Source organism: Carica papaya, chromosome 1, assembly GCF_054855325.1.
Source record: "Carica papaya isolate Zhongbai chromosome 1, ASM5485532v1, whole genome shotgun sequence".
Taxonomy (NCBI): domain Eukaryota; kingdom Viridiplantae; phylum Streptophyta; class Magnoliopsida; order Brassicales; family Caricaceae; genus Carica; species Carica papaya.
In genome coordinates, this window is record NC_142309.1 from 8,211,289 (window position 1) to 8,282,796 (window position 71,508).

Genomic DNA, 71,508 nt, shown 5'->3' on the forward strand with positions numbered 1-71,508 from the left:
ATATGAACTCTGACGCAAAGAGAGCTTAGGGGAAAAAGAGATCATCACCAAAATCCAATATCATTCATGTAACCGCTGTATAAGTCCAATCTGCTCCTCACAACTTGGATTAAAAATTATATACTAAATTCTTGGCATGGTACATTAGGAAACAAAATAGGTGGCTACTGATCAGGAAGTAATATAGGCTGTCGGTGTTATGGTTAGGAAGTTGGAGCACATGGTGAATGAGGGATAGTCTGAATAGAGTAGTCAGATTTAGGAGTGAAATTGGCACTTAGGCGAGAAAGTAGAGAGGGTTCCCACAATACAAAGATGAGGGAAATAAACTGTCAAACTTAAGGTGTATGAAGAATGGTTGGAATATAATGATAGGTGTTGCGAGGTAGAGGCTGTAGGTAGGAGAGTGAGTCTGAGTGAATCGGCAGGGTGGTGACGTGCTTCGTTGATTTTAAATCTTGAGGTGCCGATATTGGTGCTGGTTGTTTGAAATGTTAGTGCGTCGATATTGGCGATGATAGGGAGAGTATTTGAAGCGCCGATACTGGTACTAATGGAAATATGCGTGTGTGGATGAGTGAGGGCCTTTGGGGTGTTTGTGTGTGTGTGTGGTCAAGTGAGGGCTATTGGGTTGTTAGTGTGTGTGTGTGGCCGAGTGAGGGCTGTTGGGGTGCTAGTGTCTGTGTGTGTGGCCAAGTGAGGGTCGCTGATGTGTTAGTGTGTGTGTGTGTGGTTGAGTGAGGGCCATTGGGCTGTTAGTGTGTGTGTGTGTATGGCCGAGTGAGGGCCGTTGGGGTGTTAGTGTGTGTGTGTGGTCGAGTGAGGGCTGTTGGGGTGTTAGTATGTTTGTGTGTGGCCGAGTGAGGGCCGTTAGGGTGTGGTGTTAGTGTGTGTATGGTCAAAGGAAGGTCGGTGTGTGCATGTTTTATATGGTTGAACTGCTTTGGTAGTGTATCAATTAGGATTACTGTTATTGTGTTTTCTGTTGGGTCATGGTGAATGATTAGTATAGATATTCTGGGGCCGATGTGGTTGGCATGATTCTGCATGTGTGCAAGATTATGTAAGAAGGAGACTTGGGGATAATAGATGGGATGTTTGGGACTATAAATAGGTAGACTAAAGTAAATTTATTGAAGCTAAATAGAACTCTGAAATAAAATAAAAGGGGATTGAAGGGTATAAAAGAGTACTTAGAAAACCTATTAGACGAGTTAGGAATCCCAGTGAAAAGATAACAAACTTTTGTTTTATGGAGACAAAGTTAACATGACAATTAAATGGGCAATGGGTTGTACCACCACATTTAGTTGTAATATATTTTTCTCTAATCTTTTGGTCTGATGTGTATATTTTATTTACTGGGTGATGTAGCTCATTATGTTGTAAATTTCAGAGCAGGTAAAATGGGAAACAAGAGCCAGAAGAACAAGAGTCATGCTGCCCAACTTAAGCACTTGTAGGGAACTTTCCTTGTCATTACTTAGGTCAAATAATTGAGAGTTACTTGTAAGATATGATCGATATTATTGTGTGTAGGAGGAAATACTTGTATTTTCGGTTCCTACTTTAGTTAAAAAGTTTCCTTGTATTGTTTCTTGCGGAGACAGTTTAGTAAAGACGTGAAACATAAATATATATATTTACTTGATTAATGATACGTGAAATAAGTACCATTGAAATAATATTTATGAATTAGAGGGATATTATTAATCTCTCTTGTAGATGACGTTATGAATGATAGTAATTGGATGAGCTACAACTGGCCTTGCTGGGGTACAGATTGTTACAGTTGGTATGAGAGCAAACGTTCCTAAAATAACCCTCGCACTGTGAGACTTAGGACTTTGTGCGAGTTAAGAAACTAGAGATACAAATTTTAAGACATACTGTATGGAAAGGTAATTTGCGAGCTAAAAGATATATGAGTGAAAGTAATAGGGGTAAGGGATAGAGGTATGACTGGATGTAGGAATTAGGAAGATATGACGTTACTCTGAACCAATTCGAGAAAGATGAGTAAGACTTAACCACCGTCAAACATAGCAAGTACAAATAAACTTCTTTGGAACCTCAAATCCCAAAAAAGAAATCCCTAATTAATAAAGGAAGAGGAAAATGGAAACATCTTATTGAGGTCTTTGTAGAATTGTCAAAGGCCATGGTCATATTCTCCTAGTTCATGAACTTCAAATATTAATGGACCTGGATTGAGCCGCCCCCAAGATAATTGACATTGATGAGTTTGAAAATAATAAGAATCAACTAAGGGGAGTAAATTGCTTGTATAACAAATCGTTGAGCAAAAAAGAAGAATTTTGATGACACATATGCCCACTTCCCAAAATCCACCAACATTAAATTTTGGGAGCTAGCGAAAAACTCCACTAAGATAGTGTGATTAGTTTGGATAGAATGTAGGAATGAAATGATGCTAAGGTTAACAAGTAAGATAAAAAATGGCCATGGTATGTAGTGGAGCCAAAGGACTAGGTTCTAAAAGGGAAGGAATCATTTGGACTAAATTCCTGTTAGTGCCCAGAAGAAGTTTTAGTGGAAAAATAAAAAGTCATGTCTCGATAAACTAGTACCGAATTAAGAGTAAACTATAGTATCGGGTCATACTTTTAAGGCAACATGACAAAAAGTACCCTAAATATAACTCCAAACCGTGTCTCGGCCTTGTACAGAGAGTCTTTTAACAAAAAAAAAAATTGAACAACCAAAGAAATGAATACTTCTGACAAGGAAAGTTCCTAAAAGATTTTATTTCTCCTGAATTTAAACGCCTAAAGAAAGAGAACTCCCTGCAAACATGCTCCATAATCAAAACACTCAATGAGATAACCTATATTATAATACCATTGTTCTTGAGTGGAACATCAAGTGATACAAATATAATTGTTCCTACATACATGTTGAAAGTAAATATTATCAGAGTAGCATAGCAGAATTATGGTAGGCCATAACATATAACATATAATCTATATCTTATGGCAAAGCCTAAGGCTATATCCTTGAGCTTTTAGGAAAAAAAAAAAATCAAAGGTGTAATTCCTAGCCTCGAAAAGAATAGGATAAGTAAAATAAAAGCAATCTTGATAAGATTATTATATGATTCCTTCAGCAAAGACGCATCATTAGCAGTAATGTTTTATTTACACGAGTTAGAAAAGAAGAGTTACGAACTAAAGGCATTCCACTGGTGATAATGTTACAACGACACATTAGGTTGAACAGAAAACTTCGAAATGGGTCAAGATACTCTAAATCTTGGCCACTGTAAATGTGGAGGACCAAATTTTTTTAAGAGGAAAGTATGTAACATCCCGATAAAAAAATAAAAGGGGAAGGAAAATAGGACTAAGTTGAGAATTTTTTTATAAAAGAGGCAATATGGAAATAGAGCAGGGGTTGGGTTGTAAAGATTTTAAAAAGAGAAAAAAATTAGGAATTTAAAAGGAAAAAGGGAATCAATGGCTTAGATTTGTCCTGGAGATCGGATAGTTTTGAGACATCATATTTAAGCTTATTTTCCCCCACCTATTTGAGCAGAAGAAACCTTAGAGGGAGAGAGGGGTGAGGCGAGGTGAAACAGAGGCCGAGAGAGAGGGGAAGAAGAGAGATGATGGTGAAGGAAGAAGAAGAAGAAAAAACAGAGATGACAGTGAAAGAAGAAGAAGAAGAAGAAGAAAAAAGTAGAAGAAGAAGATTGGTGTGCACGTGAAATAGAGGCCAAAAGAGGGGAAGAAGAGAGATGACGGTGAGGGAAGAAGAAGAAGAAGAGACGATGGTGAAGGAAGAAGAAGAATAAGAAGAAGATCGGTGTGCATGTGAAACAGAAGCCGAGAGAGGGGAAGAAGAAAGAAGTGGTGAAGGAAGAATAAGAAGAAAAAGAGACGGCGATGAAGGAAGAAGAAGAAGAAGAAAAAGAAAATCAGCGTACACCACAGAGGAGGACCAAATTTGCAGCGTGACCAAAACGTATCATGTGGTATACCTCGTGTAAGGGGTGGATGAAGAGAGAGGAGAAGTAGGAAATTGTGCGGCAAAATGCTGAAAGTAGAAAGTCACTTTAGTGTATGAACTCTAACTCGAAGAGAGCTTAAGGGGAAGAGAGATCGTCACCAGGATCCAATATCATCCCTGTACCCGCTGTGTAAGTCCAATCCACTCCTCACAACTTGGATTAGAAATTATATACTAAATTCTTAGCATGGTACATTAGGAAACATAATAGGCGGCTACCGATCAGAAAGCAATATAGGTTATCGGTGTTATGGTTAGGAAGTAGGAGCGCATGGTGAATGAGGGATAGTCTGAATAGAGTAGTCAGATTTAAGAGTGAAATTGGTGCTTAGGTGAGGAAGTAGAGAGTGGTGACACAATACAAGGATGAGGGAAATAAATGTCAAAATTAAGGTATATGAAGAATTGTTGGAATATAATGATAGGTGTTACGAGGTAGAGGCTGTAGGTAGGAGAGTGAGTCTGAATAAAATCGGCGGGGCGGTGACGTGCTTCGCTGATTCAAAATCTTTGAGGTACCGATATTAGTGTTGGTGGTTTGAAGTTTTGGTGCGGCGATATTGGTGACGAGAGGGAGAGTATTTGAGGTGTCGATGTTGGTGCTAATGAAAATATGCGTGTGTGGCCGAGTGAGGGCCATTGGGGTGTTTTTGTGTGTGTGGCCGAGTGAGGGACATTGGGCTGTTAGTATGTCTGTCTATGGCCAAGTGAGGACTGTCGGGGTGTTAACGTGTGTGTGTCTGGCCGAGTGAGGGTCGTTGGGGTGTTAGTGTGTGTGTGTATGGCCAAGTGAGGGCCGTTGGGGTGTTAGTGTATGTGTGTGGCCGAGTGAGGGCCGTTGGGGTGTTAGTGTATGTGTGTGGCCGAGTGAGGGCCGTTGGGGTGTTAGTATGTGTGTGTGGCCGAGTACGGGCCGTTAGGGTGTGGTGTTGGTGTGTGCATGTGTTATATGGTTGAATTGCTCTAGTAGTGTATCAATTAGTATTGCTGTTATTGTGTTATTTGCTAGTTCATGGTGAGTTGAGTTAGGAAACCTATTAGGCAAGTTAGGAATCGGAGTGAAAGGATAACAAACTTTTGTTTTACGGAGACAAAGTTAACAAGGCAATTAAATAGACACTGGATTGTACCACCACATTTAGTTGTAATATGTTTTTCTCTAATCTTTTGGTGTGATGTGCATATTCTACTTACTGGGTGATGTAGTTCATTATATTATAAATTTCAGAGCGGTAAAACGGGAAACAAGAGTTAGAAGAACAAGAGTCATACTGCCAAACTTAAGCACTTGCAGGGAACTTTTCTTGTCATTACTTAGATTGAATAATTGAGAGTTAATTATAAGATATGATTGATGTCATTGTGTGTAGGAGGAAATACTTGTAATTTCGGTCCCTGCTTTAGTTAAAGGGTTTTCTTGTATTGTTTCTTACGGAGATAACTTAGTAGAGACTTGAAACATAAATATATATTTACTTGGTTAATGATACGTGAAATAAGTACTATTGAAATAATATTTATGAATTAGAGATATATTATTAATCTCTCTTATAGATGACATTATGAATAATATTAATTGGATGAGCTACAACGTTGGAATATGTGTTGTTACAATTATGTTATAATTAATATTAATATATTATTTAATTTTTAAATTTTTACTTAAAAAAATTAATTAGTTATCTATCATAAATGATATAAATTTTTTGAAAGAAAAAATGTGAATTGAAAAAAAAAAAAAAGCAGGTAAAAGAATTTAATCTAAACTGAATCTTTGACTTGGCCATGCGGTCCTCCCTGGACAAGAAGCTTCAAGGATACTACCATGCAATATTATAAAAATAAGGTCGTCGCCGCAAATTTAGCCTTTCTCTTTCTCCCATACCTCATCAACTCTCCTCTAATTTTTTTATCTCTGAAACGTTGAAGTTGAATCTTCTTCTTCTTCTCCGTCATCTTCTTAATTAATCTACTATTTTAATCTTAATAAAAGGCTAAAAAAAATGGTTGGGGTGTTGACATTTTGGTTGTCTTGTGACAAGTAGGCGTTGTTATAAGTAGATGAGGAAATTCATTTATGCAGAGCAGCAGTGCGTATATACAACAAAAAGAAAAGAGGAGACTCCATTTAAATCCATTTATATGGAGTTGGTGCTAAAAATGGCAGAACCAGATGCTTCCGTTCAAGAAGAAATTACGTGCAAGGAAGAACCTACCAAGGTGTAGTTACGATAATTCTCGCTAATTTACTCTTTTATTGATTTGCTGATATAAAAGATCCTCTAGTTCTGATCACTAGTTTTTTTCCCAGTAACCAAACATTTAATTGGGTGTTGTTGATAATCATGATATATATATATATATATATATATATATACATACGAGATTGTTAAATAGTTTAATTCTCTCAGGTTGGGTTTGGAAGAGAATATGAAGATGGCGGTGGTCTTTGTTCGTCTTCACCAAGGACTAGAATGGATGACAAAAATGGTCAGGTAATTAAACGATTTGTTTATAGAATTTGATGGTCAAAATTCAGAATGATGTCTTCTTTTAAATCCATGGAACTTGACGGGTAAAATTAAGATAGATTATATTTCGAATATTGATATAGGAGGATGAACTAGAATCTGCAAAGGCTGAAATGGGTGAAGTAAGAGAAGAAAATGAGAGACTAAAACTGATGTTGGAGAAAATTGAGAAGGATTACAAGTCCCTTCAACTGCGGTTTTTCAACATCTTGAAACAAGAAAGTTCAAGAAAATCTGAATCTTCAACTCCTAATTCTCACGATTTTGAGGATGAAGAACCAGAACTCGTGTCTCTTTGCCTTGGGAGAAATCCAAAAGAGGCCAAAAAAGAAGAGAAGATCACAGCAAGGGATTTTAACAAAGCTAAAGAGGATGGTGGAGATCATCTCAAGGCCAGCCTAACACTTGGGTTGGATTCAAAATCTCAATTATCTGGTGAATTAAGCCCAGAAAACAGTTCAGAAGAACCAAAGGAAGAAGAAGCAGGTGAAATATGGCCACCGAGCAAGATTCAGAAGACCATGAAAAGTGGAGACGATGAAGCTGCACAACAAAATCACGTCAAGAGAGCTAGGGTTTGTGTTAGAGCAAGATGCGATGCACCAACGGTTAGTATATAAATATATAACCGAACTGCAAATTAAGATGAAAGGTTAATTAATTGTTTTCTTATTTGGGTTCAGTTTAAGTAATTTTGATATTTTGAAATAATATATAGATGAATGATGGATGCCAGTGGAGGAAATACGGGCAAAAAATTGCGAAAGGGAATCCATGCCCACGAGCTTACTATCGTTGCACGGTTGCTCCAGGCTGCCCAGTTAGAAAACAGGTGCTTAATTATTGATTATTTATAGTTTAATACTATTTCAATTTAATATACAATTGTTCAATCAATTATTTATAGTTTAACAATTGTAGTTACAATTATTCTTTTCTGAGTTTAGGAGGTAGTCATGAAACATGTTTTTCTCCATAATCCTTACTGTGAAAAAATGATTCTAGGTACAAAGATGTGCCGAGGATATGTCCATCTTGATTACCACTTATGAAGGAACCCACAATCACCCGCTTCCAATTTCGGCCACGGCCATGGCATCCACGACTTCTGCTGCTGCTTCCGTGCTGTTATCAGGCTCGTCCACATTGTCAACGCAGTCGGCCATGGTCAGCTCCTCAGTCACAGCATATTCCAGTACTGATCAATTCCATGGATCAAACTTCAGCCTCTATGATAGTTCAAGAACAAAACAATTCTACTTACCAAACACTTCCATGTCTTTGCTCCCAACAGTTACTCTAGACCTTACTACACCCCTATCCTCTTCTTCATCTACAAATTTCAACAGGTTTTCAAACCAAAGATTTCCCTCAACGAGTTTCAATTTTTCTTCCTCAGATAAATCCACCATTAATCTACCAACCATATGGGGAAATGGGTACCCTGCAAGTTTTGGAACACTACCCTACACTCAAACTCAAATAGGACCTTTTTCAAATTTTGCACAACAATCCCACGAACAATCTTCTTCATCTAATTATAATTTGGAAAAAAGCCAGCAAGCTGCAGCTTCTCAACAGTCTTTGACAGAAACGTTGACCAAAGCCATAACTACAGACCCAAGCTTCCAGTCAGTAATCGCTGCAGCTATTTCAACAATGGTTGCTGGCAGTGGAACAAACGCGGGTGCAGAGCAAGAAAAAAGTGGAAAGGAGATCAATTGTGGGCAGAATCTGATACAAGCCGTAGCAGTTTCCAATAATTCATCGAGCCAGGATGGAGCCAAGGGATGTGGATCAAGCTACTTCAATGGATTACTTTCCTCTTCCAAACCTAAAACAGGAGGTTTGAACCAGCCTCCATTGCCGTTTTCCATTTTTAAGGTTGCTACTTCCTTGCCTACTTCTGTTAACAAGGAAAAGAAGAGGTGACATGTTGGATATAATTTTTAATTATTTTGGGATGTTATTTGTTGGTCTGAAAATAAGAATCGACAAGTGTATATTTTATACTTTCAAATTACAATTTGCGTTTTTATACATAAAAATGAAGGTCCTTTTATCTTTTAAAACAAAATAGAATTACCTCAAGGTACGTGTAGTTTTCTTGTGGCTTTTAACATTTTGTTTCATTGGCGGGACCTCTACCATATCTGTGAGAACTTATAGAGAACTCATTCGATGTTCTTGTATCCAAATAAACATATACAAACAAACTCAAAACAATCTCAAACAAAAGCAAAATAAGCCGTAAAAACCAGTCAATGTAAATAAATAAAAAAAAAGCCATTCTCAAAGCTGCATGTATGTCAGCTAAACTTAGAGCCGACAAACCGAATAATAACCTCAAAATTGACGAGCGAAGAATATAAGAGCCCCAGAGAGTTTGGAAGGAAGCAATGATTTGAAGAAAAAAATCTGAATGAAATTAAAAATTGGTGCACAATTTGGCGCTACCAACAAATAATTTATTGAATCGACTTAGCTTACAGTTCTACTTTCATTATATAATTATAGAAAAATAATCTAACATTAATATTAGAGTTTTAAAAAGTGAATTTGTATCTTGACAAATTTTACATAAGCTTTTAAAGTTGGCCTAAAATTAGTCAATATTACAATATTCAAGATTTAAAAATTTGAAGTTTAGCTAAAATAACATCAACATGAGGAGATCAAAGTTCACACATTTGTAGAAAATGAGTCAATGTTATAAAATGCGGAGCTTTTAGTAAGTAAAATTTATATCCTTACTCAATTACTTATAACGTATCAAGTTTACTTAAAATAGAACCAATTGTTACGAAATGCATTTGGAATGGAAGACGAATTCCATAATTTTGTTATTTTTTATTACGTATTTTATTTTTTTTTTTAAAACTTTTATTTAATCTAAAAATAAATTACGGAAGCATAAGTTTGTCAACGAACATTGTTTTCATTAGTCTAGAAATAAATAGCAAACTTAGAAATTGTATGTATCCAGAATGGCTAATCTCTTGATATCATGTAATACTGATTTGTAAGTCAACGTAAATAATTAAAAATGTGAGGCATTTGTGCGTTTACTTGGGTCTTTTATCAGAGGATAGAGATTATATCCCCTTAGAATTGTGATGTTCTAATTATACAAATTTAAGTTCCTACATATTTATAGATTAACTCTCCAAAATTTTGTAAAGTTCCTAATCTTTAAAACATACAAACAATAAATCGTAATAAAATAGAAAATAACTATTACTCAAGACTTGGCAAATGGAAGTTATAAATTTAACTATAATGACAAAATGGCTAACAGCAAAAATTCTACTTGTCAGAGTTGCATCATAATCATCAGTATGCATAACTTTTTTAAGAACATTTCCGCCGAGAGCTATCTCACCTTACAAATACCAACAAGCAACACATTTTTATTTGCTTCTTCCAATGAATTTCAAAAGCCTCCATTTCCAGCTATCCTGGATAACTTACATCCAAATTCAGCAACTATTCAGTAGCTTTTTTTTTTTTATTAGTCCAAAATCCGTTGTTAGGAGTCAGACCCTCCGGCTCTATACTAAAATGGGGAGGACGTAACTAACTCAGCTGAGCTGCTTAGTTTCCTCTGATTTTTACTTCATGACAGAGTTGCAAAATTCTGAAGCACCACATGGGGCCCTCAAGAAGTAACTGTACATATGGATTCTCAGCTACCTTGTCCCACTTAATCCATGGCTACCTCATTCCCTTACTACCGTCATGACAAAAATACTTTGATTCAGATTCTGAGACACCTTACCCTATGAAACCTTCAGTAGTTCATGAAAAGCTTCTTGAGGTATGTCTACAGAACCAATACGCTTCATCCGTTTCTTCCCTTCTTTTTGTTTTTCCAAAAGCTTCCTTTTCCTGGTAACATCCCCACCATAACACTTTGCAAGAACATTCTTTCTCATTGCCGATAGCCTGAAAACAAAAGTAGCTCAGCTAGTTCATTAATCGATTCACAGGCACTGGCCTGAAAACCTTCTGAAAAAATGTATGAAAAATATTATCAGGAAAAAAGATTGTGAACATACGTCTCTCTTGCAATAATCTTTGATCCAATTGCAGCTTGTATGGTTATCTCAAACATTTGCCTGAAACAAATAAATCAATTGGGACTACTGCAGAAAGTCAACATCAGCCCAACAATTTTGCTTTACATAATACCTACCTGTCTATGAATTTCTTCAGCTTCTCCACCAGTTCACGACCAACACGCTGAGCTTTCTGATTGTGAACAATAGTTGCCATTGCATCAACTGGTTGTCCATTTAAGAGGATATCAAGTTTCACCAAATCAGACTGTTGATAACTGTTGTGACAAATTAAATCAGTAAAAAGAGACTAGACAAACAAGGTTTATGAGCATAATGCGTCATGCCATAAGCTAAAAGGGAGCTGTATACGATGTTGTATAATAGATTCAACTATGCCACTTTTTACAGTAAAATTGATGGTCAATCTGAGTCAACCTGCTGATCCTGCAAGTCAACCTAGTAAATTCAACTGGAAATAGGATCATTTCAAGAGATAAGTCAAGAGTAGTAACTCTAGTTAGCCAGCTGAACATGCAGAGTGGTCTAGTTTTAGGGCAGGGCAGTATGTGATTGTCTATCAGTTTGTCTCCATTTCCATTTTTTGTCTTTCTCCTCAAATCAAGGAGGCCAATGATTGACTGTTTCTTTTATCGCGTTCCTGGTCTCCTGTAGCTGGATCCTCTGGCGGCTCTTGTAGCAGTTTTCAACAATAATTCAGAATAGAAAATTAATAGCAATATGGCACTCTCCTCTCCATAATGCCCTACTCTATTTAAACCTTTAGTTGTTACCTTCTATCTCCTTCCTTCTCTATTTCTGGCCAGCCTTTTAAGGTTAATGTCCCATGCCATACAATCTAGTATCAGAACAGTCTGATTGAGAGGAACCACTTGCTTCCACCACTACACTGGTGCAGAAGGGGAAAGGCAGTACGACTGGCTATCACCATTTGTTGCAACTCAATGGTACTGCTAAACCTTGGGCCAACAGCTTCAAGGGTGCATAAAGGAGATGCATGAAACCAAGTAGGCCAACAATGGCCAAATCCACGAGCTGCAAACCGAAACCCAGAGATGTGTAAGATGAGCACTTCAAAATCTCAAGTCTCTTTATATTGGAAAGTAATAGCTGCTAACCCATAAGAACAGAGAAGCAACTGGGAGCATTAATTATGGTTTCTATTCTACACACACTTGGAATGCTCCTTGCTTGGAAATACTGATGTTCTGCTGCCAGACCTAAACCTAGTAGTTTGAGAAAGCCTGATTACAGGAAAAAACCATTGAAGCATTCTTAAAACGCAGAAAACCTCCATACATATAGATGTTCGTGCAACTGAGCCCCAAACCAATTACCACTACTCCATTTTGTAGCCCAGTAATCTAGAACACTCCACACTCCACACTCACCAAAAAACTTTCCTCCATTGGTCCACACAAAAGCTGAAATGCCAAAGCAAATCAAAGAAATTCATCAATAATTCTTGCTACTGCTGTGGCGACAATTCTTTCCTGGCCACCAATGCACAATTATCTGCCCTGGATGTGACAACTGAAACAACTGAGGAACCCCTGTTTGGAAACTGAACAGATTGAAGCTTTAGAAGGTGATGTGGTTAGATATTTGTCAGGCAATAGAAAGAAATGTCTCCTTGAATGCTATTAAATTTCAAGGGTTCATCAGGGGATTATCAATAATGGATTGAGATAGTGGCAGTGCACAAAGCTCCTTGTTCTGGATGTCCAGATTGTTAGGCTGGTTAACACAACAGTAGTGAGAGCCACACCTCTTATGGTCACAATGACCTGTAGTAATAAGACCAGTAGCCACTTCTAACGTGAAGGGTTAGTTTGGTTCCACTAACATTGGTCATGCTACCATGTTAATGTGATAGGCTCCACTAACATTCTAAGAGATAAATTGCCCTAACATTGAGTTACATTCATAATCACCCTTCCTCAGATTGTCATAACTGATGGAAGACCGCGACCTCTTCAATCCTCTAGACCAGTCAACTACTTGTCTACTCTTGCCGTTAGGCTTTGCCCGTTTCCCATTTACCTTCTCCTTTTTCCTTCGTTCAATCTCCTTAAAGAGAATCATGGTCTGCTCTTCGAGACAGTTTCAACAATCATCTATAATCATTAAAGAAATACAATATTGCACTCCCTTCTTTCCCTCAAACGGTAGCCTCTCCTAAAACTCCTTTTTCTATTTCGAAAATAAAAATAAAACCTTCTTCATCATCCTTTATCTCCTTTGTCCTTCCCCTTCTCCTTCTCCTCTTTTATGCTTACCCTCTCAAATTAATGTCCACAACTAACAAAATTGAAGCTCTACCATTAGGCATCGTCCAATATATCACTAATTAAACAATAAGAGAGAATTTATTTTAATGGAAGTATATAACATAGTAGCTCTAAACATTACCCATCTGCCACATCACATACTCCTGATCGCAACTCTTTATGAAGTAGGTTAGTATATCTATTGTTGTTGTTATTTTTGCCGTGTGTATTTTTTCTTTTTTTGTGTAAGTGAGAGAGAGAGAGAGAGAGAGAGAGAGAGAGAGAAAGAGGAAGAGGAAGAGAGAGTACTCTGAGTCTTCGTAATCAAATGAGGCATATCCTGATGTTATACTCTTTAATTCATTGTAAAAGTCAACAACAATTTCCTTCAAAGGTAGTCGGTACTTCATAAAGGCTCTCTGGCTGCAAAATACAAATTCCTAAAATTTCAGAATATTATTGATTAAACCGTGAATATACATATCAAATAAGTTATAGCCAAAACACAGAACATAAAGTAAGAGTTTGGAATTCACAACTCTATAGACTAATTCATTAAACTAATAGATGGAACTATTATCTAGGAATGATCTTAACAATATAAAATAATTCATTAAATTAATAAATGGGATATTATTCAGGACAGGATCAGGATGAATTTAGTGAAGTTTGAATCATCGAAATCCAAGTGGTTGGGCTGAAAAGCTTAAATATTCCAGGAAAAGCTGTACCTATCAATGAATGAGTACTCCAACTGCTGCCCTCTCCGCTCAGAGCATAGGGTAATGACAGGCCCGACATATCTTCAAGTACCAAATGCAAATGGATAAATACATGCTTTGATAGCAGAAAAGTTAAAACTCAACAGGAGTACGAGGGCTTACTCACTAGGAATGATAATTGTTGCTAGTACTGTAGGCTCCCAAGAGGCTGTAACTCGTTTCTTGGGATTTGAGGGCAATGCTGCAGGATTTTGTACTTGCTCTTTGCTAAAAGGACACATTTATTGTTTGGTAGAAAACATGGAAAACAATATTATAAAAACATTATGATACGTACCTTCCATCAGAGTACTCAAATATATATGGGACAGTTGGAACAGTGGAAATAACATGAGCCCCATACTCCTGGCATTCATAACACAAATATAGACTGTATAAAGCAATGCTCATGATAATGGCTTGCAAAACTTATACAGCATTTGTTAATCATGCAGTGCATCAACCTCTGACTGCAGCAAGTAACACAAGATCACATGTGCAGCCACAAGGGAGGAAAGGGATTAGGATGGCAAATATAGTAAAAGCACCTGTTCTAGCCGCTGATGAAAAACATCCATATGAAGTAAGCCTAGGAAACCACACCTGCACATGAAACACAAGATTAAAAAAAACAATTACTATATAGCAATAGACTCCTTGATTTGAAGCATTAGGAAGTAAATGATTAAAAGGTGGGGATTGAACCTGAACCCTAGTCCAAGTGCTGTGCTACTCTCTTTAGTAACAGAAACACTGGCATCATTGCATGTCAGTCTCTCCATTGCATGATTAAGTGCATCAAAATCAGACCCATCAGCAGGATAAAGACCAGAGAACACCATATGTTTAGCTGGCTTGAAACCTGAATTATGGAAGAATAAAAATGTATCATAAAACAGAACAGACAAATTGGCAAGTCTAACACAAAATATTATAGAAGAATGTTCCAATTATTTCTTAAAATCAACATCCAAATTAAAATTCTTTTTTGCGTTCAATTGTCGATTCTGAATATGCAAGCTAATCTGAAGGAAAGTCTCCTAATTTTGTATCAACCAACAATACAGAGTAACAGAAAAGCAACTCCACAGCCATGAAACAGGAGGCTGAAGTAACCTTATCATACCATTCCACACTACCTTTCACAAATTAATTGTTTTGTTCCAGGGATAAAAGGAGAGGATATACCTGGAAGGGGCTCAACAATTTTTCGAGTGTGATATATGGTGTCTCCAACACGTGCCTCTTTCGTAGAGCGCATGCCGGTGACAACATATCCCACTTGTCCTGTGAGAAGGACTCCAGTAGGAATAAGTTCGGGATGCATGATACCAACATCCAATACTTCATAAGACTGGCCAGTTGCAGCAGATGAAATCTTGTCCCCTTTGTGAAGTGCACCGTCAACAACTGCAACATGGCAGATTACTCCTTTGTATTCATCATAGTAAGAATCCAACAAAAGCATACGCAATGGTGAGCTAATGATCCCAGGAGGGGGAGGTATCCTCTCTATGACAGCAGGAAGGACTTGCTCAAGACCCTGACCAGTTTTAGCAGATGTTAAAAGGGTATCACTTGGCTGAAGATCAAACATTGACTTTAACTGAGCCTTAACACGGTCAGGATCAGCAGTAGGCTGATCAATTTTGTTTATGACAGGTATTATTGTCAAGTTAGATTCAAAGGCCAAATAGAAGTTAGCAACTGTCTGTGCCTGAACTCCCTGGGCAGCATCAACAACCAAAAGGGCACCTTGACAAGCTGCCAGAGATCTTGATACTTCATAGCTGAAATCCACATGACCAGGTGTGTCAATTAGATTCAATAGGAAACCTGAAGGTTCGAGGTCACAATTAGTTCCACATCCTTGGAACTTGTGTTTGTGGAACATGGTCGCTGTTTGAGCTTTGACAGTGATCCCCCTTTCTCTTTCTACCTAATAGTGTCAAAATTTCAGTAACTTTTGCAACACCAAAAAATTAGATTCATTTTATAGAGCATTTCTGATAGCATAATCTCCCTCCACGTAAACATGAGAAAAATGGATATTTTTTAGACATTATTTCAACCGGATCCAATGACATAGCTAAATACTTGGCATTGTTAGTACACATGATTAAAAAATTTCCAGTACAGTTATAATCAGAAATGGAAATTTTTAGGTAGATACTATAAGTTCAGGCAGCACTGAGTTGACATTAACGTCTCATCACTTGCAAGAGCAAAATCTTCCAGAATTTACAACAAAAGGTAAATGGAAGGTTTTACAAGAAAACAAGAGAAGTATTTCTGAATACCAATAATAACGTAACAGACTATAGTTATTGGAATAGAAAAATAACAAACTCTACAAGAAAATTAAAATGAACAGAAATACAGGGACAACTAAGAAGAACTAACGTACAAAACATACACCAAAATATGTTTTCTTGCACAGAATTCAATCTAAAGAATTCGTCACAATATTACTCCATATTTGGCTCATTTAATTAATTCAAATGACCCGTAAACCAGAATAATTTCCAACTCTAGGTTCTTCCTGAAGAAACGACGCACCTGTAATTTGTCAAGGTACTGAGGCTGACCATGGCCCTTCTTGATAGTACCAGTGAGCTCCAAAAGCCGATCAGCTAATGTGGACTTTCCGTGATCAACATGTGCAATTATCGAGAAATTTCTAATCTTTTCAGGTGGGTATTGGCTCAAATCTATTGTAGTTTCTTTGTTGTTTTGGCGGGGACGACTGCAAAACGGGTGGTTTAGTCCCGGTTGGTTGTTTAAGCAAGTAGGGTGTGAAGTTTGTCTCAATATAGAAGATAGTGGCCAAAATCTGGATGAATTGTAGAGCAGAGAAAATCCATGGTTTTGCGATTTTAGGGCTTTTGAGGCTCTATACAGAGAACCCATCTATGGGTTTCCCGAGTTACAGTGAATCCTGGCGAGAGAGGCAGATGATAGGAGTATCAGGCTTCGAGTCTCGTTTCAAATTCCAGTTGAGATGAAACGACGCCGTTGTTAAAGCCTCCATTTTTTTTCCATTATTAAAGCCTAAAAGACAAAGCCGACTTATTCTTCTTTTAAAACAAGCCTGAGCCAGAAAATCCAATTTTAAATACCCAATCCAACTAAAAAGGAAAGAAGTCATAGGCTTTTTGGGTAGCAGAAAAAGAGATGAGAATGGGGAATTATGGGGCTGAAAAAGGAGGAAAATGTAGGATTTTTCAGGGGTCATATATCCCTCCAAGAACGGCGAGACAAGGAGGATCAATTGAAGATCCTTAGCGCATGATGATGGTGGATTTCGGCTATAAAAGAGGACTCGGACGTGAGGGAGAAAGAGGAAACATCTGGGTTTTTTCGAGTGGAAAAGAAGAAGAAACATGTCGAAGGAAGAGATTTTTGAGAGTTTAGAAGATTGAAAATCTGAGGAATATAAGAGAGTTCTCAACACTTTCTTCACTTCTCCTTCCTGTCGTCGGGAATCCAATTGACTGCTTGTGGATAATTGCTTGCCGATCATTGGTAAAACTATCTTCACTTCACCCAATTCTTGATTCATTATGCCTTGTTCTTGCTTCATTTTCTTTTCAACATCTCTCATTTTCTTTGCTACCTCCTTGATTTTCCTATTTTCTTGCGATCCTATATTACTATAGACCGACATTTTTGCCAGGAAAGCACTCCGATACCACTTTTGTGTGGAGATAAGAAGACGAACAGAGAGAAAAAAGAATATAGATTAATAAATTAATTTGCGTGTGATCACACATTTAAAAAAGGCACTGAATTTTGAAATTTAAATGAAATTATTTTTAGAATTTTTGTCTCGCGTCACTCTGGCATCTGTAATATTCATTTATGTGTTTATATTTATGTTTTAAAAGTCAAAATTTGCTGCAAATTTTTATGTATAAATATGACGAACTCATACTTGAAAGCAAAATTATTGTATCAAAAACTGACTTTGATTACATATTTTTATTTAACTACAATATGTTATTGTCTAATGCAATCTCTTTCCTCTTAAATAAAGAACCAGGGAAAAGCTCTAGATGACGAAAGTACGAACATTATATCTGACAGGAAGTCAACAAAATGGTTAGTCTACTAATTTATATAAACTAGTACTCTTAACTTGTAAATCAATAACAAAAATAGCTAATTCAACTTCCATGGCGCTTGGCAGATTCTGCAAAAGTCTTTCTCTTCAACTCTCACTATGCATCTTCAGCCTTCTAGCCATCGCAGCCGTATCAGATTTACAAGTAAGCTCTCTCATTTCTTCAAAATTACAGATATATAAATTGACATATTCCAATATTGATGTTAATGATATGTTTAATTACAAAACAGATTACAGCGAAACAAGACTGGTTAAATCATGGTGGAGATTTATATAACCGCAGATATGCAAAGAACGAAAATAAGATTAGTCGTAGAACAGTTTCAAAGCTAAGATTGAAGTGGGGATTCTATACAGGTTCAGATACAACAGCAACACCAGCAATTTATGATGGAACAGTTTATTTTCCAAGCTGGAATGGATATTTATATGCTGTGAACCAAACAGATGGAAGACTTGTTTGGGAGAAAAACTTGTTTGAATTAACAGGGATTAATGGTTCAGGTCTTGTTATTAATGTGAACACAACTGTGTCAAGAACAACTCCAGCAATTGCAGATGATTTGTTGATTATTGGATTATATGGCCCAGCTGTTGTTATTGCTGTTAAAAGATCCACAGGGAAGCTTGTATGGTCAACCCAGCTTGATGATCATCCTGCAAGCGTCATTACCATGTCTGGAACATATTTCAACAGGTAACAATATTATATACATATGTACATATATATTTTGTTGTGTTATTAGAGTTTGACTATGTTTTTATCTAACTTGGTCTGAATAGGGGTTTTTATGTTGGTACATCTTCTCTTGAAGAAGGTGCAAGTATCGATAATTGTTGTACGTTTCGTGGTAGTTTTTCCAAATTAGATACTAGAACAGGCAAATTGTTGTGGCAAACATATATGTTGCCTGATAATTTTGGCAAAGTTGGAGAGTATGCAGGAGCAGCCATTTGGGGTAGCAGTCCTTCCATAGATATCTACAGAAATCATGTATATATTGCCACAGGAAACTTGTACTCAGCACCTTCACATGTAAGGGAATGCCAAGAAAGAGAGAATAATCAAACACAACCTACACATCCAGATAAATGTGTTGAGCCAGAGAACCATTCAAATTCAATCCTAGCCCTTGATTTAGACACTGGCACAATCAAGTGGTTCCATCAATTGGGAGGCTATGATGTATGGTTTTTCGCTTGTAACAATCTTTCAACTCCTAGTTGCCCTCCGGGACCTAACCCAGATGCAGATTTCGGGGAGGCGCCAATGATGTTAAGCATCTGTGTTAACAGAACTAATAAAGATGTAGTTGTCGCTGTTCAAAAAAGTGGCTTTGCTTGGGCTTTAGATCGTGATAATGGCACCCTCTTCTGGTCTACTGTGAGTTGATTCTGAATTAAGTTTTTCTAATTAGTACATTTACACTAATGATTAATTTTTTTTCGGGTATAGGAAGCTGGCCCAGGAGGTCTTACGGGAGGGGGAACCTGGGGAGCAGCAACAGATGGAGAAAGAGTTTACACCAACATTGCTAATTCTAATGGCAAGAATTTCACTCTAAAGCCATCCAAAGAAATCTCAACGACTGGTGGATGGGTGGCTATGGATGCTGGCAGTGGAAAAATAGTATGGTCAGTTGCTGACCCCGCCAATGCAACTGCTAATGGCCCTGTGACTGTGGCAAATGGTGTGCTGTTTGGTGGTTCAACTTTTAAAGATGGACCTTTATATGCAATGGATGCTAAAACTGGGAAGATTTTATGGTCATATAATACAGAGGCTACTATTTATGGTGGTGGGTCAGTTAGTGATGGGTGTGTTTATATTGGAAATGGTTACAGGGTTAACCTCGGCTCTGTCTTTCCGTCATTTAGTTCTGGGACCTCGCTTTATGCCTTTTGTGTATTTTAAGTTATTTTTTTGAATTAATTTAAATTTTTATTAGCTTGTTGGATAATTAATTCTTAAATAAAAAGGTATGTTTAAATTATATTATGCATCGTATATATGTATTTAATAAAAAAATTGATTGCGTATGGTGTGTACGTGCAGCATAATTATTGAAATATATAAATTTTTATTCAAAAAATTATTTGTATAATTTATTTGAACATCTACTAATATAAAAGAATAATATTTTACTTAAAAATAATATCCAAAAGAATCAATTTTATTTGAAATTTCTAAATAAAATTAAAATTTAGTTAGCTAAATTTAACAAATGCCTAATATATATATATATATATATATATATATATATCTATATATATCTTTAAGATCTGCTAGGTATAAATAATTTTTATTTATAACTTTTTTTGAATTTAATTATGAGACAGTAATAAAAATTTTATTCGAAATAATAAGAATTAATATTTTATAAAAAAATTTTATAAAACAATGTCATAATTTTAATAGAATATAAAAATATTATTAGTTAAAAATTTCAATTTCTTATAATTATTGAGAAAACAAATATTTATGGATGCTTTAAATTACATTTTCAAGCCATTCAGAGTTTTCCTAAAACTCTTATCTCTCTTTACTAGAGCTTCAATAATAAGGTATTGTGGAATATCTATAGATGCTTTGGTAAAAGGATATGGCATATTTACAAACACTTTGTTATCATAATATATTTTGGTATATGCTAGCAAAATTTTTATTCCACCATTAAAAAAAATTATACCAAAAACTATCCCCAATTACTATTTAAAAAAGGGCAAATACATAATTTAATCTCTAAAACATGAGTAACCTAACAATTTAATCATAAATAATGGTATACCTACATAACTTATACATCTCAACAACACCAATTTTAGCCTAATACACCTATATAGATTTACATATATATACACACACATACCGCACATGCCATTCATTATGACATGTAACCACTTCTTCATTGCCCATGGGCTTGGGTAATTGGGCTCTATGCTCTTCAATCCTTTAACATTCCCTCTCAAGATGGAGAGTAAATACTTTTTACTCTGATTTTGATCATGTATTGGCTAAGTAATGCACTCGATAGCTTTGATGAATATATCTGCAAACTGTTGCTTACTTTCCATATGTCTTGAAATAATGTTCTCTTACACCATGGCAATTAAGTTTAATGTATTTTATTCTTTTATGAAGCATGGGATTATCTGTTATGTGCATTACAACTTTCTTATCATAATATAATACAAGAGTTTTTAAAATGTCAATCCTAAAGGTAGTTAAAAAATGTCATATGCACGTCAGTTCACAACACACTCGCCATGACTCTGTATTATGCTTCAAACGAAGATTTAAAAATATTTTGTTGCTTTTTAAATTTCTAGGAGATTAAAGAAGTACCATCAAAATGCAGTATTTTGTGACTCACTTAGTGTTTAAACATCCTCTGCAATCGCTGTCATTATAGGCATTTAGCCTTAACTCTAATGAGTTAAAATAAAATAGTTGTTGTCTAAAAGTACCTTTAATGTACCTTAAGACCTTGTGTGTTGTTTGCCTCTAGGTTGCTCCATGAACTAACTCAAGAATTGCATTGTGTAGGTTATGTCTACTCTCGTTAGGATCAAATACACGAGTCTCTTAGTCAGTATTTTGTACATTGTTAGATAAATAATAGGCTTACAATCATATTTCAATAACTTAATGTTATGATCCAACGGTACCTTTTAGATTTTCTCTCCTAATGTGCTAGTGTCCTTAAACAAGTCAAGAGCATATTTTCTCTAACAGATGTAGATTTTCCCTTTTGACCGAGTCATTTCAATCCACAAAAGAATACTTTATTTTTTCAACGTCTTTGATTTTCAATTCTTTTTTCATTACTTTTTTTAATTCATAAATTAAATGATTGTTGTTTTTAGCCATAGTTATGACATCCATACATATTAAAATTGTAGTGAAGTCACCTCCATCTTTTCTAACAAAGAGACTACAAATCAGCGGTAGATTGTGTAAACCGTTGCCCAATAATGAAGTCTGAGAATTTGGCATACCATTGCCTTTATAATTGTTTAAGACCATATATTTGTTGGTCCCAGTCAAATGCACAAGATAACAATAAAAAGTTTTCTCCTTTTGGCAAGAAAGACTAGTGAGAATTCTGCAAAAATGTTTGCCCTTTATTCTTGATTTTGAAGTGTTTAAATAGAAAAAGATTACAATTGTATTTACTACTTCTATGCTTCTAGATAATTATCAGAAATTATAAATGATAAAAGCAAAAAGAGATACTGGGGTTTGTGGAAGAGCAGATCGTGGAGTCGTGGGATTCACTAAGGATTCTTTATTGACTGTTTCTTTTACTGGTAACGGGCAATTACTGGAGATACTTGGGATTCCTGTTGGGCCCCTGACTAGATCTTCTGGATGGGGTTTCATCGTCACTCCCCCCTGAAAATAAACCTTGTCCTTAAGGTTTAAGTTAAGGAAGCGGTCTCGTAATTCGTCTGTATTTTTCCAAGTTGCATCATCTACAGGAAGGTGCTTCTATTTGACTAGGCTTTCTTCCACTACTTGTGTTCCTCTTTTTAGCCAGTGGGTGTCCAGAATTTCTTCGAGTTGTAGGATGACGGTTCCGTTTTCATTTATTATTGGTAGGTCTTTAATGTGGATTGTGTGGTCTTCGACTTATTTTTTGATAAGGGAGATGTGGAACACCAGATGGATGTCGGAAAAGGGTGGTAACTTGAGGTGATATGCCACTGGCCCAATTCGTGCTTCGATATAAAATGGCCCAAAGAATCGGCAAGGTTGTTTTTGGATAGCCCTCTTAAATACGGTTTGTTATCGGTAAGGTTGAAGGTGTAAGAAAACCCAATGACTGACTTGAAACTCCACATGGTGATGATTATCTGCTAATTGCTTCATACGATTTTGTGTTGTTTGTAAGTTATTCTTGAGCTGGTAAGGAGCTTATCCCGTGCAGTTAACTGTTGGTCAACCTCATTCACAGCTGTCATGCATTCCATATGGTGAGGGATGGTGGGTGGCAGCAGTCCATAATGTCTGGAAGGGCGTCATTCTAATGAATGACTGGTAGGTGGTGTTATACCAATATTCTGCCCACAGAAGGAATGAGCACCATTTATTGGGCCGCTAATGTGAAAAGCATTAGAGATATTGTTCAACACATTGGTTGACTACCTCTGATTGACCATCGGTTTGAGGGTGGTAGGTCGAGTTCATCTTCAGTTTGGTCTTTAAAAGTTTAAAGAACTCTTGCAAAAAATGATTAATAAAAATAGGGTCCCGGTCACTTACAATGGAGCGAGGCATGCCATGGAGCTTGATTATATTTTCAGTGAATTTTTCTGCTACCACTTTGGCGGTGTACAAGTGACTTAATGCCAATAAATGAGCGAATTTTCTAAGTCAGTCGACAACTACTAAAATAATATTCTTGCCCTAGGAAGGCGAAATGTCTTCAATGAAATTTATGGTAATGTCATCCCATACCTGACACGAAATCGGTAGAGGTTGTAGGAGCCTTGCTGGAGACAAAGTTTCGGACTTGGCTCGCTAGCATATCTCACATGTTAACATAGTCCTGGATGGTCCGTCTCATGGAAGACTAATAGAATTGCTACACTAGCCATTTATATGTACGAAGAATACTAGAGTGACTGCCCATAGGAGAATCATGATAGACTTGTAGAAGCTGCTGACTATACTGGATATAGGAGGGATGATAATGCGGTGTTTGTAGTAGATCAGTCCATTTTTTTTAGATATGGTTGACTAGGTTGTTATCTCACTTTCTTTATAATTTTTTGGACATAGAGGTCTTTTTCGGACTCCTTTCTGATATGATCTCATAGAGTTGTGCTGGTAGTAAAGAGAGCATGCATGGTAGGATTATAGAATTGTTGGGATAAAGCATCCGCCACTTGGTTTTCTTTGCCTGGCTTATACAATATCTCATAATCATAACTGAACAACTTAGAGACCCATTTTCGCTATTCCGGGGTGATGATTCATTGGTCCATCAAGTACTTCAAGCTGTGTTGATCAGTTTTGATAAACAATTTACGACCTAATAGATACATCCTCCAATTTTGAATTGCAATGACGATGGCTAATAACTCTTTGGCATAGGTGGAACACAATAACTTCGATGCCCCCAAAAAACAACTCATATATGCAATGAGTTTGCCTTGTTGGGTGAGGACTGCCCTAATTCCTTCTCCGGATGCATTAGTTTCTATGGTAAAGGCTTCATTAAAGTTGGGGAGTGCCAGAGTAGAGGTGGTGGTCATGGCATGCTTAAGTTTAATGAAGACGATTTTTACCTCTGTATTCCACTAGAAGGACCTTTTTTTTAATAAGTTTGCGAGAGGACGGACCACTATTCTATAGTTCTGTACAAACTTGCGATAATATCCTGTGAGTCCCAGAAAACCTCAAAGCTCTGTGATCGTTGTAGGTCTCGGCCATTCCAACATGACTTGAATTTTTCGCTAGTCTACCTTGACACCTTCTTAGGTAATAATATGGCCAAAGTATTCTAGCTCTTGATGCCTGAATGTGTATTTTTTGAGCTTCACAAAAAATTGATGATGTTTGAGGACCCCAAAAACTGTCTTGACATGGATGAGGTGCAATTTCCAGCTGACACTATAGATTAAAATATTATAAAAAAACCAGAACAAACTTCCGGAGGTATGGTCAAAAAACTGAATTCATAATAGTTTGAAAAAGTAGAGGGTACATTACATAGACTAAAAGATATTACCATATACTCATAAGGGCCATTGTGGGTTCTGAACACGGTCTTAGGTATGTCTGCAGAGTGGACCCTGATTTGATGATACGCTGCAGTGAGGTCCAGTTTGGTGAAGTATACGGCCCCATGCAGCTCATCCAACATATCTTCCACTATCAGAATAGGGAAACAGTCATTGATGGTCACTGCATTGAGGGCTTAGTAATCGGTACAAAATTGCCGAGTCACATCCTTCTTACGAACTAACAGCATCGACGATGAGAATGAACTTATACTTGGCCGAATGAGGCCACTTTTGAGTATGTCGGGCACTTGTCTTTCAATTTTATATTTCTGAAAATGCACATAATGGTACAGGCATACATTAACTGGTTCAATGCCATCTTTGAGGAAAAATCAGTGTTCAATGCCTCTTTGAGGGAGAAGCTGCTTGGGTTCTTCAAACAGATCATAAAACTGGTCAATCTGTAACAACCCAAGTACTAGGAATGAAATAAATTATGAATTGAATACAGAAACGAAATAAATAGTTAACATTCCTTACACAATAACTGAAAGTACCAAATAGAGCTTATGGGGATAACTTTTCTAAAAAAAAAACTAATAACCGAAGAAATAAATTAAAAGTAAACAAACTGAACGTCCTACTCGTAACCCTCTTGTGGATCGAGCTCTAGATCCTGGTCCTCTTAATCTGAAATGGTTAATGAAAGAGTAAGCTATATTATCCCAGTAAGAATATCACGCTACTCACCGACACAAAAATGAAGATTGGTAGAAATCATAAAAATAACTAATTGAGCTCTTAATTTAAGTAAATTCGTTTGTCATAAATAAAATTATTTACCACATATTTACTGTAATGAGATTACCAAAAAACAACTCATAGAGTCAATAACATAACACATATCATAATTTCATATACGATCAATCGGACTAACAACCTTCCTTTTTATCAGTCTACTGGTATCCATGGGAGTCTATAGGGATGTCCCTACTACGCGTGAACCTTTTTGTTTTACATTTTCAATTAATGGGCCGTCCTCATACCCCGTCCGGTATAAGTGCGAAATTACCAAATCTCGATATCCCGTCCGGTATAAGGTCACGTTCACGGTAGGGTTCCCAATGTACCTGATCCATCCACTATCTCCCAGAATATCCAGTAAGGTTGTCGTTTCATCCATCTACTTAATCAAACAATTTTCTATTTACCTTTAATTTTCAGTTTTTCAATTCAACCGTAGTCACATAAAACAAGCAAAACATGCATCAAAGGAATACAATCGCATCATCATACCAATTTCAATGTATTATTATGCACTCGAAAACTGTAAAATCAAGCAATTGGTTAAATATAACAAATAATAGTAGATAATTGGTTTCGGTTCCATTAGTAATCTGTAATTAATTACGAATGTTTTCTAAGTTTTACAAAATACTATATTATTTAAAATTAAACTTCAATTCCATAACAGGGAATAAGGTCAGGGATTCTTACTCAAATTGATGTCCGAAATACTAAACTTTTGACTGCGTCTACTGGCAGTCCCCTTGTTCCATAAATTTTTCTTTAGAGATTAAAATGCACTTTAAGTACCTAAAAATATCCCAAAAAATCCAAAATCAGTGTTAAGAATTCTTTTTTGACAATTTCAGAATTCCGGCACGACAGCTCCACCGTATTCCAGCGACAATGATTTGCCTCAGATTGGTTGTTTTCGATGGGTTTTATACCAATACCTGCGAAAAAACATGTTAAAGGGTCTCAGTTGGCCGAAAAAAGTCAAAAAATTAAAACTTACCGGCAACGAAGTTCTTCGGTGCGACGACTCTGCCAGCTCACCTTCACGGTTAGGTATTTTGCTTCAGTCAACCTGTAGAGAAAGGAATGGTGGTTACAATGGTAGAAAAATTACACGAAACGGAAGGAAGGGCTTCATCAGAGGTGATTTTTGCTTTTTCCTGTGACGGCACCGTCGAACTTTGCAAGTGGTTTCCGGCCAATCCACCAGCCTTTTTGCTCCGATTTGGCCATGGAGGTGTTTAAAATTGAATTTCGAGCAATTGAAAAATATTTTTCCTCTTTTGGCTGTCGGAAGTGGCTCCGGCGCGGCGACGGACGGTGGACGACTCCCTTCCTGGTGGCTGGCTCTTCTTCTCTAACGAGGGTGTCTGGTGGCTAGGGTTAGGGTTTGGTGTGAAGAAAGTTATTTATATCCATCTCCTTTTAATCTGGGTCATCCATCGTGTTTAATCTATACTGTCCGATCGCGATTAAATAGGGAATGAATCTAAACCGTTCATCACGATTTGATATGAGCCGTTTGATCGCGTCTGAGGGGGGAATAGATCCGAACTACCCGTGCATCTAGGAACAAATCCAGACCGTCTGATCGCGACATGCGGATCGCCAGTGTGACCTCCCGTGTGGCACCACGTCAACGGGGCTTGCCATGCAATGCGCTCTGGTTCGTCAGGACTGCTGACTGGGCGTCCTACGTGGAACAATTTTTTTAAATTATGTTTTGACCTCAAATTTTTTATTTTTCTTTCAAAAGTACCCCCATAATCCAAATTTTTACCCATTTTCCCCAAAATTATTTTCAATTTTATCCTCCATTTAATTTTCTTCATTTTTACCTTAAATAAAAATTAAAAAATTAAAAAATTATATTTATTAATTAATTTTAATTACAATTAAAATTAATTAGAGCATTACAACTCTCCCCCTTAAAAGAAATTTAGTTCCTCAAATTTGACTATCTCTCACTCAATCAAACAGTCTGGGATCTTGGGCTCTGAAATCTTATTCTAGCTCTGATGTGGCCTCTCTCCCGATGTGTGATTCTGCCATAAGATCTTAACAAAGAAAATATTTCGGTTGTGGAGTACTTTGTTCTTTCGGTCCACAATACCGACTGATACTTCCTCGTAGTACAGATCCTCCTGTAGTAAAAAGGGCTCGTGAGCCAGGATGTGAGAGGGTTCCGAGTTGTATTTGCGTAACATGAACACATGGAACACTTTATGGATCCTAAATAGTTCTGGAGGCAGTGCTAGTCTGTAGGTGGTGATGCCAATTCTTTCTAAGATTTCAAATGGCCTAATGAACCGGGAATTTAGTTTTTCCCTCTTGCCAAACCTACTAATTTCTTTGAAATGAGTGACCTTAAGGAACACCCGATCACCTTTCTTAAATTTTAAATCCCTCCTCCGGGTATTCGCATAACTCTTCTACCTGTTCTGAGTAGTCTGAATGTTCTTCCTAATCTTAACTATTTTGGTTGTAGTCTCTTCTATAAAATCTGAGCCGAACAATTTTCTATCACCTATTTCTTCCCAATAGATCGGCGATCTACATTGACAGCCACACAACGCCTCGTACGAAGCAATGCCAATACTTTTTTGGTAACTGTTATTGTATGCGAACTCTATTAAGGGTAAATGATCATCCCAATGCCCCCCCAAGTCAAGAACATAAACTCGGAGCATATTCTCCGGTGTGCGGATCGTCCTTTCTGATTGTCCATCGGTCTGAGGGTAAAATGCAGTGCTAAGGGACATTTCATTCTTATGACTTGTTAAAAACTATACCAGAAACAAGAAGTGAACTTGGGATCCCTGTCGGACACTATTGTCACTAGCACTCCATGTAACCTGACAATCTCCCAGATATACATTCTTGCTACCTTGTCTAAGGGGTCGATCATCCTGATGGCTAGGAAGTGGGAAGACTTGGTGAGCCGATCAATAATTATTAAGATAACATCATGTCTTGAGCGTGCACTAGACAATCTTGTCACAAAATCTATTATGATATGTTCCCACTTCCACTCCGAAATTAGTAACGGCTGAAGTAACCCGACTGGACATTAATATTCTATCTTGACCTGTTGACATACCAAACATTTGGAAACAAAGTCGGCCACATCTTTTTTCATTCCGTTTCACCAAAATCAGGGTTTTATACCTTGAAACATCTTAGTACTTCCGGGTTATATGACAAACTTTAAGTTATGGACCTTTGTCATGAATCCCTTTTCAACTCACTATCACCTGACACACACACCATATCCTAAAATCTAAGCAACCCATCGGCAGATACTCGAAATTCTGAATTAACTCCCTGTTCTGCATCTTTCTTGAGGCTGCTAGGGTGGAATCGGCGGATTAAACTTCCTTTATTCTCTAGATTAACTCAGGTTGAACAATCAAGTGACCTAAACATGTGACTCTCTTCAAGCCCTGAAGTCGTACCTGTTGTGTGGCCCCTATTACCTTGCATTCAGAAACCATCAAGTGAGCTAATCTACCTACACTTTTTCTGCTGAGTGCATCGACTACCACGTTGACTTTACTCGGGTGATATAAGATGTTGCAACCATAGTCCTTGAGGAGTTCTATCCATCTTATCTGGCGCATATTGAGATCATTTTGAGTGAATATATATTTCAACCTTTTATGGTCGGTATAGATTTGAAAGGTCTCACATTACAATTAATGGCGCCAAGTCTTCAAGACGTAAATAATTACGACAAGTTCTAAGTCATGGGTGGGGTAGTTTTTCTTGTGACTCTTCAATTGCCTGAACCAATAGGCTATGACCTTCCCATGCTGCATTAGAACACAACACAATTTTAGGTAAGAGGCATCACTATAAACTATATATCCACCCGACCCACTCGGCAAGGCCAACATAAGTGCAATAGTAAACTGTTTCTTTAGTTCTGAAAAATTCTTTTCACAGTTCTCGAACTTGACGTTCTTCTTTATGAGCCGAGTCAGATGAGCAATTAGACTAGAAAACCTTTCCACAAACCTGCGGTAATAACCTGCAATTTTTAGAAAGTTACGAATCTCCTTGACCGATGTCAGTTTTTCCTAACCGAGCACTGCCTCAACCTTTTCGAGGTTTATTGACACTCTATCCTTCGATATGATATGCCATAGGAAGGTAATCTACTCGAGCTAGAACCCACACTTACTCAGTTTTGCAAACAACTTTTCTCTGAGAACCTACAAAACCTAAGTCAGATGGTGAATGTGTTCCTCTCTGTTTTTTGAATAGATTAGGATATCATCGATGAATACAATGACCAACTGATCCAGAAATTATCTGAAAATCCTGTTCATCAAATCCATGAAGATTGCTGGTGTGTTAGTTAGCCCAAATGGCATGAACAGGAACTCATAGTGTCCGTACCTAATTCGAAAGGCTATTTTGAGAATGTCTTCTGTCATGATCTTTACCTGATAGTAATCTGAACGTAGGTCTATCTTGAAGAAGACTTGGAAAACCTGCAACTGATCAAAAAGGTCATCGATCTTGGGGAGGGGGTACTTATTCTTAATCATGACCCTGTTCAAACCTCTATAGTCGATACATAACCTCAACGTCCCATCCCCTTTTCTTACAAATGTGACTCCAACACCCCAAGGGGAAACATTATGTCGGATGAATATACTATCCTGCAATTCATTAATCTGTTTCCTTATCTCTTCTATCTCAACACGGCTCTTGCGGTAAGGGGCAACCGAAATGGGATAAGTGCCTAACTAGAAGTCTATGGTGAATTTGACTTCTCTGTCCATTAGTAGTTCAAGTAGTTCATCCAGAAACACATCCAAAAAGTTCTGAACTACCGGAATCTCTTGAATACAAATATCTTTCTTGGGTTTGCCTAGTTAGAGAAAACAGCCGGGTTAAAGCACTTGATAATAAAAAAAATTATTAATTTGTAAATGACTCTTCATTAGGAGGGTTGAATACAAATTTTTTATAAAAATAATCTATAATGGCGTGATACGCCGCTAGCTAGTTCATCCATAAGATTACATCAAAGTCCCCCGTGTCAATCTCTATTAGGTCTACACTCAATTTTTTATATACTATTTCTATGACACAAGCTTTGTATATAACCTCCCCCAGTAGTGTCATACTCCCAGGAGTATATACAAACAACGCAGAATTAAGCCTTTTAGGAAATATATTCAAGTTTGATGCAAAAACATATGAAACAAATGAATGTGAAGTACCAGTATCAATCAAAACACGTGCAAGATGATTACAAATAGTCTACCTACCATGTACCACGTCTGGGTTAGCTTATGCATCTTGCTGAGTGAGATTGTAAGTCCTACCCTGAATAGGAGGTCTGGTCTGGTTCTGGTTCCTTGGGAACTCTATCATATAATGCTGGGCACTCCCATATATGTGGCATGTATTATTGAAGCGATAGTAGGGTCGGTCCCCATGATCCCTACCACAGTGCTGACAAATCCTATCGCGTCCTGTTGTTGGAATCTGAGAGGGAGTCCGAGTCACCGACCTAGGTCTCTTATTCTGTTAAACAGGTGCAGTAGGTGCTGGTCTGGGGTATGAAGCTGAGGGCATGAGGTTTCCTGCTGCTGGAGGAAAAATACGAAGGTTTCTCTCTACTAACTATATCTTGGCCAGAACAGCCGAGTACGTATTGAACTCTAACACATACAGCTACTGTCTGATCTCAGGATGGAGACCCCATTCGAACCTTCTTGCCTACCTGCCTTCATCAATCATGCTCTTAGGGGAATACCGGTCCAACTCTAGGAACTTTCGAGCATATTCTGATACAGTTATGTTACCCTGAACCAGATGTGCAAACTCTTTTTCTTTTAGATATCGGAGATGCTCTGGAAGATACTCTGCATTGAAGGCCATAAAAAATTGTTCCCAATTAACTGGAATGGGTAAGGTGGCCTACTTGAGTTGCCACAAGCGGCCTGCCTCTCCCATCAACATGTAGGTGGCAAGTATGACTCTCTGTTCGAGAATCATCCTAAGAGTCGTGAAGGTCTTATCTATCTCAGCTAGTACTCAGTCTCTTCAAAAGAAGATCTCCATGCAAAAGTAGATGAGTTTAGTCTTTTATACCTCTCAATTTAGTCTGGGTCCATAAAGGGAGGAACTGGGTCCGGTGGAAGAGGGATTGGATTGTGCTAAAGATGGACTGGATGACCCAGTGGTGGTACTAGATGATACGGCGGAGGTACCGCATTGTACTATGGTGGTGTCGGGTGGTACTGTGGTTGGGGCACTGGATCATACTGTGGTAGTGAGGGATGGTAGGTGCAGGGGCATGGTTGTATTGGGGTAGCTCAGGATCCTCTCGCTACAGGGGTGGCTCAACCTGTGGCAGTGAAGAAGGGTAAGTAGCTCCCTCCTTTACTCCCGGGCTGGTTGGGCAGCGATGAGTCTCTCTAACATTTCAAATAGCTTGTCAATATCCTCTCAAAGCGAACCCTCCAAGGCTGCTCGGTTTAGTGGGGGTCTTCTTCTCCTCATCTATCTGTACCTACATTTCATAAGGAACAGTTGAGTGATAATTCATGATTTTTGGTGTTTCATAAGGATTTTGTGTAAGAAACGGTTCCGAGGAACGCAGCTCTGATACCAACTGCAATGCCCCGAGTATTAGGAAGGAAATGAATTATGAATTGAATGTAGAAACAAAATAAATAGTTAAGGTTTACATTCCTTATACAATAACTGAAAGTACCAAATATGGCTTATGGAGATAACCCTTCTAAAAGAACAACTAATAACCAAAGAAATAAATTAAAAATAAACAAACTAAACGTCCTACTCACAACGCTCTTGTAGATCGAGCTCTGGATCCTGATTCTCTTGATTTGAAATAGTTAATGAAAGAGTGAGTTATACTAGTCCAGTAAGAATATCGCGCTACTCACCGACACAGAAATGAAGGTTGGTAGAAATCATAAAAACAACTAATGAAACTCTTAATTTAAATAAATTCGTTTGTCATAAATAAAATCATTTACCGCATACTTATCGTAGCGATATTACAAAAAAAAACTCATAAAGTCAATAACATAACACATATCATAATTTCATATACAATCAGTCGGAATAACAACCTTCCCTTTTATCAGCCTACTGGTATCCATGGGGGTACATAGGGATGTCTCCACTATGCGTGAACCCTCTTTTTTATATTTTTAATTAACGAGCCATCCTCATACCCCGTCCGATATGAGTGCCAAAAGACACTATCCCTTAATACCTCGTCCGGTATGAAGGTGTAACAGGTCGTCCCCATATCTCATACGGTATGAATGCCAAATTACCAAACCTCGATACTTCGTCCGGTATGAGGTAACGTTCACGGTAGGGTTCCCTATGTACCCGTTATGTCCACCATCTTCCAGAATATGCAGTAAAGCTATTATTTCATCCATCCACTTAATCAAAAAATTTTCCGTTTACCTTTAATTTCCAGTTTTTCAATTCAACCATAGTCACATAAAATAAGAAAACATGCATAAAATGAATACAATCACATCATAATACCAATTTCAGTGTATTATTATGCACTCAAAAACTGTAAAATCAGGTAATTAGTTAAACATAACAAAAAATAATAGATAATCGGTTCCGACTCCATTAGTAACCTTTAATTAATTATGAAAGTTTTTTAAGTTTCACAAAATATTATATTATTTAAAATTAAACTTCAATTTTATAACATGGAATAAGGTGATGAATTCTTATTCAAATTAATGTCCGAAATGTTTTACTTTTGACTGCGCCTACTGGCGGTCCCCAGTTCCCTGAATTTTCTTTCAAGGATTAAAATGCGCTTCAAATACCTAAAAATATCCTAAAAAATCCAAAATCAGTGTTAAGAACCCTTTTTGGCCAATTTCGAAATTCCAGCATGGCGGTGCTGCCGTGCTCCGGCGATGCATCGCTACCCGTCACGGTGGTTTGCTACGGATCGGCTGTTTTCGACTGAATTCGGGCGATTTTGTACCAATTCCTGCGAGAAAATACGTCAAGGGGACTCGGTTGGCCGAAAAAAGTCAAAAAAATGAAACTTATCAGTGACAGGGTTCTCCAGTGCGGTGGCTCTGCCGGTTCACCATCGCGGTTGAGTGTTTTGCTTCGGTCAACCTGTAGAGAAATGAATGGTGGTTAAAATGATGGAAAGTTTACACGAAATAGGAATCAGAAAGGGTCTCATCAGAGGCAGTTTTTACTTTTTTCCGCGACGACGACGCCGAACTTTGCCTGCGATTTTCGGCCAATCTGTCGGCCCTTTTACTCTGATTTGACCATGAGAGTGTTTAAAATTGAATTTCGAACAATTAGAGAAAATTTTACCTCTTTTGGCGATCAGAAATGGCTCTGGCATGGCGGCGGGCGGCTCCCTTCCCAACGACTGGCTCTTCTTCTCCGGCAGGGTGTCTGGCAGCTAGGGTTAGGATTTGGTGTGAAGAGAGTTATTTATATCCGTCTCCTTTTAATCTGAACCGTCCATCGCGTTTGATTTGAACTGTCTAATATCGATTAAATAGGGAGTAAATTTAGACCGTTCATCGCAATTTGATCTGAACCGTCCGATCGCGTCTGAGGGGGGAATGGATCCAGACTGTCCGTGCGCGTGGGAACAAATCTGGGCCATCCAATTGCGATACGCGGATCACCAGCATGGCCTCCCATGTGGCACCATGTTAGCGTGGCTTGCCATGCGGCGTGCTCCGATTCGTCGGGGCTACTGACTGGGCGTCCTACATGGCGTAATTTTTCTAAATTATATTTTAACCCTTAATTTCTAATTTTTCTTTCAAAAATACCCCTAAAACCCAAATATTTACATTTTTTTCTAAAATTATTTTCAATTTCATCATCCATTTAATTTTCTTCATTTTTACCTTAAATAAAAATTAAAAATTTAAAAAATTATATTTATTCATTAATTTTAATTACAATTAAAATTAATTAGTGCATTATACAATTAGCTGCTGTAGCTTGGGCTGCCCAACTGGAGAGGGGACCTGATTTTCTATCACAAAACAAACATCATATACAAAGTGCTACTCGACCACAGACTTGCTAAGTTCCTCCAGGGAAGCCACCTAGAGTGACGGGCGCCCAAGACGCATAATTGCCTCGGGTGATTCATCCAGCGTAATTCTATCGTCATTCTCCTCTAATCACAGGCAACAGTCCCCAACGATTCAAGCCACTGAACTCCTAAAACAACATCAAGCCCGATCAGCGGTAATGAGTAAAAAGTTAGGGAGCACAGGATACCTTGAAGGGAGATTGGCACATGCTCGAAACGGCTGGAGCATTTCATCGGATCCCTGTTGGCCATCTTGACTGAAAATGTAAGCATTAGAATCACAGGAAGCTGTAATCGACTCGCGATTCAGTCACTGATAAAATTGTGGGTAGACCCACTGGTGATGAGGGTGACGACCTTTTGCCGTTGAATGGAAGTTGGTACTTTCATGGTTCGAGTTGTGGACCACCCGGTGAGGGTGTGGAGAGAGATTTTCGGGTCCTCTTTGTCAACTTCTTCTTCCCCACCACTACCTCCTCCGAAGAGTACTAGTTGCAGTTTCTAGTATCGATGGCCCACAGAGAATCGCTCATCACAGTTGAAACATAATCCCTGCGCTCGTCGTCATTGCATCTCGTCCCAAGAGATGGGTTTTGCCACGTTTGGAGTGGCTAGGGTTTGCTGAGTGCGCTCGATTGGTGTGTTGGAGACTATGAGGTTTGCAGACAAATCGGTCACGAACCACCCGGGTCAATTCATCTTTTTCTAGCGCTCCACCTATTCTTCACGCATACGGGCCAGGCCGATAGCGTCCTTAAGGGTCCTGGGCTGGAACATCCGAATCTCGTCGACGAGCTCGGACTTGAGCCTGCCAATAAAAGCCTTCACCAAGGCCTTTTGGCTCCATCCTCGGACCCGATTGCCTAACCTCTCGAACTCCTGCTGGTAATCCCTTAACTGCCCAGTCTGTTTGATGCGGGTCAGGGCCTCATCACAGTCTTTGAACTCGGTCGGCCCAAAACGGACCCATAACTTGTCTTCAAAACTGGCCCAATCCACGACCTGGCCCTCTTCCTTGTACGTTTTGTTAAGCCACTGCCACCAGTAGTTGGCTTCCCCTTCAAGATGGAAGGAAGCCGGAGCGACGTCGTGGTGTTCAGCCATCGCCTGGAAATCGAAAAATTGTCCCACTCTATTGAGCCATTCGGTGGGGTCGTCGTCGCTAAATGAGAAAAACTCGAGCCGAGTCAATTGTGGGAAGTTCGGTGGCCTACCTTCTTCATGTCCTACACCTTCGTTGCAGTCTAGGCGAAGCAGTTCGGGTCAGCTATGGTGATTGCTGCTAGACCCTTCTCGGCCAGAGGCGATCGAGTCCGAGAGTCTGTTGATATTTTCCTCCAGCATCTGCATTCGCTCTGTTAGCCCAAGCTCCATGCGACTAAAGCTGTCTTGCAGGTCGATGAGTCTAGCTTCCAAGCTCTCGATGTGCTCCTTGTTAGTAGCCATAACAACCGTACTTTGATACCAAATGTTAGTCCCAGTCAGATGCAAAAGATAACAATAAAAATTTTTCTCCTTTTGGCGTGAAAAAACCAGTGAGAATTCTGCAAAAATGTCTACCCTTTATTCATGATTTGAAGTGCTTAAATAGAAAAAGATTACAACTGCATTTCCTACTTCTATGCTTCTAGATAATTATCAGAAACTATAAATGATAAAAGCGAAAATAAATACGGGGGTTTGTGGAAGAGTCGTGGGAGTCATGGGATTCACTGAGGATTCTTTGTTGACCGTTTCTTTCGCTGGTAGTGGGCAGTTACTAAAGATACTTGGGATTCCTGATGGGCACCAGGCTAGATCTTCTGGATGGGGTTTTATCAATATTCTCTTCAGTAAGTTGCACACTTACTGTTTCTTCTCATCTAGGTACCCCAGAAGTAGATTTATGTATAACGTAACCAAACATAACTTTAGCAGAATATAACAAACTGTAGTTACTGGGAAAGAGAAATAACAGCTTCATAAGAAAATTACGATGAACAGACATGCAAGGAAAACTAACAAAAAATGCACCCAAATATGTTTGCTTGCACATAATTCAATCTAAAGAATTCGTCACAATATTATTCCATATTTGGCTCATTTACTTAATTCAAATGACCCTTAATCCGAATAATTTCTAACTCTAGTTCTTCCCGAAGAAACGTTCAAGAAAAGTGAAAAATAACATTCCTGCAATTTGTCAAGGTACCCAGGCTGACCATAGCCTCCTTGATAGTACCAGTGAGCTCCAAAAGCCGATCAGCTAATGTAGACTTTCCGTGATCAACATGTGCAATTATCGAGAAATTTCTAATCTTTTCAGGTGGGTACTGGATCAAATCTATTGTAGTTCCCTTGTTGTTTTGGCGGTGATGACTGCAAAAGGAATGGTTTAGTCCCGGTTGGTTGTTTAAGCAAGTAGAGGGTGAAGTTTGTCTTAATATAGAAGATAGCGGCCTAAATCTGGATGAATTGTATAGCAGAGAAAACCCATAGTTTTGTGATTTTAGGGTTTTTGAGGCTCTAAACAGAGAACCCATCTATGGGTTTCCCGAGCTACAATGAATCCTGCGCGAGAACGATGATGATAGGAGTACTGGCCTCCGGGTCTCGTTTCAAATTCCAGTTAAGATGAAACGACGCCGTTTTTATTTGGGTAATAATCCGACACTATGGTTTGGATTACTTAGCACCTCCCTGATTTAGATTAATAAATTTATTAGGGTATAATCCCACTTTAGAAAAAATCCCTGAATTTTGAAATTCAAAAGAAATTATTTTTTAGAATTTTTCTCACGTCAGTTTTATGTGATATCCGCAATATTCATCTATGTTTATATTTATAATTCAAAAATTAAAATTTACTGCAAATTCTTACATAGGAATAGAAAGAACTCTCACTTGAAAGAACAATTATCATATTAGAAGCTCTAATAACATATTTTTGAATAACTACAGTAAGTTATTGTCCAATACTTTCTTTTAATATTTTCTCTTGAAATAAATTACTGAGAAAAAGATCTAAATGAGAAAATTAGGAATATTACATCTTAACGATAAGTCAAATAACTGTTAGTATACTAATTTATATAAACTAATACTCTTAACTTGTAACTCAATAATAAAAATAGATAATTCAACTTCCATGCCGGTCTGCAGATACTGCAAAAATCTTTCTCTTCAACTCTCATTATGCATCTTCGGCCTTCTTGCCATCGCAGCCGTATCAGATTTACAAGGAAGCTCTCTTGTTTCTTCATTGTTATATAAATTGACATATTTGAATATTAATGTTAAAAGTATGTTTAATTATAAAACAGATTACAGTAAAACAAGACTAGTTAAATCATGGTGGAGATTTATATAACTGCAGATATGCGAAGAACGAAAACAAGATTAGTCGTAGAACAGTTTCAAAGCTAAGATTGAAGTGGAAATTCTATACAGGTTCACATACAACTGCAACACCTGCAATTTATGATGGAACAATTTATTTTCCAAGCTGGAATGGAAATTTGTATGCTGTGAACCAAACAAATGGAAGACTTGTTTGGGAGAAAAACTTGTTAGAATTAACAGGGATTATTGGTTCAGGTATTATTCCTAACATGAACACAACTGTGTCAAAAACAACTCCAGCAATTGCAGATGATTTGTTGATTCTTTGATTATATGGCCCAGCTGTTGTTATTGTTATTAAAAGATCCACAGGGAAGCTTGTATGGTCAACCCAGCTTGAGGATCATTCTGCAAGCGTCATTACCATGGCTGGAACTTATTTCAACAGGTAACAATATTATATACATATGTACATATATATTATGTTGTGTTATTAGAGTTTGACTATGTTTTTATCCAACTTGGTCTGAATAGGGGTTTTTGTGTTGGTACATCTTCTCTCGAAGAAGGTGCAAGTATCCATAATCATTGTACATTTCGTGGTAGCTTTTCCAAATTAGATATTAGAACAGCAAATTGTAGTGGCATACATATATGTTGCCTGATAATTTTGGCAAAGTTGGAGAGTATGCAGGAGCAGCCATTTGGGTTAGTAGTCATTCCATAGATATCCGCAGAAACCATGTATATATTGCCACAGGAAACTTGTACTCAACACCTTCGCATGTAAGGGAATGCCAAGAAATAGAGAATAATCGAACACAACCCTCACATCCAGATAAATACATTGAGCCAGAGAACCATTCAAATTCAATCCTGGCCTTTGGTTTAGACACTGGCACAATCAAGTGATTCCGTCAATTGGGAGGCTATGATGTATGGTTTTTTCACTTCTAACAATCTTTCAACTCCCAATTGCCCTCCTGGACCTAACCCAGATGCAGATTTCGGAGAGGCACCAATGATGTTGAGCATCCATGTCAATGGAACTAACAAAGATGTAGTCACTGTCGTTCAAAAAAGTGGCTTCACTTGGGCTTTAGATCGTGATAATGGCACCTTCTTTTGGTCTACTGTGAGTTAATTTTAGAGTAATTTTTTTTTATAATTAATAAATATACATTAATAATAATATAATTTTTTAACCAAAACAAATAGATATAGGAAGCTGGCCCCGGAGGTCTTACGGGAGGGGGAACCTGGGGAGCCGCAACCGATGCAGAGAGAGTATATACCAACATTGCTAATTCTAATGGCAAGATTTTCACTCTAAAGTCATCCAAAGAAGTCTCAACGACTGGCGGATGGGTGGCTATGGATGCTGGCAGTGGAAAAATAATATGGTCAGTTGCTGATCCTGCCAATGCAACTGCTAATGGCCCTGTGATTGTGGCAAATGGTGTGTTATTTGGTGGTTCAACTTATAAAGATGGACATTTATATGCAATGGATGCTAAAACTGGGAAGATTTTATGGTAATATAAAAGTGATGGGTGTGTTTATATTGGAGATGGGTATAAGGTTAACCTCGGCTCCTTCGTTCCATCATTTAATTCTGGTACCTCACTTTATGCCTTTGGTGTATCTTGAGTTATTTTATTGGGCTTAAGTTAAATATTTATTAGTTTGCTGGATAATTAGTTCTCATGTAAAATGGTATGTTTAAATTAGATTGTGCATCAGATATATGTATTTAATAAATAAAAAAATAATAATTATTTTTAACGTGTAAGTGTTGTATAATTATCAAAATATATAAATTTTTATTTAAAAAATTATTTGTATAATTTATTTGAATGCCTATGAACATAAAAGAATAATTATTTTAATTAAAAATTAATATCCATTGATAACATTTATAGATGCTTTGGTAAAAGGTTATGGCATATCTATTGATGCTTTCTTATCACAATATATTTTGGTAAATGCTAGCAAAATTTTTGTTCCACCATTAAATAAAATTATACCAGAAACTAATCCCCAAATTACTATTTAAAAAAGGGAATATACGTATTTAATCTCTAAAACATAACCAATTTAAAATTTAATCATAAATATTTAATTCATTTATTCTCAAATTTTTAAAATTTTTTCTAAAGTTCTACACTTATTTTGAATGAAAAAATCATACATGGCTAATGACTTATTTGAAGAACAAAACTATTTTTTAATTATTTTTGTATTGATCATTTTCATGTTTCTTCCTTTATTTTAACCAATCTTCCTCATCAATTCAATCTTTATCAACTCCAACCTTTAAATTGTATTATCTAGAAAAAAAAAATATGAATAAAATCAATACAAATTTCATCTCAATATTTTCTTTGTGAGAAGAAATTGCAAGAAAATTTCCAGTCTATTCTTTTTGAATTGTAAGAGAACCTCCTGCCCTTTTCTTAATCATGAGCTGCAATAATCTGTAAAGAAAATGTAGAACAATGGAAAGAAAACTCGAGAATACCTAAGAAATATTTCGACACGAACAATGGCTGGAGAGAAACTTTAAAGTTATGAAGGTTATATTACAGAGAGTTCAAGAGTTAAAAGGAGGTATTTATACCTCCCATTGAAATAATGGTGTACCTACACAACTTATAAGTCTCAGCAACACCCATTTTAACATAATACACCTATATTTCTATATATATACACATACACACACATATCATAGATGTCATTCATTGTGACATGCAACCACTTTTTTCATTGCCCACGGGCTCAAACAATTGGGCTGTGTGCTTTTTAGTCCTAACATCTCCCTTAAAGATGGAGAGTAAATATTTTCTGCTCATACTTGATCATATACTAGTTAAGCAATGCACTCCATAGCTTTAGTAGCTATATCACTAAACTGTTGCTTACTTTCATATGTCTTGTGATAATGCTTCCATCTTGAATCTTTTTTTACATCAAATAACAATCAAGGTTAGTATGCTTTGTTCTTCCATGAAGTATAGGGTTAACTGTTATATACATTACAACCTTATTATCATAATATAATACAACAGTTTTTGGATTGTCAATCCCAAAAATAGTTAGTAGATGTTTTATCCATGTCAGTTTGTAACACATACTTCCCATGACTCTGCATTTTACTTTAACGGTGAAGATAAAGAAATAGTTTGTTATTTTTTAGATTTTCAAGAGATTAAAAAAGTACCAAGCAAAATGTATATTTTATTACTAACTTCCAAATGTCTAAACATATTTATTAATGACTATTGCTATAGGCATTCAATCTCTATCCAAAAGTACCTTTATGTATCTTAAGACCTTGTGGCAGCATTCAAATGTTTGTCTCTAGATTGCTCTATGAACTAACTCAAAAGTTACGCAGTGTAGGTTATGTCTGGTATCATTATAGTCCAATACATGAGTTTCCTGGTTAGTTTTTGTACATGGTTAGATCAATGATAGGCTCACCACCATATGTTAACAACTTAATGTTTTGATCTAATGGCACCTTTGAGATTTTTCCTCCTAATGTGCTAGTGTCTTTCAACAAGTCAAGATCATATTTTCTCTAATAGACGTAGACTCCCCCATTTTGATCGATCCATTTCAATAATCAAAAAGTACTTTAGTTTTTCTAGGTCTTTGATTTTGAATTCTTTATTCATCATCTTTTTCAATTTATCAATTAAATTATTGATGTTTTCAGCTATAATTATGTCATCTGTGTATACTAATACTGTAGTAAAGTCACCTCCATCTTTTTCAACAAAGAGACTATAATCAGTCTTGGATTGGGTGAATCCTTACCCGATAATAAAGTATGAGAGTTTGGCATATCAGTGTCTTGATGATTATGTAAGACCATATATTCTCTTCAATAACCAGCACACTTTTTGTTTATTCCCACTTAGATACCCTAACGGTAGCTCTATGTAAACTTCCTCATTCAGATCACTATTGAAAAATGTATTATTAAAAAAGTTGACTTTTTCTGAATATGTAAAAATAGGTTGCTTCATTACCATGTAATGGAAAAAGCTCTAAGAATAATAGGAAAGCCTAGACATATATATGGTATCTTATTATTAAAAGTTAGTTTTTCCTAATTTCATCTTCAGCATTTGCTAAGATACGACTCTAATCATGCTGTTATTCTCCTTAATAGTGTTAAAAGACCTATTATGAATAGAAAAAAGATAAACTGTTTCGTTTTGAAACGATTTAATTGAGAAAATTTTCTTGTCATAATTTAGTAGCATCTAAGTAGGTATATAGTAATGTTGATTTAATAGATAAAATTTGTCATGTTAATGGCTTTTAAAACAATGAAATACAGAGGTTATGAGCAACATGAGAATAAAATGGTAGTTACAGGCTGAAATACACATGTTAATAGATATTAAGGCTATAGAGGATAACAGAAAAAAATAAAGAGAGACGGAAAGAAATTTAAATGAGTGATATATAAAAGAAGAAATTTTACGGGCACAAAAATCTAAAGCTAATCAGTTAAAATCGCGATATAGAAATATTATCTCTAATAAGGCGGTATTATTTGTTGGTATGAGAAGAATCCCAATTCCTCTCTCCATTGATTTGAGGAAGTGAAGGCTATATTTTTTCGAACTACAAATAGTGAAAAAGTGGGGTTTGAATTCCATCCAAGTGGAAGGTGATGTTGAAGGAATTCATCATTTGCTCTGAATTCCTGGAAATTTAATATTGGGATGTACTTAGTATTTGATATTATGTCCATTGTTTGTTTATTTTCTTACATTTCTTTTTTAAAGATTCTTAAAGATATTAATGTGGTTGTCCGTAAATTAGTTAAAAGGGTGCTTTATAACTTTGATGGGAACTTGATAATTTTGGAACTCCCTATTTATCGGATTTCTCTTTTGCTATACGATATGTTTCATCATATTATATTCAATTCATCATTTCACCTCAAAAAGAAAAAAGTGACCATTAACTTTTTATTAAGAGCGTTACGTCTTTTAAAATAAATATTTTTAACTAACAATTTTTTTTATAATTAAAACATCACTTTGTAACATATTTATAATATATCATAAATAAACGTATGCCTATTAATTTTAGTTATGTTTTATTATTATTTATTACATTTTAATTATCACTTATTATTACATGCTTTTATGATTTTTTTGTAATAATTTATAAATAAGTTAATAACAAAATATAATAAAAATTATAATGTGTATATATAAAAAAACGTAAGGTATTGTGTAAAACCTATTTCTTCTTTTGTTCTTTCTTTTTGGGAAGTGAAGCTATTTTTGATATCTCTTTAACAAAATTTTATATTGTGATCCTAATTGTACAATAGCGGTATTTTACCGTTTTAATTTAGACCTAAATTTAAGTAAAAAAAAAATCTTATTTAAATAAAATTTAAGTCCCAAATCAGTTAAGAATTTTCTGTTTATAATTTGAGCCAACACTAATTTTGGTAAATAATTGAAAAATGCGCGTGGGAAGACCCGATTTGATATATAGATAGAGATGAGAGAAGTAAAAATCTAATCCATAATTACTCATAACTCCCTTTAAAAATAGACTTTTACCTAAAAGGATGAAAAGAAGATAAACTATGACACCCCAACTTATCTGTATTTCATTTTCAGACCCATCAGAATCGCTATATATTTCATCTATACCCTCACTCCCCCAAACATATCTTCTTCCCTCTTCACTTCTTTTGAAAAGCAAGAAAAAATGGCAAAAATTCCTCTCATCTTCTTCCTCTTCCTAGTTACTTTCTCTGTTAATCATTCTTTATCCCAAGCATCAGCTGAAAATATTCATAAGCACCAGCATCGTCTTGGCGTGTACGAGCTCAACAGAGGCAACATCTCAGCCAAGTTCACTAACTGGGGTGCAACTCTCATCTCTCTTGTTCTTCCTGACAAACACGGTTGGTTTTTCGAATTTGGATTTTGTTCTTTTAGGTGGGTCTTTCTCTTTTATCTGATTTTTATTGACTTTGTTTTGAGTTTCAGGAAATCTTGGCGATGTCGTTCTTGGGTATGATCACATCAAGGATTACATGGTATGTAATTGTTTCTTTCCCCAATTAGCGATTTGCAAGAGCGAGAATTTGTAGGTCAATTATTCTTCTCTATTGTCCAATTCAAGTGATTTTTTGCTCTGTCAATGACTTATCTTGCTCTCTCGCAATATCGCCGTGATTTACTCTTTCTTTCAAACATCTTGTTCTTTTGATTTCGCTATTTTTCATGAAAGATTTATTCACATTTCTCCCTGTGTTACTCTCGTTTTCTTGCCCGCACAATGGAATGGGTTGTAGCTAGTACTAAGGTAGGAAAATAATTTGACAGCTACCTTTGCACTATAATTTGACTTGCGAGATCTAATTTGTCGCGAAGATAGACTTTGGGTTTATCAGCTCTGATTTTGTTTTCTTCTTGTTGTTTTTATTATATTATGTTATATGTATATATATATTTTTATTATTGTTGTTGGTTTCCATCTTATAAGCTTCCATCTAACGAGATCGGAAAGCATAATTTTATACCCACATTTCGCTGTTAGAGGAGAAGTATTCTTTCAACGCGGGTCATTTTCTACGTACTAGAGTGTTTTGCAAAGGCACATTAACCAAGTGGGAAAAAGAAATCAGAGTTTATCTTAGATCTGTACTGAGGTTTAGACAATATGGGGATTTTAGGAAGGTGGTTTTAATTTATAAAAGTACAGGGGAACTTCAATTATTCAGCCATGGATAATAGGACAAGTTGACAAGGTATCAACAATTAAACAAAATAATATGAAAGTTTTCAAAGACTTGTGCTGTGTGATTAATATTTTATTTCTTATTGTTAAGACTAGTCAACCCTTTTCGTTGAAATTTGTCTTTATTCAATGAAGCATGTGGTTGTAGTATTAAATTTTCCTGATAAATCCATGGAAAACTGTAGGTTCTTGCTGAACTTCTTTCTTCATCCAATGACTTATGGAATATAATTTTGTAATTGACTGGCTTTTTTGTTTTTTCTTCCGTTTTTGCTCAAAGTTTCAACAAATAATAGAAGTATAATATGTTTTGACTCAAGGGAAAATGGGGTCCCCCTGTTTCCTGCATAGACTTTTCTTATTTGTTTTTCTTGGAAATGTCTTACGCAATTGAATACTAATGGTTCTCATAAGCTATTGCTCTTTCCAACAAAAAAAGCCCATTCATATTCCTCTTTGTGCAGAATGATACAGTATACTTTGGTGCAATTGTTGGACGGGTTGCTAATAGAATCGGGAACGCTCAATTTAAATTGAATGGAGTCGTTTATAAAACAGTTGCTAATGAAGGCCATAACACACTTCATGGTAGATATGATCCTCTTTGAACCTTGAGAAAAGGAAGAAAAAAAAAAGACAAATTACTAGCTTGCTTTTTGTTTATCAATTTTGATGAGTTTTTTTGTTTGTATGTAATTAACTTTGTGTATGATTATTATCAGGTGGCAAAAAGGGATTTAGTGATGTTGTTTGGAAAGTGATAAGACATAAGAATAAAGGTGATACACCGTACATCGTCTTTGGGTATAGAAGTGCAGATGGTGAACAAGGTCAGTTGGCTTCCGACATTGATTTTCTCGTCCTGTTATTTTTTGCACCTTGACACAATCACTTACCTAAGAAGAAAAGTTTGAATTCAGATGTGATTGAAGCTAAAAAGAATTAGTCTTTTAACTGTTGCAGCAAACATATTGTACTATGTGATTTGCAACTGAAATCATTAAAATTTTGTATGGTTTTGATAGGATTTCCTGGACGTCTCTCTGTCACTGTAACCTATGCTCTTACCAGACACAACCAATTGGGTGTAGTAATGAAAGCTAGGCCGAAGAAGAAAGCTACACCTGTGAATCTAGCCCAGCACGCTTACTGGAACCTTGGTGGACACAACAATGGTGATATCCTTTCTGAAGAAGTACAGATCTTTGGTTCCAAGTACACACCCGTTGATGGCAAGCTTATTCCCACCGGTCAAGTTTTACCAGTGAAAGGAACAGCTTTCGATTTCCGCAAGCCCCACACAATCAAGAGCACCATTGGTCAGCTTCCTAAAGGCTATGACATCAACTATGCTATTGATGGTCCGATGAACGAGATGAGGAAAGTAGCAATAGTCACTGATAGGAAGTCAGGAAGAAAGATGGAGCTGTTTGCGAATCAACCCGGTTTGCAGTTCTACACTGGTAACTATCTGAAGAATGTGAAAGGTAAAAATGGAGCTGTTTACCAAGCACATGCAGGATTGTGCTTGGAGACTCAAGGGTATCCAGACTCAGTGAATCAAGCCAAGTTCCCTTCACAGATTGTGAATCCTGGGCATACTTACAGGCACTTGATGGTGTACAAGTTTTCAGTTGTTTCATAAATCATTCAAACTTTTCACATGTTAATTCAGGTGGATATATATCAGTCAAGAGGCCAACAATTTGTTTCTCTTAGGCCTTTACTGTATCCTGTAGCTGTGAAGAGCCATTAATGGCTTTCATTCACTTTTGGTTTGTTGCCGTCTGTAATAACACATGCCCATTGATCTACAAGGTGTTACCTTTTTATTTATTTTTAATTATTATTATTATTGTTTTAGTTTTTGCGCCTACTTAAATGGGAGGGAACTTTCTTTTAGAGAATGGTGGGAGGAAAGTAAAAGAAAATGAGGTTCAGATTCCACTCACAAAAGGATAAGATAAGAGAGAATTTGTTAGGTTATATTTGGAATAATATTATAGTAGTTATTTAATAATTTACAATTATGATAATAAATTTAATTTGATTTAATAATTTTGTAATGTAATTGAATTTACTTTGGTAATTAAAATGTTTTACTTGTAATTGATGGCTGTAACATTATAGCATTACAAATTTGATTATATCCTTATATAATTAATTTTAGTTCAAAAAAAGTTTTTACGCTACATAACTTATTAAAGAGAAACCAAACATACTATAAGTTCAACTTAATTTTGTGAATTTTATTAGAATAATAAAAAATTGAATATATATAAGATTGAAATATACATTTTATATTCTATTAATTCTGATGTATTGTTAAATTTATTATCAAAATTTTGTACAAAATTCTATATAAATTTAATTTTTTATTTACATAATATTTTTATGATGTTCTAATTGAATGATTTATATATGTTTATTATTTATTAATTTGTACTAAAAAAATACTATTTATTCATACCTTGACTTACAATGACGAAATCAAATTTTATTACAATGGAGGATGACTTCTTCATATTTTGAATAGCCGGATTTTATTACAAACTGTTTATTTATATCTTGACTTACAATGACTCAATTTTATTACAACAGTATTTTATTTAAATAAAACTGATTACATAATATTCACGTCAAACATGTTAAAAAATACATTAAATAATTTTTCTGCTACAATCGTAAATTGTTATTTTTGTGAAGCCACCTAAAATTATTTTCAGAGTTTGAAAAACTTTTTGTCCTTTAATTAAAAAATATATATATCTATATATATGGACTCATACAGTCAATGAACTCCAAGACAAAAATGGAAGCTGTGTCCTCTGCAAATTTTGCGCTTTACCAATTAGAAAACAAATTCCATTTACCTCAATTTCATAAGCTCTTATTCATCCAGACCCAGTTATCTCGTCCCAGCTTTCTATTTTTTAACATCTTCAACCTTATATATACATATATATATACACTTCCAAGAAGGCCAACAGAACAATATCACTGGCCATATATACATATACACCTATATATGTAACATTTGTTTGAAAAAAAAAAAAAAGGAAAAGCAAAAAAAGAAATAAATGATGGCAAGAACTTCCTTCTTGTTGTGTTTGATCCTCCTAATTGCTTTAGCTAAAGCAGCAGAAGAATCAGAGGTTACAACAAGAGATGCCCTTACCGATGACATGGATATCACCATGATGAGCTCTCGACAAAACAAGAGGCCGGTGCAGCAGCAAGTGACGAACACTCAACACCATGAAGATGAAGATGAAGAAGCAGATGAAGAGAAGGTGACGAGCAGTAAAAACAATGAAGAGAAGAAGAAAGAAAAGAAGGAGAAGAAATCAGATCATCAAGAGATTTATGAGCTCAAGAATGGAGACTTATCTGTCAAATTCACAAACTGGGGTGCTACTATTATGTCTCTTACCCTCCCTGATAAACATGGTGGGTTGTCTATTTTTTCCCATTTTTATTTTTATCAGTGGGTTTTTTTTTTTTCAAAATAAATCATTAAATTATTTTTTGAAATTTAGCATTTATTATAATTTAGTTCCTAATATTTTTTTTTTATTATAACTTGATTTTTAATATTTCAAAGAAATGATTTTGACTAGAAAATAACAATATTAAACATTTTTCTCATTGTTACTAATTTATTAATTTAATAATTTTTTTAATCTATTTTTAAAGTATTCAAATGTCACATAATTATTAATTTTTTTCTGTTAAAACAAAGAGTCTAAAACAAAAAACAAAAAAAAAAATTACGAATCAAATTACAACAAATACTGAACTTCCGGATTAATTTGATAATTTTCCTACTTTTAAATTTTATTTTTGTTAAACATTATTCTTGAATATATCAGGAAAGCTGGGCGACGTTGTTCTTGGGTATGATAAGGTGAAGAATTACAAGGTGAGAAAGTTATTTTTCTTCAAGAGGCATTTTCTAGAAGAGGAAATTTTATTTTTGGGTAGTAATTAAGATAAAAATCTATACCATTTTGCAGAAAGACACTGTCTACTTTGGCTCCATTGTTGGACGAGTTGCTAACAGAATAGGAAAGTCTCAATTTAAAGTGAACGGAAAACAATACAAAACCAACGCTAATGAAGGAGCTAACACACTTCATGGTATATTACAAACAGCTTTTCTTCATATATTAACTTGAGTAAGTTTTCTTTTAGGTATTAATTAATGTTTTTTTATAAACTCCAGGTGGCAAAAAGGGTTTTAGTGATGTTCTTTGGACAGTTCAAGCACATCAAAATGAAAGCCTTCCTCACATTGTGTTTGCCTACAACAGTACCGATAATGAACAAGGTGAAATCAACTTCTCTTGTATTTTGTATTTTGAATTGGGTCTATTTATATACATATATATCTTCTGCTTTATAATCGACCCTTTTGCTACTTATAGGATTCCCTGGTGATCTACAAGTAATAGTGAACTATACTCTTATTGAGAAAAACCAGTTGAGCGTAGTTATAAGGGCCAAAGCCTTGAATAAGGCTACACCAGTGAACCTAGCACAACACTCTTATTGGAACCTTGGCGGACACGATAGTGGCAATATCTTGTCTGAAGAAGTGCAGATCTTCGCATCTAAGTACACTCCTGTTGACAGCAAGCTGATTCCCACTGGAGAAATTGTCACCGTGAAAGGAACTCCTTTTGATTTCTTGAAACCACACACCATTGGAAGCACCATAAATAAACTTCCAAAAGGGTATGATATTAACTATGCACTAGATGGTCCCAACAATGGTATGAAGAAAGCAGCCATAGTTATAGACAAGAGATCAGGAAGAAAGATGGAGCTTCTGACAAACCAACCTGGTGTGCAATTCTACACAGGTAACATGTTGAATAATGTGAAAGGAAAAGGTGGAGTTGTGTACAATGCACATGCTGGTTTGTGCCTAGAAACTCAAGGCTATCCAGACTCTGTTAATCACCCCAAATTTCCCTCACAGATTGTTAACTCTGGGCAGACTTACGAGCACTTGATGTTGTACAAGTTTTCTGTTGTCTCATAAATCATTTTAGGACTATCACATGAAAATGGAAATTAGGATATTTTACTATTTAGAAGGCCATGAAATTATATCTGGCACCTCTTGAAAGAGTTCATGTATTTGATAGAAGCTATTTGATCATAAATGATCTTATCAACAATTTTGTTTTATATCTCTTTGGACCATCATGTGCGAATTTGCGTGTGTTATATATCTATTTTCTTTGATTTTTTTCTTTTGTAAATTTAAATGTCTCTTTCTCTATAAATAGTGGTAACATAATGACACAAATTGAACATTTTTTATTGTAAAAATTGATAGGGTATCAGCACGGATGCTCCTCTGTTATATCTTAAATCAACCATATCCTCTTAAACTATGTCCTTCATTCTTTTCCCATTAAATTTATCCTTACTAATTATCTTTTATGGAAGAAAAATTTTTTCACTACACTCAACTACCAAAATTTTTTAGGTTAAGTTGAAGCTTTTTACCCCATTCCTAAATTAGTCATTAACTCTAATAACTCACCCATATTGAATCCTGAATACATCATTTGGTTCCAGAAAGATCAAATACTCATGGCTTGGTTACCATCTTCTTTGTTAAAAATGAGTCTTATACATATTGGTATTAAAACATCCTGTTTATGTACCTTGAATATTTGTAATATTTATCCATATTTTGAGGATAATTTATTTGAATTTTCTTTATATTTATCTTGATAAATATTTCATGTATATTTTAGAGAGTTTTTATTTGTGAAAAACTCTACTAGTCTCTCTATAAATAAGTTTACTAATTTATTGGTGATGTATTCTCAGATTATATAGTAGAATTCTTTCTTGTTAGTCTTGCCCGTGGATGTATGCACACTGCCGAACCGAACCACGTAAAATACTTGTATTTTTTTCTTTTTGCTTTTACTTTGATATGATTGTGTATGCTTTAGGAATTAATTTTTTTTTTCAACAAATGGAATTAGATCTCGAGTTTGAACACAAGTTAGTGAGAGAAAGTTAGAAGAAGTTAAAAAGTCACTGTGAAACTGTTCATCTTGGCCTATACAACCAAACAGTCTCCGGTGCGACGATTTCCGGCGAAGAAGATGAAGCGCGACCAGATCAAATTTGATATATGCATTTCCTGCACGCGGCAACGAAAGAAGCTCGGTTGCTGTCCCGGTGCAAGATTATCTGTCAGTGCGACTAGAGCAGATCGAGAAGAGGGACTGTGCGACTTGGAGAAAATGATTGGTCCGCAGGTGCCGGAAGAAAAACATATTAGGTCCGCGTGAGGAGGGTCGGAGAAGAGAAACCAAAGACAGATCCATAATGTCGGCTCCGTCTGTGCGCAAAACTAGAGTTGGAGAGGGAGAACGTGCGTCAGAGAAGACGAACCAGTGTGGCGGCACTTGGTTCGTACGAGTCTCGATTTACGACTTTTTCAATAATTTTTCAGCACGTTTTCACTAGATCCATGCCGGATCCGTCGAGTCACACATTTCTCTGTGTTTTTAGTGTTTTCCAGTAACAGTAAGAGGTGGCCGATTGTGCGTGATAGCTTTGGCAGCCACGCGTGTGACAACACATGGAGGAGCGTGGAGGTGCGTGGAGGCACGTGTAGCACTTTAATGGTTGATTTTTTGGTGCATAATTTAGGAATTCGAGATAACATCCACCAAATATAAGATAGAAAAGTTTGATGATGGTACAAGTTTTAGTTGTGGAAGATTATAATGAAATCATCCCTGTTACTACAAGGTTTGCAGGGAATTGAAGAAAGATATCCTGAGAGTATGAGAGAGTCGAAAAAGACAAGTATGCAGGATAGAGTCTTATGTATAATTTTTATGAGTGTTAATGACAATGTTCTATGAGATATTGCCAAAGAGATTTCAGCCTCAGCTACGTGGAAGAAACTGAAAAAGTTGTACTCTGTAAAATCGCTGACGAACTGACTTTATCTGAAGAAAAGGCTATACAATTTCAGAATAAGTGAAGGTAGCACTTATTAAAACAACATCTTGATGAGTTTAATTTTTAATTATGGACCTGAATAATATAGATATTAAGATTGCAAATGAAGATCATATATTGATTGTTCTGTATTCATTACCATCTTCTTATGAGACTTTTGTTGATAATCTACTGTATAAAAAATTTAGTATTTTACCAGATGATGTTAGCAACGCACTAAATTCGAAAGAGTTACAAAGAAACTTGATTGAGTACAGAACAAAAGATGAATGTTTGGTATGCAGGGAAGGACACAGAGAAAGGGCGAATCAAAATGTAGAGGTAAAAAGAAAAACTATTTTGAGTATGGGGAGAATAGTCATTTTAAGAGAGATTATTCTATGCTAAAGAGAGTTATGCTAATATAGCCGATAGGGATAATTCTGATGATTGTGATAACAACAGTGTTGGAGTAGTTCTATCTGTGAATTCAGATCATAGAAAGAACTCCTGGATTCTCGATTCTAGTGCTATATTCCACATATATCCACATAGGCATTGGTTTGCTACTTATAAGCAAATGAGTGATACTAATAGTATCATCAGGATTATTAAGTGTTGGCACGTTTCCTAGAGAAGGAGGAATATGATTTCCTTTTTTACATTAATAACTCAGGGTTACAAATATCATGCAGAGAATGGTACTCTTAAAGTGTGTTAAGGCTTTGAGGTATTCATGAAAGGTAGTTTAGAATCTAAATTGTATGTTCTTCAAGGAAATATAGTTTCAGGAGAAACTGTTATAGCATCAGGGAGCAATCAAAATCAGTTGTGACATCTACGTGTGGGTCATATGAGTTGCAAAGAGTTATCTGTTTTGAGCAAACAGAGTTTGTTAAATTGGTATAAAGAAGGAGCTTTGGGTTTATGTGAATACTATGTTTTTGGCAAGCAGACCATAGTGAAATTCAATAAAAAGGTAGTGCACATTACTAGAGGTAAGTTGGATTATGTTCATTTTGACTTATGGGGTCAATGCAGAATTTTCTCTAAGAGTGGTGCTAGGTATTTTATGACATTAATTGATGATTACTTTAGGAAGGTATGAGTATATTTTCTAAAATCCAAATAAGAAGCATTTTTAACATTTGTTATATGGAAGACCATGATTGAGAAACAGATAGAAAGGAAGACCAAGTGTTTTAGGACTAATAATGGGTTAGAGTTTTACAATCATAAATTGGATGATTTTTGTAGCACGAAAGGTATAGTGAGACATCGCACTTGTGTTGAGACACCACAATAGAATGGTATTGCAGAACGCATGAATAAGATGCTTTATGATAGGGCACGAAGTATGTTGTCTCATTTAGGTGTGAGACATGAATTTTGGGTTAAAATTGTGAATACTGCTAATTTCTTAGTTAATAGAGCTCTATCCACAGCTATTGAGAGTAAAACTCCTTTTGTGGTATGGTTAGGGTCACACACTGATTACTCTCAGTTGAGAGTGTTTAGTTGCCTTGCTAATTTTCATGTTAGGGATGATAAGTTTGAGCCGAGGGTAAAGAAGTACATATTTCTAGGGTATGCATCTGGATTAAAAAGCTACAGGTTGTGGTGTAGTGATCCCAACTCTCCAGGGTTGATTATCAACAGAGATGTGATATTTAATGAGTCTGCCTCATTAGACAGTCAGAAGGGAAAGATAATAGTAGAATCAAATCATGGTGTCAAAGAACAAGCAGATTTAGATGTTCAGTCCAATGGTCTAAGGAATGATGTGCAAGATCTTAATCAAGAGGGTGATAGTGCACCTGATCAACAATAGTCATATAATATTGCAATAGGCAGGGAGAGAAGACAGATTAGACGACCACAGAGATATGAGAATCTAGTTATATATAACTTGTCAGTTGCAGGACCAGTTGATTTTCAAGAACCAGGGAGTTCAGATGTTGATCAGATGATTAGTGTTGTGTGTGAAAAACTTGTTAACAGATGTCACTTTGGTCAAAGATCATATAGCAAGTTTAGGTACAGCCTAAACTTGGTTAGAGTATGTGATACTCAATTGCCCCCCAGTAGGGGCATGTTGGCAAGATGGTGCTATAAGACGGTTGGTTGCTTTGATGATAGAGGAAATTCAAGCTAATCGGAAGATTTATTGATATGTCTTGAATTTTGATATTTATCTGTATTTTAGATATAATTTATTTGAATTTTTTTTATATTTATCATGAAAAATATTTGATGTAATACTCGGACCCGAGATTTGGCCCGTGATTAATTTTTAAAAAATAATAAATAAAAATATAATTTTTAATTTTATAAATTTTTATTTAATATAAAATTAGGAAAAAAAAAATAGGAGGAGGATGAAATTAAAAACAATTTTAAGAAAAAATGGTGAAAATTTGGGTTCGGGTGGTATTTTTGAAAGAAAAATAAAAAAATAGAGGTTAAAACGCAATTTAAGAAAAATGTGCCACGTAAGACCGCCCAATCAGCAGCCTCGACGAACTGGAGCGCGCACCGTGGCAAGCTACCTTGACGCAGTGCCACGCAGGAGGCCACGCTTGCAATCCGCGTGCCCGCGATCGGACGGTGCAGATTTGTTTTCGTGTGCGTGAATGATCCGAATCCGTTCCCTTCTCAGGTGTAATCGGACGGTCGTGATTAAAAGTGATGAACAGTCCAGATTTATTCACTCTTTAAACACGATCGTACGGTCCAGATCAGATCACGATGAACAGTCAAGATTTATTTTCTCTTTAAACGCAATCGGACGGTCGAGATCAAACGCAATAGACAGCCCAAATTAAAGAGAAATAGATATAAATACTTCACTTTATACCGACCCCTAACCTTAGCCGTCAGCGTCCACCAGAGAAGAAGAACTAATTGCTGAAGAACGGAGCCGACCATCGCCCCCCGCCGCGCCGGAGTGACCTCCGACCGCCAAAAAAGGTAAACAAAATTTATTCGCTTGAAATTTGATTTTGAACACTCCCATGGCCAAATTGGAGTAAAAAGACTAGTGGATGAGCTAAAAATTGCAGGTAAAGCCCAGTGGCGCCGTCGCGAGAAAAACCAAAAACTGTCTCCCATGAATCCCTTCTCAATTCCCATTTCGTTCAATTTTTCCACTATTGTAATCACCATTCTATTTTCTACAGGTTAACTGAAGAAAAACACCCAACCGTGAAGGTGAGCAGGCGAACTCGCCGCACCGCTAGTGTGTTTTTATTTTTTGACTTTTTTCGGACAATCAATGCTCCTTAACGTATTTTCTCGCATATATGAGTATAAAACCGGTCAAAATCAGCCAAAACTGGCCAGTCCGTGACAAACCACCATCGCGAGCAACGGTGCCGTCGCTGGAGCACGGCGGTGCCGCCATACTAGAATTTCAAAATTGGCCATAAAAAATTTTAAACAATGATTTTGAATTTTTTTGGAGTATTTTTAGGTACTTGAAGGGTGTTTTTAATCTACGAAGGAAAATTTAGAGAACATGGAGACCGCCAGTAGGCGCAACTGAAAATTTATTATTTTGGATACCGATTCGAGTAAGAATTCCTCACCCTATTACTAGTTATGAAATTGAAGTTTAATTATAAATAATGTGGTATTTTGTACAATTTAGAAGATCTTAATAATTAATCACAGGTTACTAATGGAGGTGGAACCGGTTGTTATTCATTGTTGATCTTGTTTGATTGATTTTACTGTTTTAAATACATAATATTATACTAGAGTTAGTATTATAATTCAGTTGTACTTCTTTGATGCATGTATTGCTTGTTTTGCATGATTTACTATTAAATTGTGAGACTGAAAATTAAATGTAAACAAAAATTTTTTTGTTTAAGTGAGTGAATGAATGATAGCCTTACTAGATATCTTGGGAGATGGTAGACGGACTAAGTACACAAGGAACCCTACCGTGAACGTTACCTCATACTGGATGGGGTATCGAGAATTGGTATTTTGGCACTCATACCAGAAGGGGTATGGGGACGACCCGTTTCACCCTCATGCCGAACGGGGTATTGAGGGATGATATTTTTAGCGCTCATATCGGACGGGGTATGAGGATGGTCGGTTAATTAAAAATATTGAATAAAGGTTCACGCGTAGTGTGGACATCCGTATGGACCCCCATAGATACCAGTAGGCTGGTTAAAAAGAAAAATTGTTGTTTTGATTAATTGAATATAAGATTATGATATTGTTATGTTATCGCCTCCATAGGACAGTTTTGAAAATTTTGCTACGGTAAGTATACAATAAATAATTTTATTTATGATAAATGAATTTACTTAAATTAAAAGCTTTATTAGTTATTTTCATGATTTTTACCTACCTTTATTTCTGTATAAGTGAATAGTGTGATAGTCTTATTGGGCTAATGTAGCTCACCCTTTCATTAATCATTTCAGATCAAGAGAACCAAGATGCAGATCTCGATCCACAAGAGGGCTGTAAATAGAATGTTCAATTGTTTATTTTTCATTTATTTCTTCGATTTTTTGTTATTCTTCTAGAAGGGTTATTCTCGTATCCCTATTGGGTATTCTGAATTATTATATAAGGAATGTAAACTATAACACTATTATTTTACTTCCACATTCGATTCATAATTTATTTTCTTTTAAGTTCTGGACCGTTACAGTTAGTATCAGAGCCGAGTCTCTCGGAATCATTCTTTACACAAAGACTTAAAAAAACCAAATACGAACTATCGTCTAACCGTTCCTTGTGAAAAATGAGTATAAAGACACGAGGAGATGAGGTCCCTTACTCAACAGGGTTGCCTGAGATGGGTCGCTTCGAGAGGATGTCAATCGGCTCTTCGAAATTTTAGAGAGACTCATCTCCGCCTAGTAACCAACACACTAGCCATCTTTATGAATTTGATGAACAAGATTTTCAGACAATTCCTAGATCAGTTCATCATTGTATTTATCGATGATATCCTGGTCTATTAAAAAAGCAGAGAGAATGATGCAAACAATGCTAAAAACACTCAAGATATTCAAAGAGCATCAAAAGATAACTTGGAGCAAATTTTAAATGACGTGAACACAAATAGAGTTCCAAACCTAGAAAGTTTCAGCGGACCAATAACAAGATCAAAGACAACAAAGTTTAAAGAGTTGCTCTAAGTTTTCACTCAAAAACATGTGGATGATGGGCTGGCCAATTGTGGAAAGTTCAAATATGAGCTTTTTGAACAACCCAAATTCGTAACTTTAATTGGGTTTAAATGATTTGGGATAATTTGAGCTTGTTTGAGTATTATTGGTAATGGGTGAATAAGTCTTGTGTATGAGCTGGATTAGTTGAGTTATTTTAAGTATTTTGGATTGTTTTATTTTAATTTGAGTTAATTAAGCCCATATAGTCAAATGTAACTCATTTGGGCTTAAGTCTTGTCTTAGTGTTATTACAAGAATAGGCTCATAAATATATGGTGTCACAAACAATTAGTAGTGTTGGTTAAGAAGATTGGAGTTATAAGGAGTTACATAACAATTACATGCCTATAATTAGCCCAGTTATTGTTGGAGTTACAATTATAATTATCACATAATTAGCCTAGTTATTGTAGAAGTTATAATTATAGTTATTGTATTGTAACTTATCATTGATTTCTTTGGCTATAAATACCAAATGAACTCTTCTTTATGGACATTATGAGTGGTAATCAAATATTTCAGAATTAAGTGAATAGTGTTTTGGCTTTCGTTTCACTTTATGCATAAGGTGTTGATTTGGAATGTAACGGCCCCAAAAATTTAAATGAAATATATGTATTAAAAATGTCAAATGCGGAAGCGTAATAAAAATTTTGATTAACATCCCTTATACAATAACCAAAACGTACTCAAAACATGAAGGAACAAACTAACTAGAAGAGATACTTGAGATAAGAACTATAAATATAGCTATGGAGTCTTTAGGCGTCCTCTTCGCTGTCTTCTTGCGAAACAGGCTCGGGAACAATGTCCTCTTGATCTGAAATGGTTAAATAAGGAATGAGTTACACCAGCCCAGTAAGGACATCACATTATCTCACCTCCACGGAAGTAAATATGGGTAGAAAACAAAAATGACCAATGGAGCAAAATTTATAACGAACTCATTTATTAACATAAAAATCTTTACTGTCCACCTACCTCGGCGAGATCCATGAAAACAGCATATGAAAACAATAACCTTATAATATCATGAAATCATACACCCTTTATAACATAACATATATCGCACCTTTACATTTCAATCATCAGGAAACAGATTTGCTTTTTTACCAGCCTACTAGTATCCTTGGGGATCCATAGGGGGTCCCCTCTACACGTGAACTATTAACATTTACAACCTGATTCTAGGGCCGTCCCCATACCCCGTCCGGTATGGGTGCCAAAACCATGAACCTCAATACCCCGTCTGGTATGAGGGTGAAACGGGCCGTCCCCATACCCTATCCGGTATGGGCGCCAAAACACATAAGGTCTCCATACCCCCTCCGGTATGAGAGACCACGTTCCCGGTAGAGTTCCCTACGGACCCGGTCCGTCCATCATCTCCCAGGATATCTAGTCAGGCTGTCCACATTATCCACTTATCAATTCACATAACCTTTTTGCCTTTTTCCTTAATCTCAATCATCCAATCATACACAACATGTAAACCAGTAATTCACACCAAACAAAACAGTACCGGGTTCACCATAATACAAACCATAATAAAAGAAACCATGATTCATGCATACGAGACCATAACATAATTACATCAAACATCATGCTGCATTTAATACTGAAAATTAGATCAAACAATAACAGACCAACACTGTATCATACTCAGGCTCCATTGGCAACCTTAATCAATTATACATCTATAAAGTCATAAAGTACAGTTTAATTATTTATTTAGCTTTAATACCGTGATAGGAAATAGGGTGAGGGGTCCTTACTTATTTCGGGGTCTGAAATTGACTCTACAGTGCGCCTACAGGCTGTCCCTAATTTTTTTGAATTTTTCCCGGAAAACTGAAAAGCACTAGTGGTACCTGCACGTGACCCAAAAATTCCCAAATCAGACCTAGGGCTCCTTTCGGTCAATACCGCAAGCGGCGGTGATTCGCCTAGGGTTGGCCGTTTTCGGCCGAATTCGGCCACACTTGCATCGGTCCCTGTGATAAAACAACTCTAGGGCCCTCGGTTGGCCAAAAAAAATCACGAAAAAACCGAGACTTACCGGTGGCTGTGCTCTCAAGTGCGGCGGCTCCTCCGGCATGAGTCGCGTTTTGATGTTTGGCTCTGATCAACCTGTAGAGAAAAGAACGGTGATCACAGTGGTATAAAATTTACATCGAACGGAGGCCAGGAAGGGCCTCATCGGAGGCAAAAACTGAGGAGGGGCGCGGAGGCGCCGCTGGGCTTCGGCTGGGTTTTTCAGCCGTTTGGCAGGTGGTTTGGCTCTGGTTTGGCCATAGGCGGACTCAGCATTAAAAAACTAGCAAGGGGGAGAAAATTTACCTCGATCAGCAGTCGAAAACTTTCCCGGTGCGGCGGTGGGTGGCGGCGGCCGGCTCCTCCGGCGTCTGGTTCTTCTTCTCCGGCGAGGCACTGGCGGCTAGGGTTTTTGTGGTCAGGTGTGGGTGAGGTTATTTATACCCTTTGCCTTTTAATCTCAACCGTCCATCAAGATTAAATATGGACCGTTCGATCGCGATTTAATTGGGATTAAATCTGGGCCGTCCATGCCTGATTGAATCTGGGCCGTCCGTGCGCGTGAATCTGGGTCGTCCGTACGCACGTTTGATCTGGGCCGTCCGTGCGCGCGGGAATAGATCTGGGTCGTCCGATCGCGCGCACGCGGCGCGTCCTGGTTGGCCGGGGATGTTGACTGGGCTGCTGACGTGGCACAATTTTTTTTAAATTACGTTTTGACCCCCGGTTTCTGATTTTCTTTTCAAAAACATCCCCAGAATCCAAATTTTCACTCCTTTTTCCCAAAATCAATTTCAATTAAATCCAAATAATATTTTTACCCAATTTTATCATTATTATTATTTTTATTTTCATAAAATTAAATTAAATTAAATCAAATTAAATTAATTAAAAATAAAAAAATTCAGATAATTACAAAATAAAAATAATAACACTTGGGTGTTACATGGAATACAATTGTTATCACTTGTATTTCAATTTTGATTTCCTATTTTAATTGTTTTTAGTGCTTGTTTGGATTGGGTTTAAGAGATATTATTTATCTTTCTTGGGTTTTATTTAACTTCTACCATTTGGGTGATTGAACAAATTTGATTCCTTTTTACTTGTGATCTAAATTTTGTTCTAGACCGAATGAAGGGTTCTAAGGTTCAAGCAAGGTTCTTGGGGTTCTGCATCATTTGGTATCATAGCCAGGTTCACCAAGTAAATTATTCTATCCTTATTTTGTTGTCTTTATTTTCATTATTTCTTTTTTTTTAAAAAGAGACAACTTTGCATTCAGCCAAAAAAAAAAAAGAAATCAGATTAGCCTAATTTGCTTAATTGTGTAAAACACACTTCAACCAATTCTACTTTGTGTTATTGAAACACCTGCTGTTATTTTTCTTTTATTTATCTCATATAACATTCAAATACATTTAAAATTTAAAAGAAAAACTCGTTTCAAAGCTGTTTGTTTGGTTGAGATTATTTGTGCAATTTTTGGTGCTGTTTGGAAATAACTCACCTCAATTGAGTTTGTTTCCATCCAAAACTGTTTGTTTCACTTAATTTGAGTATTTTGGGTGATAATTTATGGTTCTATTAGAGAATTACAAGTTTCGTGCATTAAATTTCAGATTCACCATTTTTTTCTTGCATCTTTAGTTTTCATTTAATATTTCTACCAATTTGCTTCTTATTACATCTTGAGGTAATAATATTGATTCGTTGTTGCCTAATTAACATAAAAAATCATCATCAACTTATTTCTATATCAAGTGTGTCTCTTCATTGTTTAAATTGTTCTAGTTTGCTTCTAGAGTTGAATTTGTGTATATTGTTTCTTTAGGAATTCTTTATTATTTCTAATTAAAATTGAGTACATAGTGCTAGTTAATTGTTTTTTGAATTGGCTATTTTGTATAAAGTTATAAAAGATTGCTTGAGTAGTAAAAAGCAAAAGAGTGTGAGCTCAAAAGAGCGTAAAAGCCAAAATTGAGTGAAACATGAATGCCCATACTACAAGAGTAAACACATGAGGGAGTGATTTGTGAGGTTACAATCCATTTTATTTGTCATTAAAATTTCATATTTGAAGATGGAGCCACAAGGGAGTGAAAGAACATCAAAAATCAAGAATTTATCCTCAAAGCAATGCAACAACAATTTGAGAAGATTCAACTAGCTATTGGTAACATGAATGAGAAACTAGAGAAACAATGAAGTGAGTTAAATTCCATGAGAGGGGAAGCTTCCCAAACTAATCCAAGGGCAAGAAGACTTCCAACACACCTTTTGATGAAAAAGTGGAGGAAGAATTTGATGACCAAGCTACTTTGGTCAATGAAGGTCGAAATTATGGTAGGGATCGAAATTATCTTTGATAAAAACATTAGGAGCATCAAAATGAAAATCCCATCCTTTTAGGCAAGAATGATCTGAATGCTTATCTTGAATGGGAGCGCAAGGTGGAGCTTATTTTTTAGTGCCACAATTATTCAGAGGAGAAAAAGATAAAGCTTACGACTGTGGAGTTTGGAGAGTATGCCATTATGTGGTGGGATTAACTCGTCACTAGTAAAAGGAGAAACGGAGAGAGACTTATTTCCACTTGAGCTGAAATGAAGGCTATCATGAGAAGGCACTTTATTCCTACTCACTACTATAAGGACTTACATAAAAAATTGTAAGGCCTTATACAAGGGAACAAGAGTGTAGAAGACTACTACAAAGAGATGGAGATAGCCATAATAAGTGCTAATATTGAAGAGGATAGGGAAGCTACTATGGAAAGGTTCTTAAATGGCCTTAACAAAGACATCGCCAACATTGTAGAGCTTCAATACTATGTGGAGATTGATGATATGGTGCATATGGCTATAAAGATTGAAAGACAATTAAAGTGAAAGGGGAACACAAGGCAAGCCAACACTTATTCGGCCAAAAATTCCAATTGGAGGCCGAATTGGAGGGGAGATAACAAAGCTGTGCAATTCAAAAGAGATGACAAAACCAAGCCAAAAGATGCTAATGATAATAAAAACAAAGGTATTTCTAACTCCCAAACTCCTGCAAATAGAGATATCAAGTATTTTAGATGCTTGGATTTTGGTCATATTGCATCTCAATGCCCAAATAAAAGGGTAATGGTGATGTGTGGTGATGGTGTTGAAATAGATGATGAGAGTGATGTAGAGGATGAAATGCCTCATTTGGAGGATTGTAGTGATGGGGAAACGCCTATGGAAGGTAGATTGTTGGTTTTTAGGCGTGCTTTGAATACGCAAGTAAGGAATGATGATGAGGGGGTTAAGTTATAAAGAGAACATTTTTCATTCTAGATGTCTAGTTAATGGAAAATTGTGTAGCATGATTATTGATGGGGGTAGTTGTGTAAATTGGCTAGTACCTTGTTTGTTGATAAACTGGCTTTGGAAACTACAAAATATCCTAAATCTTATAAACTATAATGGCTTAACAATAGTGGGGAGGTGAGAGTTAATAAGCAAGTGAGGGTGCTTTTTACTATTTGGAAGTATAGTGATGAGGTGACATGTGATGTAGTTCCTATGCAAGCTAGTCATATTTTGTTGGGTAGACCATGGCAATGGAATAAGAGAGTGATGCACGATGGGTATCTCAATAGGTACATGGTAGAAAAAGAGGGCAAAAAGTATACTCTTCTTCCTTTAACCCTTAAACAAGTTTTTGAAGACCAAATGTAACTTGAAAAGTCCCATGATGATTCGCACAAAGAGAGGCTGAGAAAAAAAGAAAAGAAAAAGAAAAAGAGAAAAGAAAAGAGAGTGAGATAAAATTAGAGTTGAAAAATGAAGATCAAAAGGAAAAAGAAAGAGATGTGCATTCGACCATAGAAAAGAATAAAGGAAAGAAAATGAGCTTTTATGCTAAAATGAGATATGTGAGAAAAACTTTATTTTCTAAGAAGTCAATGATTGTACTCATGTACAAGGAAGCTTATTTCTCAAAACGAACTTGACCCTTTTTTGTCAAGTATTATGGTTGAAGTTTTGCAGAATTTAGTGATGTCTTTCCTGACGATCTACCTCAAGGTTTACCACCTTTGAGAGGGATTGAGCATCAAATTGACTTCATTCCTGGGGCTGCCATACCAAATAGACCAGCCTATAGGAACAATCCTGAGGAGACCAAAGAGCTTCAAAGGCAAGTGGAGGAGCTCTTACAAAAGGTGCACATTCGAAAAAGTTTAAGCCCATGCGTAGTGCCCATCTTATTAGTACCCAAAAAAGATAGTAGTTGGTTTATGTGTGTTGATTGTAGAGCTGTCGACAAAATAACGGTAAAATATCGACACCCAATACCTCGACTTGATGATATGTTAGATGAGTTTCATGGTGCTTGTGTATTTTCTAAAATTGATCTTAAAAGTGGTTAGCAATAAATAAGAATGAAACCATGAGATGAATGGAAAACCGCTTTTAAGACAAAACAAGGGTTATATGAGTGGTTGGTTATGCTATTTGGCTTAATTAATACGCCAAGTACTTTCATGCGTTTAATGAACCATGTTTTACTTGAATTTATTGAAAAATTTGTGGTTGTCTACTTCAATGATATTCTTGTGTATAACAAATTTATTGATGAGTATGTCATGCATTTGAGGTAAGTGTTTGATACATTGCGCAAATTTCAATTGTATGCTAACATGAAGAAATATACATTTTGCATTGATCGCATCATTTTCTTAGGATATGTCGTGAGTGCAAAAGGAATCGAGATAGATAGTGAAAAGGTAAAGGCTATTTAAGAGTGGCCGACACCTAAAAGTGTAAGTGAGGTGCGTAGTTTTCATGATTTGGCAAGTTTCTATAGAAGATTTGTAAAAGATTTTAGCACCGTTGCTGCCCCTTTAATTAAAATCATAAAAAAAGATAAGGGGTTTGTTTGGGAAAAAGAACAAGAACATGCGTTTTCCTTATTGAAAGAACAGTTATGTAATGCGTCTTTATTAAGATTGCCTAATTTTGATTCAACTTTTGAAATTGAATGTGATGCCTTTGGGCTTGGGATATGTGTTTTTCTTATACCAGGTAATTATAATGTTTCGACTACATTTAACATATCTGATTTATTCCCTTTTGAAATTGATGTAGGAATTGATTCGAGGATGAATCCTTTTGAGGGGAGGGGGAATGATGGAAATAAGGCTAAAAACACTCAAGATATTCAAAGAGTATCAAAAGGTAACTTGGAGCAAATTTCAAATGACGTGAACACAAATAGAGTTCCAAACCTGAAAAGTTTCAATGAACCAGTAACAAGATCAAAGGCAAAGAAGCTTAAAGAATTACTCCAAGTTTTCACTCAAAAACATGTGGATGATGGGCTGATCAATTGTGGAAAGTTCAAATATGAGCTTTTTGAACAGCCCAAATTCGTAGCTTTAATTGGGTTTAAATAATTTTAGATAATTTAGGCTTGTTTGAGTCTTATTGGTAATGGATATAAGCCTTGTGTATGGGCTGGATTAGTTGAGTTATTTTAAGTATTTTGGATTATTTTATTTTAGTTTGAGTTAATTAAGTCCATATAATCAAATGTAACTCATTTGGGCTTAAGTCTTGCCTTAATGTTATTACAAGAATGAACCCATAACTATATGGTGTCACAAATAATTAGTGGTATTGGTTAAGAAGATTGGAGTTACATAACAATTATATGTCTATAATTAGTCTACTTATTGTTGGAATTACAATTGTAATTATCACATAATTAGCCTAGTTATTGTAGGAGTTACAATTGTAGTTATTGTGTTGTAACTTATCATTGATTTCTTTGGCTATAAATACTAAAGGAACTCTTCTTTGTGGACATCATGAGTGGTAATCAAATATTTCATAATTGAATGAAGAGTGTTTTGGCTTTCTTTTCACTTTACGCATAAGGTGTTGATTTAGAATACAATTGTTATCACTTGTATTTCAATTTTGATTTCTTATTTCAATTGTTCGTGGTGCTTATTTGGGATATCATTTATCTTTTTTGAGTTCTATTTAACTTCTACTATTTGGGTGATTGAACAAATTTGATTCCTTTTTACTTGTGATCTAAATTATGTTCTAAACTGATTGAAGAGTTCTAAGGTTCCAACAAGGGTCTTGGGGTTCCGCATCAAAGGAACACACTCACCATCTAACTCAGATTTTACAGGTTTTTAGAGAAAAGAAATTGTATGCAAGGTTGAGTAAGGGTGGGTTCTGGCTCGAATAGACTGCCATCCTATGGTACATTATATCAAGGGATAGAGTGTCAGTGAACCCCGAAACAATTGAGGCAGTGCTCGGTTAGGAGAAATTGATATCGGTCAAGAAAATTCATAGCTTTCTGGGGATGACAAGTTATTACCGCAGGTTTATGCAAAGATTTTCTAGCCTAGCTACTCCTTTAACTCGGCTCACAAAGAAAAACATTAAGTTTGAGTGGAACGAGAACTGTGAAAGGAGCTTTTTAGAAGTAAAGAAATGGTTGATTACTGCACCTGTGTTGGTCTTGCCGAGCAGGACAGGTGGATATATAGTTTATAGTGATGTCTCTTACTTGGGATTGGGTTGTGTTCTAATGCAATATGGGAAGGTCATAGCCTATGAGTCCAGACAATTGAAGAGTCATGAGAAAAACTACCCCACTCATGACTTAGAACTTGTCGTGATTATCCACGCTTTGAAGACTTGGCGTAATTACTTGTATGAGTAGACATTTCATATCTATATTGATCATAAGAGCTTGAAACACATATTCACTCAAAATGATCTCAACATGCGTAAAAAAAAATGGATAAAACTCTTCAAGGACTATAATTGCAACATCTTGTATCACTGGGGTAAGGGCAACGTGGTAGCCGACACCCTCATTAGAAAAAGTATAAGTATATTAACTCACTTAATAATTTCAGAATACAGAGCAATAGGGGCTGCACAACAGGTACGAATCCAAGACCTGAAGAGAATTACATGTTTGGCCCACTTGACTGTTTAACCTGAGTTGATCCAGAGAATAAAAGAAGCTCAATTCGTTGTTTCTACCCTAGCAGCCCTCAAGAAAGATACAGAACAGGGAGTAAATTTAGAATTTCGAGTCTCTGCCGATGGGTTGCTTAGATTTCAGGACAGGGTGTGTGTTCCATGTGACAGTGAGTTGAAAAGAGACATCATGATCGAGATCCATAGCTCAAATTTTATCATGAATCCCAAAAGCACTAAGATGTATCAAAGTATGCGACCCCAATTTTGGTGGAATAAGATGAAAAAATATGTAGCTGACTTTATTTCTAAGTGTTTGGTATGCCAGCAAGTTAAGGCGGAGAATCAACGTTTAGGCAGGCTACTTCAGCCATTACCAATTCTGGAGTGGAAATGGAAACATATCACAATAGATTTTGTGACAGGATTGCCTAGGGCACGCTCGAGACATGATGTCATTTGGATAATTGTTGACCGACTCATCAAGTCTTCCCACTTCTTGGCCATCAAGATGACCAACCCCTTGGACAAGTTAGTAAAAATGTATATATGGAAGATAGTCAGATTATATGGAGTGGCAATGACAATAGTGTTCGACTGGGATCCTAGGTTCACTTCTTGGTTCTGGTCTAGTTTTCAGCAAGTCATGAAAACGAAACTGTCCTTTAGTACTGCATTCCACCCTCAAACTAATGGATAATTAGAAATGATGATCCGCACACTGGAGGATATGCTCTGAGCTTGTGTTCTTGACTGCGAGGCCATTGAGATGACCATTTATCCCTAATAGAGTTCGCCTACAATAACAGCTACCAAACAAGTATTGGCATGGCTTCGTACGAGGCGTTGTATGGCCGTCCATGAAACTTGGCGATCTGTTGGGAAGAAGTGGGTGATAGAAAATTATTCGGTCCAGATCTTATAGATGAGACTACAACCAAAATAGTTAAGATCATGAAGAACATCCAGACGGCTCAGAGCAGGCAAACGAGTTATGCGGATACTTGAAAGAAAGATTTGAAATTTGAGAAAGGTAATCGAGTGTTACTTAAGGTCACTCCTTTCAAGGGAATCAGTAGGTTTAGCAAGTGAAAAAAACTAAATCCCCAATTTATTGGGCCATTTGAAATTTTAGACAGAATTGACACCACCATCTACAGACTGGCACTGCCTCCATAACTATCCAGGATCCATAAAGTGTTTTGTTTATCCATGCTACGCAAGTACAACCTGGACTTCTATCACGCCTTGGCCCATGAGAGCTTTTCACTCTAGGAGGATCTGTCCTACGAGGAGGTACCGGTGGGTTTTGTGGACCGAAAGTGCGAAGTACTCCGCAACTGAAAAATTTTCTTTATTAAGATCTTATGGCAGAATCACACACAGAGAGAGGCCACATGAGAGCTAAAATAAGACTTCAGAGCCCAGTATCCCCAACTATTTGATTAAGTGAGGGAGCGACAAATTTGAGGGACCAAATTTCTTTTAAGAGGAGTGGGAGAGTTATAATACTCGGGCCTGAGATTTGGCCTGGGATTAATTTTTAAAAAAATAATAAATATAAAAATATAATTTTTAATTTTATAAATTTTTATTTAATGTAAAATTAAGAAAAAAATAGGTGGATGATTAAATTGAAAACAATTTTAAGAAAAATGAGTGAAAATTTGGGTTCGAGGGTAATTTTGAAAGAAAAATTAGAAACTGGGAGTCAAAACGTAATTTTAAAAAATATGCCACGTAGGACCGCCCAGTCAGTAGTCCCGACGAACCAGAGCGTGTCGTGTGGTAAGACACGCTGACGCAGTGCCACACGGGAGGCCACGTTGGCAATCCGCGTGTCTGCGATCGGACAGTCCGAATTTATTCATGTGCGTGTGAATGGTTCGGATCCTTTCCCTCCTCAGGCGCGATCGGACGGTCGTGATTAAATGTGATGAACGACTCATATTCATTTTCTTTTTAAACGCGATCGTACGGTCCAGATCAGATCGCGATGAATGGTCTAGATTTATTTCTTCTTTAAACGCGATCAGATAGTTGAAATCAAACGTAATGGACGGTCCAGATTAAAGAAAGATGAATATAAATACCTTACTTTATACCGACCCCTAACCTTAGCCGATAGCCCCCCGCTAGAGAAGAAGGTCGAAATTGAGTAAAATTGGCCGAAAATGGCCAGTCCGAGGCAAACAGCCGCCGCAGGCAACGATGCCGCCGTGCTGGAATTTTAAAATTTTTAGAAAAGATTTTTAACATTGATTTTCAGTTTTTTTGGGTATTTTTAGGTATTTGAAGCGTGTTTTTAATCTCTGAAGAAAAATTTGGGGAACTTAGGGACCGCCAGTAGGCGCAGCTGAAAGTTTAGTGTTTTAGATACCGATTCAAGTAAGAATCCCTCACCCTATTACTAGTTATAGAATTGAAGTTTAATTATAAATAATGTGATATTTTATATAATTTAGAAGATCTCAATAATTAATCACAGGTTACTAATGGAGGCGGAACTGGTTATTATTCACTGTTGATCTTGTTTGATTGATTTTACTATTTCAAATGCATAATATTACACTGGAGTTAGTATGATAATTCAGTTGTGCTTCCTTGATGCATGTATTGTTTATTTTGCCTGATTTATAATTAAATTGTGAAACTAAAAATTAAATGTAAACAAAAAATTGTTTGTTTAAGTGAGTGAATGAATGATAGTCTTACTGGATATCCTGTGAGATGATGGATGGACCGGGTACATGGGGAACCCTACTGTGAATATTGTCTCATACCGGACGGGGTATCGAGGATTAGTTTTTTGGCGCTCATACTGGACGGAGTATGGGGACGACCCGTTTCACCCTCATACCGGACGGGGTATTGAGGGATGATATTTTTTTTCACTCATACCGCACGGGGTATGGGGACGGCCGATTAATTGAAAATGTTGAATAAGGATTCACGCATAGTGGGGACATTTCTATGAACCCCTATGGATACCAGTAGAGTAGTTAAAAGGAAAAGTTGTTGTTTTGATTAATTGAATATGAGATTATGATATTGTTGTGTTATCGCCTCCATAGGTCTGTTTTGGAAATTTCGCTACGGTAAGTGTACAAAAAATTATTTTATTTATAACAAATGAATTTACTTAAATTAAGAGCTCAATTAGTTATTTTCATTATTTTTACTAACCTTTATTTCTGTATCGGTGAGTAGTGTGATAGTGTTATTAGGTTAGTGTAGTTTACCATTTCATTAACCATTTCAGATCAAGAGAACCAAAATCTAGATCCTGATCCATAAGAGGATTACAAATAGGATGTTCAATTGTTTATTTTTCATTTATTTCTTTGATTTTTTGTTATTTTTCTAGAATGATCATTCACGTATCCCTATTGAGTATTCTGAATTATTGTGTTAAGGAATGTAAACTCTAACGTTATTATTTCGCTTCCGCATTCGATTCATAATTTATTTTCTTTTAAGTTCCGGGTCGTTACATTTGATTTATATCCCAGAGAATTTTTATTTGTGAAAAACTCTATTAGTTTCTCTATAAATAAGTTTGATAACTTATTAATGATGTATTCTCATATTATATAGTGAAATTTTTTCTTAACGATATTGTCTGTTGATGTAAGCACACTGTCGAACTATGTAAAATATTTGTATTTTTTATTTATTTATTTTAGTGTGATTGTGCATATTTTAGAGATTAATTTTTTTCAACACATGCTTATAATAAGTCTAGTATGCTCTTCACAAAGCTTTTTCTTTTATCTCTCGTACCCACCATTATCAACTCCAAAATAACTCTAGGAGTTATAATGACAAGACAAATTTGTTTTGCAACTTTTTTAAAAAAATCAAAATTTATTATAAATGAACTCGCAGTAACAAAAAATCTCTTTTCACTGTAGGATTTAATGTAATCATGTTTTATAATCTTGGATCATATTATCATCCTCTCATTACTACTCGCAATCTGAGAGGTAGATCGTGTGCCCTTCCATGAGTTGCATGGTCGCTATATTGTACATAAAATCCTCTTGAAATCCGCGGTCAATTTTCAAAATTAACTCTAGCTATTGTAGTAATCTCAAGCTCACTTTATATATGCTGTAAATGTACTATAATTATCTTCTATAGAAGCATCTCAAGCTTTCTTATGCTTAGATATTGGTGCACCTGACCATATTATCCTAGTTCTTTCCAATCTTAGTCGTGCAATAGAGTACAAGGGTAACAAGGTGTATACATTCTTCATATTGATCTTTCATCATTACCCGCTACCAACTCGTCCTCTATCTCTCAAACATATGTTATTGTATTTTTTTACAGAATATATTATTCTAATGGTAACGAAAGAATTGTTCATTATATTATATAATAATAAATTTATTAAAAAATACATATATTATCATCGTGATATATTTTAAAATATAAAAATAATCTTTTTATAAAAATATTAATTTTATATATTTATTCCACTTTTATTACTATTTTAGAGCGTCAAATATTTTACTATTGTATGTTTATTTTTTTATATGCATTATATTTATCTTAGTTATTATATACGTATTTAAAATAATTTATTAATTCTCATGTAATTATTAGAAATGACAAAATTTTTTATTTTAAAATAATAATTTTTAATGATGTTAATAATTTTGTAATAATAAATTTATAGTTATAAATATTATCTTTGACCGCATTATAATGCAACAAAAAGTGACATAAATTATAAAGCGTTGCTGCTAATATTGGAATAACTTATTTGCTACTAATTTTCATCACTAAAATCTCCAATTCATGTAATCCCTTAAATAAAAAAGATATTATGGTAACTACATATTATGACAACAAATAAGTAGATAATTGATATATATATTTATTTAAATTAATTTTATTTTAATATACAATCTGTAATCAATTAAAAATAAATAAAAAATTAACACATAATAATTTTGGGTTTTACTTTTATAAATATAATAAATTTTATTACTCTCTTTCTTCCCTCCACGATGACAATTACAATTTGGTATGAAAATATGTGATATGATGATACACTTAAAATTCACCAATTCAACAGTTCTTTCATTAATATAATATATTCTATGTTTGATATATATACATATATATATATATATATGTCTTGCAATATGGCACCAAATAAAATTTTATAGCAGAAAGGAAATTAATTAAAAGGTAAAAATAATACAAGAAAACAGAAGGAAGTTAACTTGAAATATTTGAACTCTATTTTTATTGGTAGACTTGAAACGACGGGTTGAAATGTGTTTCTCCTTTTTAGCCGTCTGTTATAAGAAGCTATTTTTAAACCATGCAGAGTAATATATAAACCTTAGAAAGCCAAACGAGAAAATCACTCCTCTCATTTAAATATTGAATAAATCATGGCGAGGATCTCCCATTTTTTGGGTTTAATTACCCTATTTGCTTTAGCAATTGCAGCAAATGCAAATCATATTGACGACACGGAGAAGCATCAATCAAGCAATGAAGATATAAGACAGTTTCTAATGAAAACAAAGAAGGAAGTACAGCAGATGGACGGTGAACAATTGAATGGTGTGAAGTTGCTCTTGAGACTGGTGAAGAAAGCATTGGTAGTTAAAGAATCAATGGAGAAGAAGAAGAAGAAACTATCAGAAATCGAGCTTCAAAGAAAATTACTTGCTGACTTAATGATTGAATTCAAAAAAAATTCATTCAACTTCAACAGGACAAAAAATGA

The 71,508-nt window shown here is 36.0% G+C and overlaps 5 protein-coding genes across 7 annotated transcripts; 4 read left to right on the plus strand and 1 right to left on the minus strand.

Moving 5' to 3' along the window:
* The first annotated feature begins 5,988 nt into the window (after nucleotides 1-5,988).
* LOC110820168 (putative WRKY transcription factor 72) lies at nucleotides 5,989-8,580 on the plus strand. The gene is made up of 5 exons (XM_022049597.2): nucleotides 5,989-6,249; nucleotides 6,441-6,524; nucleotides 6,644-7,168; nucleotides 7,279-7,392; nucleotides 7,566-8,580. The coding sequence occupies exons 1-5, from the start codon at nucleotides 6,091-6,093 to the stop codon at nucleotides 8,490-8,492; spliced, it is 1,809 nt and encodes a 602-aa protein (XP_021905289.2). The 5' UTR covers nucleotides 5,989-6,090; the 3' UTR covers nucleotides 8,493-8,580.
* Nucleotides 8,581-9,808: 1,228 nt separating this feature from the next.
* Nucleotides 9,809-17,389, minus strand: LOC110820201 (Small GTP-binding protein). Of its 3 annotated transcripts, XM_088217932.1 has the most exons (11): nucleotides 16,230-17,385; nucleotides 14,859-15,609; nucleotides 14,376-14,532; nucleotides 14,219-14,273; nucleotides 13,969-14,036; nucleotides 13,794-13,898; nucleotides 13,641-13,712; nucleotides 13,219-13,332; nucleotides 10,756-10,896; nucleotides 10,619-10,678; nucleotides 9,809-10,505 (listed from the first exon to the last, which is right to left on the minus strand). In XM_088217932.1, exons 1-11 carry the CDS (start codon nucleotides 16,578-16,580, stop codon nucleotides 10,340-10,342), a joined length of 2,040 nt encoding a protein of 679 aa, XP_088074058.1. In that variant the 5' UTR covers nucleotides 16,581-17,385; the 3' UTR covers nucleotides 9,809-10,339. The 3 variants fall into 3 exon arrangements, 2 of the variants coding, with proteins under 2 accessions (XP_088074058.1, XP_088074063.1); XR_015818443.1 differs by lacking the exon at nucleotides 9,809-10,505 and having other exon boundaries at nucleotides 10,625-10,678; nucleotides 10,756-10,843; nucleotides 16,230-17,389; XM_088217937.1 differs by lacking the exons at nucleotides 9,809-10,505; nucleotides 10,619-10,678 and having other exon boundaries at nucleotides 10,757-11,674; nucleotides 16,230-17,389.
* A 456-nt stretch (nucleotides 17,390-17,845) lies between these two features.
* On the plus strand, nucleotides 17,846-19,790 carry LOC110820200 (uncharacterized). The gene is made up of 4 exons (XM_022049628.2): nucleotides 17,846-17,938; nucleotides 18,027-18,493; nucleotides 18,580-19,180; nucleotides 19,253-19,790. The coding sequence occupies exons 1-4, from the start codon at nucleotides 17,846-17,848 to the stop codon at nucleotides 19,709-19,711; spliced, it is 1,620 nt and encodes a 539-aa protein (XP_021905320.2). The 3' UTR covers nucleotides 19,712-19,790.
* Nucleotides 19,791-43,446: 23,656 nt separating this feature from the next.
* On the plus strand, nucleotides 43,447-46,411 carry LOC110820294 (uncharacterized). The gene is made up of 5 exons (XM_022049737.2): nucleotides 43,447-43,709; nucleotides 43,795-43,844; nucleotides 45,013-45,136; nucleotides 45,271-45,378; nucleotides 45,574-46,411. Exons 1-5 carry the CDS (start codon nucleotides 43,511-43,513, stop codon nucleotides 46,191-46,193), a joined length of 1,101 nt encoding a protein of 366 aa, XP_021905429.1. The 5' UTR covers nucleotides 43,447-43,510; the 3' UTR covers nucleotides 46,194-46,411.
* Nucleotides 46,412-47,526: 1,115 nt separating this feature from the next.
* On the plus strand, nucleotides 47,527-49,746 carry LOC110820265 (uncharacterized). Its single transcript, XM_022049702.2, has 5 exons — nucleotides 47,527-47,998; nucleotides 48,421-48,470; nucleotides 48,565-48,688; nucleotides 48,774-48,878; nucleotides 48,976-49,746. The coding sequence occupies exons 1-5, from the start codon at nucleotides 47,629-47,631 to the stop codon at nucleotides 49,593-49,595; spliced, it is 1,269 nt and encodes a 422-aa protein (XP_021905394.2). The 5' UTR covers nucleotides 47,527-47,628; the 3' UTR covers nucleotides 49,596-49,746.
* The last annotated feature ends 21,762 nt before the right edge of the window (nucleotides 49,747-71,508 follow it).

What these genes read in the sequence shown, in the direction of transcription:
- LOC110820168 (XM_022049597.2), top strand. Translation starts at nt 6,091, where the DNA reads ATGAGGAAATTCATTTATGCAGAGCAGCAGTGCGTATATACAACAAAA. An exon ending in GCAAGGAAGAACCTACCAAG is followed by an intron (nt 6,250 to 6,440) that starts GTGTAGTTACGA and finishes TAATTCTCTCAG; the next exon opens with GTTGGGTTTGGAAGAGAATA. An exon ending in TGGATGACAAAAATGGTCAG is followed by an intron (nt 6,525 to 6,643) that starts GTAATTAAACGA and finishes ATATTGATATAG; the next exon opens with GAGGATGAACTAGAATCTGC.
- LOC110820201 (XM_088217932.1), bottom strand. Translation starts at nt 16,580, where the DNA reads ATGGGTTCTCTGTATAGAGCCTCAAAAGCCCTAAAATCGCAAAACCAT. An exon ending in TTCATCAGCGGCTAGAACAG is followed by an intron (nt 14,037 to 14,218) that starts GTGCTTTTACTA and finishes TATGAATGCCAG; the next exon opens with GAGTATGGGGCTCATGTTAT. An exon ending in GAGTACTCATTCATTGATAG is followed by an intron (nt 13,333 to 13,640) that starts GTACAGCTTTTC and finishes TGTATTTTGCAG; the next exon opens with CCAGAGAGCCTTTATGAAGT.
- LOC110820200 (XM_022049628.2), top strand. Translation starts at nt 17,846, where the DNA reads ATGGCGCTTGGCAGATTCTGCAAAAGTCTTTCTCTTCAACTCTCACTA. An exon ending in TCTGGAACATATTTCAACAG is followed by an intron (nt 18,494 to 18,579) that starts GTAACAATATTA and finishes TGGTCTGAATAG; the next exon opens with GGGTTTTTATGTTGGTACAT. An exon ending in GCACCCTCTTCTGGTCTACT is followed by an intron (nt 19,181 to 19,252) that starts GTGAGTTGATTC and finishes TTTCGGGTATAG; the next exon opens with GAAGCTGGCCCAGGAGGTCT.
- LOC110820294 (XM_022049737.2), top strand. Translation starts at nt 43,511, where the DNA reads ATGGCAAAAATTCCTCTCATCTTCTTCCTCTTCCTAGTTACTTTCTCT. An exon ending in TGTTCTTCCTGACAAACACG is followed by an intron (nt 43,710 to 43,794) that starts GTTGGTTTTTCG and finishes TTTGAGTTTCAG; the next exon opens with GAAATCTTGGCGATGTCGTT. An exon ending in AGGCCATAACACACTTCATG is followed by an intron (nt 45,137 to 45,270) that starts GTAGATATGATC and finishes GATTATTATCAG; the next exon opens with GTGGCAAAAAGGGATTTAGT.
- LOC110820265 (XM_022049702.2), top strand. Translation starts at nt 47,629, where the DNA reads ATGATGGCAAGAACTTCCTTCTTGTTGTGTTTGATCCTCCTAATTGCT. An exon ending in ATAAGGTGAAGAATTACAAG is followed by an intron (nt 48,471 to 48,564) that starts GTGAGAAAGTTA and finishes ACCATTTTGCAG; the next exon opens with AAAGACACTGTCTACTTTGG. An exon ending in AGGAGCTAACACACTTCATG is followed by an intron (nt 48,689 to 48,773) that starts GTATATTACAAA and finishes TATAAACTCCAG; the next exon opens with GTGGCAAAAAGGGTTTTAGT.